This window comes from Pan paniscus, chromosome 7 (assembly GCF_029289425.2).
Source record: "Pan paniscus chromosome 7, NHGRI_mPanPan1-v2.0_pri, whole genome shotgun sequence".
Taxonomy (NCBI): domain Eukaryota; kingdom Metazoa; phylum Chordata; class Mammalia; order Primates; family Hominidae; genus Pan; species Pan paniscus.
In genome coordinates, this window is record NC_073256.2 from 56114320 (window position 1) to 56186408 (window position 72089).

The following is a 72089-nucleotide window of genomic DNA, read 5'->3' on the forward strand; positions in this document are numbered from 1 at the left end:
GACCAGGGTCAGCTCCAGAGACTGCCCCATCAAACAAGTTTCAGTGACCTCTCCCTGACCCCCAGTAAGCTCCAGTTGTTCCTCTGATCTCCTGGAGACAGGGAGACCTGTTAACTTTTACCAGACGCCTTTGACACGGGCACTAGGAAGAACCTGGGAGGGTGGTTTGCTCACGTGTCAGAGCTCGGGCCAGCAGTCACCCTGACCAGCTCCAGCCAGCCCTGGAGCTCAGGCCACAATACCTGCCCCTTCTCATGGGCCACAGGAGTTGTGAGGACAGGGCTCTGGGCCCAGCAAGCCAAAAGGGGAGCCCAGGCCCCCAGGATCACCCCACACTGGCCACTGACTTGGGACCCACCTCAGACTTCGATTTCCCCTGCAGATGACTCTCAGGACATAATGGCCTCAGCTCACAGCCCTAAGCAGGGGCTGCCCTGGTGATTTTGCAGATGAGCATTTAAGAGCATCCCCCTAGAGGCGGGGGCTTGCTGTGGCAGACTGCAGCCCCGAGATCAGTGGCTCTGAGCTGCCACTGTGGACCTGGGTCCACGTGGAGACGATTTCCCAGCTGGTGCTGGTGAAGGGCCAGGGACAAAGCCATGGCACCTCCAGGCATGCCTCACTGCCCTGCCTCTTCCATCCCACCTCCATCAAAGGTCCCCACAGCTTCTCCCTGCAGGGGAGCAAGCACTGGCAGGAATAGTAGACCTAAAGGCTCAGGAGCTCTGCCAATCATGAGCTGTGTGGCTTGGGAAAATCACTCAGCCTTTCTGTGCCTCAGTTTCCCCACTTGCAAAACAGAGTAGACAGAAGGTCTCCAAGATCCCTACGGTTCTACCTTCTCTGACCTCAAGATTCTTTCACCCCCCCAATCCCTTTAAAACTCTTCTGTTCCTACCAAAGAACTTTATAGCCATGGGAGATTACCCAGCTTAAGCCCTTTATTTTAAAAATGAGATAGCTGGAATCATGAGCTGGGTGGCCAGGAGTGAGATGCCTCAGGGCAGAGCCAGGCCTGGAATCCAGGCCTCCTAGGACTTTGTTCTTTATGCCTGGCCTGCTCTAGGCTCACAATCCCCCCGGAAGCCACCTCCTCAGAAGGTGCACATCAAATTATTTGCCTGGCATCCAAGACTACCCACCCACTGGCCTGCCACTGGCCTGCTCTCTAACTGCCCCCGGGACCACCTCCCTCTCTAATCTGACTCACTTGCTGTCCCCAGCAAGTCCCAGGCTCAGTCTGGTCCGGGGCCTCTGCTCGGGAAGGCCCTGCATAGATCACCCCATGCCCTCCCCTTGCCTCAAAGCTTCCTCCCTAGCTGCCTCCCCCGCCTTCTCCCTGATCTGCCGCAGGCCCTGTCTCTGAGTCCTGCTTGCTCACTTCAGCTCTTCAGCCCAATCTTAAATGCACCCCACTTCCCGCCTTCTCTACACAGCCCACGGGCAGTGGGTTGCGTTGGTTAGGAGCTGCACACAGCGCCTGGCAGCCTGGGGTTGAATCCTGGCCCCACCACTCACTAGCCACACAGCCTTGGGCGAGCTACTGATTCCCTGGTGCCTCCGTTTCTTCTAATGAAAAGGGCATAATGGGAGTTCTTAGTTCAGCCTGTCACTGTTAGGATGATCTCTGTAAATACATGCAATCACCTAAAACAGTGCCTGGCATGTAATGTGCGTGTGTGTGCGTGTGTGCATGTGTTATGTTTCATGCATATCTATTTCCCAACTGGACTATAAGATTCTCTGAGTTCCAATATAAAAATGTATTTCAGGCCAGGCTTGGTGGCTCACACCTATAACCGCAGCACTTTGGGAGGTCAAGGCAGGAAGATTGCTTGAGCCCAGGAGTTCAAGACCAGACCAGCCTGAGCAACATAGTGAAACCTCATCTCAAAAAAAAAAAAAAAAAAAAAAAAGATGTTTTAATTAGCCAGGCATGCTAGCATGCACCTGTAGTTCCAGCTACTTGGGAGACTAAGGTGGGAGGATCACTTGAGCTCAGGAATTTGAAGCAAAATGAGCTCTGATTACAGCACTGCACTCCAGCCTGGGGGTACAGAACAGGCCCCTGTCTCTAAAATATACACATAGATATAAAATAATAATGTACTTCTTGCTACCTTCTAGGACTGTGGTGATGCAAGTGAAGGAGGCATTCAAAACTGGATGGACAGTTCTATAAGAACCCTAGTGCTAGGGGTGGCTCAACACTGGGTTGAACTAGCTTGGGATTGGAATGCCACCCATCAGCACAGTTGTAGGACTTCGGGACAGCACAGTCTCCCATCAGGGGATTTCCCAAGCCATGAAGATTTCCCTTAAAATTCTAAATGCCCCTTGCCATCTCCTACCCCCAAAAGAGCCCCTTACATAAATTCTGTTGCTCCACCTGCTCTGCTTGGTGCCCAGCCCCGCCCCTTCCCGCTCCCCACACCCCACAGACAAAAGGCTGTGGTTGATTGATGATGACAGTGACCCACCACTGACCCCTCCAACCCAGTCCCACTGCTGCCCATGAGGTGCTCAGTCCACAGCCTCCAGGGTTGTTTGAAATGCAGACCCCCACCCTATGGGGCTGTTGGTTTTCTTCCACGTGTGAAGTGGGATCTTTGATGTGTGCCCTACTGGGGTGTCTCCAAAGGTCTGGGTCCTGGGATCACTGCCTAAAGCAGTCTACTCACCAGCCTGCCTTTATGTGGTTCAGGGCATGAGGCTAGACAGATCTGGGTTCCAATCCCGACTTTTGGGCACACTTACCAACTCTGTGCTTCTCCAATCTCTGAACCTCAGATTCCTTATTGTGAAGAAGAGACATAAGGTATAGCCCAGATAATTATTTAAAGGTTTAAATTAGATAATACATAAAGCTTTGGCCACAAGGAGGACACATTGTAATCAATAAATGATTTTAGCCATAGTGAACAGGAGGAGGCTGAGGTGGAGGAGGAGGAGGAAGAGAAGAGGGAGGAAGAGGAAAGGGAGGAGGAAGAGGAGGAGGAGATTGAGGAAAAAGAAGAGGAGATGGAGGAGGAAGAGGAGGGGGAGAGGGAGGAAGAAGAATAAGAGAGGAGGAAGAGGAGGAGGAGATGGAGGAGAGAGAAGAGGAGATGGAGGAAGAAGAGGAGATGGAGGAGGAAGAGGAGGAGGAGATGGAAGAAAAAGAAGAGATGGAGGAGGAAGAGAAGGGGAAGGAGAAGGAGTAAGAGAAGGAGGAGGAGGAAAAGAAGGAGGGGGAGGAGATGGAGGAAGAGGAGGAGGAGGAGGAAAAAGAGGAGAGGGAGGAGATGCAAGAGGAAAAGAAGGAGGAGGAGGAAAAGGAGGAGGGGGAGGAGATGGAGGAGGAGGCAAAGGAGGAGGGGGAGAAGATGGAGGAGGAAGCGAATGCAGAGGGATGGAGATGGAGGAGAGGAGGAGGTTGTTGTAATCATGGAAAGGCAGGGAGTTGTCTGTGAGGACTCACTTTGACTCCATTCTGTCCTTCTTCTTCTTCTTATACTAACCCCCTTGATCTTCCTTTCCCTAGAAGAGGGGCATGCCAAGCGTCTTCCTTTTGCATGCACACACACATACACACACACACACAGAGCATGTTACCAACAGCTTTTTATTTAACTTTCTCCCTGCCCAGAGCTTCTCTTCACTGGCTCTCTGGGACAAGCCAGCGCCGTGGAGCTGTCTCTTTTTCATTTCTCAGCCTCACTGGCCATTCCAGGTATCTGCTGATGGGGCTCTTGGCCCTTATAGCCAAGCTGCCCAAGACTTGACTTGCTCTTTTTACCAAAAAAAAAAAAAAAAACTATTTCCACTAAACCACTGAGCATTTCATATGTTGTAATTTTAAAGCCACTTCTTTACTCATTTCTTCCGTTTATTTGCCTAGTCCTCAAGAAATATTTGCTTGATGTGACTTCTTGGAACCAAATGTTGGTGCCCAACTGAAAGGGATGGAGCCCTCCGGACTGGGAAGTTCCTCTGAGGATGAGGGCGGCCGCCATTTTGAAACGAACAGACTCCAAAAGCATGCTTCACTGGGCCTGCCCCTGCGATCTTAAAACAGATGTCCGTGAAATGTGACCCATGAATAGCAGTTATCTGGAGAGAGAGCTCTGAAGCTGATGAAACCATTAGAGCCACTGAAGGCACCTGGTAAATGCGATGCGGGGAGTACAGAAGAGAGAATCAGAAACACACCGGCACGCTCATTCCCATGAGGCCACTTACAGTGGGTAAAACGTCGCTTGAGAAGAGCGGGTAGGTGGCTGGGGCAAGCAGGAATGTAGAATCGTGTTTGCATTTGAGAGGAAAGAAGGGTTGGCCTACCGCAGAGTTCCAGCCCCATGGCCATGCATTCTCTCTCCACTACTCTCTCGCTAATCTCTCTCTCCCTCCAGATATACCTCTCTTTCTTCCTCTCTCTCCTCCCAGCTTCTTTGTCTCTTTCTACTCTCCTCTTCTCCCCGTTGACCTACCTCTGAGTTCCAGCCCAGCCCCACAAGCCCCACATTCTCTTTTTCTCTTCCCTCCTCCTCCTTCTCCTCTCTCTCTCTCTCTCTTAGGCCTCGCTCATGGGGACTTTAATGACAAGACAAACCAGACTTTGTATACTCTTCATGGTAAGAGAATGAGGAGGGACAGATGAAAGCCCAGGATAAAAGAACGTTGCAAGGCTAGAATGAGATAACCCCATTAAAGAATGTCCATAAACATCTCTGAAAAACACCTTCCCCTGGAAAGGCAATGGTGAAGGAAGAGATTTTTTCAGGCCTCGATTCCAGGAAGCTCATAGGACAAAGAGATTTTTTTCCCTGAAAGAACTCCAACGATGCAACTGCCTCTCTACTCTCCCGTCTCCACATCCCAGGATGTTCAGAGCAGGGACAGTGGGGCCTTGATGGGGAGAGGGTCTGGGGCTGAGGAGCTTAAAGAACTGAAATATAGAGACCCTAAGCAGAAGCACTCATCTACTCCCCCTGGAGCAAAATGAACCCGGGGAGGGGGAGGAGGAAGAGGGTGGGGGGAGCTTTCCAAGCCGAAGGAGTCGCTGAGTTAAATTACAGGGGCCTGGGAGGGATGATTAACAGCTCTCATGGTTTTCTGCTTCACAGCCATTACTCAACGCTAAACCTGAGGCTTCTCGGTTACATAGCCCAGCGCGGGCCGACCATTTTTTCCATTGACTGAAAACACATTCCGACTGAAAACAAACTTTGGATCCCCAAGGCTTGGCAGGCCCTGGGTCCTCCTCCATATTTAATCAACGGGAAGCTAAACACTTTCAATCTGTGATGGCTCATTTGGACGGGGTCTCGGGGCTTTTGCTTGGTGCCAGATATAATAACTCTCCTTTCTCTTTTCTAAGGCCTATTTTATAATTTTGCTGTTTTTCAATGTCAAGCCCGTCTTTTGAAGAATTTTTATTGGATTTCCTGCTAGACTTCAACGAGGATTTTTCTTGCTTTGGCAGAAATATCAAGCAGAACAGGGGAAAAACTCAATCGTCATCTTGGAAAGTCGCGATGGCGTGTGTGTGTGTGGAGGGGGGAGTCCTTTGTTTGCACACAAACAGGTTTCTGGAAGGCTGGAGCCCCAGTTGCCAGCTTCGAGGGGCCCTCTAACTTCTGAGTCATGGGGTGAAAGTTGACATGGCAAGGCAGATGGATGTGGGAAGAGAGAGGAAGTTGGAACAGGATAAGGAGAGAGGCGTGAGTGTGTGAGACGGCTCAGGGCAGTTAAGATTCTACTCTCGGCCCGGGGCACAAACTCTGACACTGCCAGGCACAAAAACTGCTGGGACATTGAAGGCCAGGGAGACAGTGCCCACTCAGGGGGCAGCGGACAGACTCTTACCCAACAGCATGGCCCCCTCAGAGCTGGCAAAACCCCAAGAAGGGGCAGGAAGGCCCCGTCCCAGAGGCTGCCATTCTACTAGCATAGCCGTGGGCTGTGTGCCTGCTCAGGGCAATGCTGAGATCTTTAATTTTTCTTCACAGAGATTATTCCCCAGAGGAAGCAGCTTGCCAGTGAATGACAGCTTTTGTTTGCTCATGTTTTCCTCTCCTCCCAGAGTCAACTTTCAGAATATACCAGGATGTTCCCTCTCACTTGACTTTCTTTTCTTTTCTTTTCTTTTCTTTTCTTTTCTTTTTTTTTTTTACTGGAGGAGAGGGGAGGCTCCACAGCATATTATCCAAAGGCGAGGCGGATGGTTCTTTGTCCAATAGTGAGAGAGGGGAGAGAGGGGCCGTTGGTCTTCTCTTTTTGTGTTTTACGTTTTTACTTCTCATGTTGAGATGTTGTAACGGCACTTCATACCTCCTCGGCTGCTGTTGTCTTCACAATGCACAGAACATGTTCCATGTCATGTCATCTTGCTCTTCCCACACAACCCTTCTGTGGGGCAATACTGGTTTTGGAATTGCCATTTTAGAAGTGAGCAAACAAGACTCAGATCAAGTGACCCAGCTCAAGTCTCATGGGCAGGAAGTAGACAAACCAAGGTCTGAACCAAAGTGAGTGCTTTTTCTACCAGGCTACAAAATGGAATGTTGCAGGGAGCTGCCTGCCCCGTGAGTGAGTCCTCTCCCTGTGCTGGGTAGAGTTCTCAGTGTAGATTCCCTGGGGCAGAACACACTGAGAGTTGCATGGTGATTTTTACCCCATCCACCAACTGCATATCAAAGTCTCTGCAGGCTAGACTACGAGACCAGGCGTCCAAAGCATCTAAGCCACTGCTCCCCACTCCTTCCACTTCCAGTGGCAAAAAGGACTCAAATAGACTCAATCCACAAACGTTCTGTGGAATACCCACTCAGGGCTAGAATATTGAGGGATTTGGTGCAAGGAAAAGATACCCTCCCTGCTCTTAAGGAGTTTACAGTCCAGATGAGGAGACAAAGCAGAGAACCCTATGTCATTACAACTGCTAAGAACCTTGGAGATCAGCCATCTAAACCCCGTGTTTAGCAGTAAGGATATGGGACAGTTCAGGGAACCGAGGAGTGGATCAAGAGGGGCAATAGGAAACAGTGTTGCGTTTCATGCTAAAGAGTACAGTGGGGCAACTGGCGCGGTGGCTCACACCTGTAATCCCAGCACCTATGGAGGCCAAGGCAGGAGGATCACTTGAGCCCAGAAGATTGAGACCAGCCTGGGAAACATAAGGAGACTGTGTCTCTATAAAAAAATATTTTTTAAAAAATTAGCCAGGTGTGATAGCGTGTACCTGTAGTCCCAGCTACTTGGGAGGCTGAGGGTTGGAGGATGCCCTGAGCCCAGGAGGTCGAGGCTACAGTGAGCCATGATCATGCCACTGCACTCCATCGTGGGCTACAGAGGGAAACCCTGCCTCAAAAGAAAAAAAAAGAGTGTGGTGGGGTCTGCAAGCTGGTCAGAGAATGCTAATTGGTCCAGACACACTCTAGGAGAACATAAAATTTGGTCTCCATCTTGAAGCATATATAGCACTGAATAGATGGACAGAAAGACAGGTGCCACAAAAGCAGAAGGAAGAAGGCAGACTGAAGTCTAGTGTGCCTGCGGGACAGTGAGGGGCTGGAGTCCAGAGAGAGGGAGGAGAGGAAAAAACCAAGGCTGAAAATTTGGATGAAGCCAGACCCTGGAGGATCTTCAGCAGTCAGGAGGAACATGCATGCAAAGCCAGAAAGAAGATAGTTGATGGTCAGGGTTTCAGGGCTTGCTGACCAATGAAACCCTGGTCCTGTAATTCTGTAAGCTCCAGACCATTTCCTCCACAGCCACACCTACCAACCCATCTAAATTGACACCCCCGGAGGCTGGGGGCACACGGAGGTCCCACTGCGCACTATTCTGTGAGTCTGGATTGAGTAGCACTGCCGCGGGGTTCACCTAGCCCAACACATTCAGGTCATCCGGCCTCACACCCACAGTCCACCCTTTTCTCATTCCTGCAGCCACCACCTCCATGTTTCTGTGAGCTCCCCAACCCCAGGCCCTCCTCCCTGGCTCTCCAGGACGCCCCAGGCAAGGACTGGTTTGTCCAAGCTGGAAGAGCAAAGAGTGAAAGGGCCAGGGAGGAGGAGGCTGCTTTGGGGTCAGTAGGAGCTCACATTGGCAGACTAGGACATCAGAGAGGAACCCCTTTCTGCAGGACAGCAGAGACACAGTGAATGGACATCTGGGGCCAAATTCCTCCAGCGCACGGGGACCCTAAGGGCACGAAAGCCAGAAAGAGGACCCCGCTGTGTCCCTGGTCTCCTACTGCACACTCCTGTGGCTTGAACATCTCCATCAACTGTTGCTTTTTTTTACCTTGTACCTCACTTTACCCATTTTAGCCTAAAAACAAGAACGTCTGCCCTCTTCCTTCTTAACCAAGACTGAGATGAGGACAAGTCAGACCCTTCAGACCCATCGTTTCAGGGACCAGGTGTGGCAGCTGTTGCAGCTAAAACTCACAATGACCATAGTAATGTCATCGTTCCTCTGCTTCCAAAAACAAAGCCTGTCTGCGTTCATTAACAGCCCTTTGTTCTTCTAGCAGCTCCAGCCTGAATGAGAAGCACGTCCTCCTGGGAGTTACATCAGCAGCCTGGCCTTCCATCTTCCTCCTCTAAAGAAACGTCCCTGCCACCCTGAGCATCAAGCCCTCGGGTTCCTAAAGGCCGAGGCGCTTCTTCTCATTTACTTCCCTTGAGGAAGAAAGACCAGCCCATCCACCCTCATTTCCCACCGAAGGGCACCGCAAATAAAGTTTGCCCACGCAACCAGGCCACCACCATTAATTTCTCTCTGCCCTGCTCTTACATTCTCCTCAAGGTTTTCAATCCCCTAGAGAGGCTCCCTTCCCTCTTTTCTTTCCTTCCTCCAGCCCCCCTTTTCACCTCCCTCCACCATTGTTTGAGGTTAAGAAGCATGCTACGGTGTTCTATAAATTACTTGGCAAGAGTAGACGACAAAAGCAAAATATAATTCAGATTAAAGTCATCCTCCCGCTGAAATGATAGTTTCTTAAATAAATGGCGATGCTGCCTATCAATCTTGCTGGCAACTGGTCCTCTCATATTCATCTTTCTGGGGGTGATTTAGGATCCACCTGGGTCCTCCGAGAAGATTCTCCCATCATTTCCTTCCCGTCTCTCTGGATCTTGCTGCTGGGCTTGGCGCAGTTGACAAATTCTCCAAGTAATCCCTCAAAAGATTGGAGAAATGCTCCGAACGCTCCATTAAATTTATTTTCCATGCTTTAAGAGACCCAAAACTATGTCCAATAAATAAGTGTTCCCTGTGATTTACTGAAATGCTCCTCTGATTTAAAGTTATAGGGGGAAAAATATGGCGCCCCTGGGAGGGAAGGACCAGCCTCACAAGTGAGACCAGATGTGAGATTTCTGCCCGGGGAGGGGAGAAGAGGGGGAAAAAACAACCCAAGTGGTGGAGGTTTGAAAGTGACAATGTCTGAACCCAGGTTCTCGGCTTTAACATAAAAGGTCCCCAGTTGAACATTCTTTCTCACAAAATTTATTGTGGTTGTAGTTAGAGGGGGAACCATCAAAAGAGTAATTCTGGCCCTTGTTTTGCAGAGCTCTTTTGATAAATATGATACTTAGAAATATGCCTCCCACTAGACAGAAAAGCCATATAGTTAAAATGAAGTAATCTGTCAGTAAACTCGCTAGAATCAAAGCCAAAATGAAACCTGTAAAAGGAGAAGGGGGAAAAAATCTCCACTTAGAAACGTTTGAGTCAAGCAGGGGAGAAGGTAGAGATTAAGAATTGTCCTTTATTCAGATATTTTTATCTACGGAGTTAAAAGCGGAGATTTATTTTTAAAAGGGGCTATTTATGTTCCAATCTCCAACAGATGGGTCTGTGTTCCTGCCTCGCTCATGCAGCTCAGGCTCAGCAAAAAAACAGCTTCTCTTCTGAGCTGAAACTTACCCAAAAGAAGGAGGAATAAAAACTTTGGGAAACAAATGTAACCTTTGGAGCTGCTTGGTAAATACTGGAACTGTTTACTATGGAGGCCCAGATGTGTCAAAACCAAGAAACAAACAGGAACCAGCAAAAACAGATGTGAAGACTAGACATGTATACATATTAACCATGTATTGCATATGCATATGTGTGCACACGTGTCACTCATGTACTGATTCCCAAAGGGCTGGATAACTTCGGCCAAGAAAATTCCCACTGGGGAAGAGACATCATCCACAGGTTATCCCAAATAGTTCTATCTTAGGAGTCCACTTCTCTGAGTCTCTCTTCACGTGATCAATCACTTGTTTAGAAAATCTTTCTCATGGTCAATAACAGAAAATTTTTACATTAGCTCCACTAGTGAAATTACCCTCAAAGCATTTCTTGCACCAAAAGAAACCAGACTCCATGGCTGCATCAGCGACTGGGCTAGCCACTCTGGAAACAGGTTCCCAAGCCTTCAAGAGCTGCCAAGCCATCCCAGAATAAAGCGCCCCTCCTCACCGAGCAGCAGGCTCTGGTCTGCGCAGCTTCCACAAGGCCTGATCCCAGGAAAAGCCTTCCTGCTTCCCAGGGACTTCCCCATTCCTGTCCCCAAAACAACGCCTGAGGCTGTCAGCCTAGAGAAGGGGAAGTCCCCACCACCCCGTCCCAGGATGCGAGGAAGGAGGACATTTACCCCTCCTGCGGGACAAAAAGATTAAGGCCCATGGTGTGTATACAGCCTCGGGCCAATTACAGTTTTCAAATTCTCCCACTCCCTCCACTGGCATTTGTCCTAGAGTGAAATGTGCCTAAAATGAAGAGGAGAAAGACAGAGGATAACAGAAGGGTGTCAGGGAAGGGGTCTTAAATATCAGATGACTCCAAATCTGACCCTGGTTCTGCCATAAAGTGTCTGTGTGACCTGAGACCAGTGGCTTCACCAACCGGAACCCCAGTTTCTTCCATCTGTGGTGAAGCGTTGAACCAAATGACCTCCTGCTTCTCAGACTCCCAGAGATGGTCCCTTTCTCAGGCCCCAGGGCCTCCCTCCCTCCAAGGCACCCCTGCAGGTCTGGACAGAGTTGGAGGGTGTGGGGTTGGAACGGCACCTGTGTTTACAATGGTACAATCTGCAGTTTACTGTAATGAAATCATTTAATACATTCATAATTTTTTTGGCAAGGGGTTGTGTTTATGGTGAGCAAGACAGAGAGGGAATGATTGACTAGGACTGATTAAAACGATAAATCAAAAACGAAGGCGGGAGGACATGAAGAGCGCAAAGCCACGGGCAAATCCAATTTAAGTCTCAGGCTCGGTGTCTTTGTGGGAACAGCTTGGCCTGAGGATGAGCCAGCCCTGGGGGTGGGGGCCCCGGGCCAGGGTGGGAGTGATGGGGCACAGAATCTGGCAGCTCAACCCAACAGGGTTTATCTTCACCGGGCTGAGAAATAAGGAAATGGTTTTACAAGAACTCATTTCCTTGGGCCTCTGTCTTCAAAAGGATTTAGGAGGGCTGGAGAATAAAGGAGAGTGTGTGTGTGTTTGTGTGTGTGTCACATACATGTGCATCCAGGTAGAATAATTTGAGCAAGACCTAGAGGGACTTTCCAGAATCAAAATTATCTTTAAAGAAAAAAACGATCCTTCAAGTAAAGTATCTGAAACTCCACTGCTAGCAAGGATTAGCAAACACTTCTGACCTTGCACATGCTGTCCTTCGATAACTGAGTGCCTACTGCATGCCAGGCACCGTGCTGGGGCAGAAACAGATTGTTCACTTAACGAATAATGAGCAAGTCCAAGCACTGTCCTAGGCCCCAGGGATAGAAGAGTGAAAAAAGAATCCCCGACCCCATGGAACTGCTCTTGTGGGCATTTACCTCCTTGTGAATTAAGCACTATGTTTGCCCCTGGAAAAACAGGCTTCCAGTCAACAGTTGTTTATACAACAGTGTGATAAATGCTATAACTCAAAGGTGTACAAAGGGTCATTAATACTGAGGGGTTGAATTCTGATCCAGGTCTTTATTATTATTATTATTATTCAACCCTTCTCACTCCCCGACCTCACTGTTCCATCATTCCCCACCCTGCTTCCATATGGACCCATTGTTTAACTCCCACATATAAGTGAAAACATGAGGTATTTGTCTTTCTGTGTCTGAGTTGTTTTATGTAGTGTTCTCCAATCCCACCCATTTTGCTGCAAAAGACCTGAATTCATTCTTTTTTATAGCTGAATACTATTCCATTGTGTATATATACCACATTTCCTTTATCTAGTCATCCATCGATGGACACTCAGGTTGATTCCACAGGCTGATTTGCTATCATGATTTGCTATCATGAATATTGCTGCGATAAACATACGCATGCAGGCATCTTTTTGATATGCTGATTTCTTTTCCTTTAGATAGAAACCCAGTAGTAGGATTGCTGAGTTGAACGGTGGTTCTATTTTTAGTTCTTTAAGAAATCTCCGTAACGTTTTCCATCCAGGTTGTACTAATTTACATTCCCACCAACAGTGTATAAAGGTTCCCTTTTCTCCACATCCTCTCCAACACCTGTTTAGGGTTTTTTTTATTTTATTTTGTTTTGTTTTGTTTTTATCTTTTTAATAATCTGAGCTGGGGCTGGGCATGGTAATCCCAGTAATCCCAGCACTTTGGGAGGCCAAGGCAGGAGGATACTTTGAGGTCAGGAGTTTGAGACCAGCCTGAGCAATATAGTGAGACCCCATCTCTACAAAAACTAAAACATTAGCTGGGTGTGGTGGCATGCACCTGTGTGATCCCAGCTACTTGGGAGGTTGAGGCGGGAAGATCGCTTGAGCCCAGGAATTTGAGGCTACAGTGAGCTATGATCACACTACTGCACCCCAGCCTGGGCAACAGAGCAAGACTCTGTCTCAAAATAATAATCATAATAATAATAATGTGAGCTGGATCTTAAAGGGTAAGAAGAATCGCCCTTTCACAGCCAGAAAAGAACAGTGCTCCAGACAGAGGTCACTGCATTAGTGAAGGCATGGAGCTTTGGAAGGGCTTCTATTGGGAAGGGAGAGAATCCAAATGCCTAGGAAGGGCTAGGTATTACGTTGCGTGTCTGGTTACCAGCTAATTCCTTGGTTAGTTATTTAACAGCTCTCTGAGAGCACATCTTCAAAAAAAAAAAGAGGTCAGGAGCCTGGGAATTGGAAGGCTGTGGGGAGATGGGTTGGATAGAGAAGTCAAGACAAACTTCAGTTACTTCACAGCTTTGCATAGGATGGTGTGGTAGAAAAAACTACTGACCACCAAAGATTCATGCTCCCCCAACGCCATGTTGAGTTGCTTCTGGGGAGCAGATGCCCAGTCTACAATTTTCACCACCCACACCCACACCCCAGCCCATGCAGCTAGTGCGATCCACACGACTGGGTCTCACCAGTGGAACATGGGCGTAAGGGTCATGCATCATGTCCAGGCCAACATGGTGTTAGTCTCCAGTGTGCTGTCTCCCCATCCACAGAGACTGCGAAAGTATCCAATGTACTCCCTGGATAGAGACCTCTCCATGAGACTTCAGAAGCCAGGTGTTAAAGATGGTGTCATCACAAAATGGCAGCAAGGAGCTGTTCAGGGAGCCACCTTGTGATCCCTGAGGTAGGAGTATAACCTCATGGTGAGGCAGCACCTTCAGCAGAGGGCAAGTTCTGGAAAAGGAAACACAGCTATGAATCATCTGCAGAGAATAAACCTGCAGCTGCAGGCAAAGGAGTTTATGGAAGGAGCTGAAGGGAGCTGCATGGAAGATAGACCACAGCAGCCACCGCAGTCCACAGTCCACAGTCCACAGTCCACAGTGCTGCTGGGATTCATTCACTTAGTCTAAGTCACGCCACCTGGGAACAGTTCCTGCAGGATTTCATTTGATCTCCTTTCCTAGAGAAATCAAACTCCAGTCCCAACTGTTACAACCAATACTCACCATCCCCTTCCTCTACTACCTATTCTAAATGCCCCTCAGCCCCTGCTACTGATCTAGTGGCTTACTTGGTGGGGTGACCCAGACCCACATCTTTGAGGGGACTGAGCCCAGGGTCACCACGCCCTTCTCAGGATATGGCTGCTGTACTTGTCCATTTCCTATCAAAATTGGACAGGAGGATGCCATGAGACATCCTGGGGACAATCATATTCTTCCCTGGCCCCTGTCATGTGTCAGCAGCCCTAGTCGCCTGATCATTGGGGCTAATTGCACCTGACAGATTGGTGACATCTGTCCCAGCTTTCTCATCTCTTGGCATAAGGAGCCTGAAGTGGCCAGGCATTGGTCATAGCTAGAGCTGACTGGGATTCTTGAGTTACTCCCCATCTAGGAAGCAATATCTTTAGCCCCACATGACATTGAGAAGAAGAAATTCCTCACATGTGTCCAAGGGGATGGTGGTAAGCAGGGTCACTTTTACTTTCAGCTTTTAGTTTTTGGTCCAATATATCCTACCTGTTAGAGACACTGCAGAGTGGTCATTAACATAGGGTGCATAATGCATCCAGGAGAAGATAGTTTATCTTCACAGGGCAGTATTTCCACTAGCTCCTCAGCTACGCCTTCAAAAAGGGTGATTCCGGCCAGGTGACTCATGCTTGTAATCCCAGCACTTTGGGAGGCCAAGGTGGAAGGATCACCTGAGGTCAGGAGTTCGAGACCAGCCTGGGCAACATAGTGAAACCCCATCTCTACTAAAAATACAAAAAATTAGCCGGGTGTAGTGGCAGGTGCCTGTAATCCCAGCTACTTGGGAGGCTTAGACAGGAGAATCACTTGAACCCAGGAGTCATAGGTTGCAGTGAGCTGAGATCGCACCACTGCACTCCAGACAGGCGACAGAGCGAGACTCTGTCTCTAAAAACTAATAATTTTTTTTTAAAAAAAAAAGAAAGAAACAATTTTTCTTCAAGTTTCCTACAACTTCCACACATACTTCTCTACATTTTTAAATAGAGGTGAAAAATTATGGAGCATTAATTAATGTTTGCTTTACAATCATGACTCCCAAGATTACTGAGCTAAATGTTTCCAGAGTTCCTGTGTCAGCTTTTTATAGTTTCTCTGTCTCCATGCTTAAGGTTGGTCACCTCTGACTGTGTCAGTGTGATCTGCTTAGATCAGCCTTTAATTTGCTGTTTCTAAATGCAATGGGCTTGGAAACTAAATAGCCAGCTATGCTGGGATTGTGTGTTAAATAATCTTAACTAGATTCAAGCAAGGGTCCCCACCTTGAGAAATCTATGAACCTTTAGTGCAGGTATTCATTCCACAGTAATTTATCAAGTATGCAGTATGTGCTACTAGGTGCTGGGGATATAGCAGGAAACAAAATAAACATAAAATCCCTTCCTTCATTGGGTTTACATTCTGTTGGGACCAAGGAAAATTGGAGGCATTTATTTTACATATGCAAATGCTGATTTTGGTCACTTACTTGTTCCCTACTGTGTTCCACAGGGGTGGGATTTGTAGATAGTTGAGTGCCCCACGGGTGATATGTTACTGCTCTACTGGCAGTAAATACATGGTTTCTGCAGTACTATTAATAACACAAAGCTGACTGGACGCGCTGGCTCACGCCTGTAATCCCAGCACTTTGGGAGGCCAAGGCAGGTGGATCACCTGAGGTCAGGAGTTCGAGACCAACCTGACCAACATGGCGGAACCCCGTCTCTACTAAAAATATGAAAATTAGCTGGGCGTGGTGGCGCATGTCAGTAGTCCCAGCTACTAGGGAGGCTGAGGCAGGAGAATCGCTTGAACCCAGGAGGCAAAGGTTGCAGTGAGCTGAGACTGCACCACTGCACTCCAGCCTGGGCAACAAAAGCAAAACTCCATCTCAAAAAAAAAAGAAAAAAGAATAACACAAAGCTGATAGAGAGTTATTAGTTCTATAATTCCGACATATTGTGAATCAAATAGGCATTACTGGGCTGGGCTGGGAACTTCACTACCGTCTATACCCCGATTTCCACAGGCAAATGTATTCCAAGTTCCAGGCAACTGACTTTCAAATGAACTTTTGGAACAGAACTCATTTGTAAGTTCCAGACTGCCTGTACTTCGCTATAAATGCACCGAACAGCCAGAGCATATTCGACCTAAGGGTTAGAAATGCGAATGTTGGGATAGGAGTTATTTCCCCATTCACTAACGTGGATGCCTCAGGTGACCCACCGACTCCCTCTGAATTTCAGTTCAGACCCTCATCTACTGGGTTTCACTAAGATTTTATTAAATAGACAGGAGTTCTGGTATTTTAAAAGTTCGAAGAACATTATTTAAAAGAATCACTAAGTATTTCTCAAAGCCACGAATAAATAAGTGAATGAAATGAATGGGGAAACTTTCCTGACATTCCCAACACACCTCAAGTGATGTCCCGAAGTGAAGAACATTTCCTGGAGGGTTGCTTTCTCTTTTTCACTGTGGCTTCTGATCCAAACATTTGTGACAGAAATAGAATGAGTGCCATCACTTCTGGCGATCCCAATGGAGAATCTGGGCTTTGGCAGGACCCAAAAGAAAGAGGCGTTTTAGGGGCCGGGCTCGGTGGCTCACGCCTGAATCCCAGCACTTTGGGAGGCTGAAGCGGGCGAATCACCTGGGGTCAGGAGTTCGAGACCAGCCTGGCCAACATGGTGAAACCCCATCTCTACTAAAAATACAAAAATTAGTTGGACGTGGTGGTGGGCGCCTGTAATCCCAGCTACTTGGTAGGCCAAAGAGCGAGAATCGCTTGAATCCAGGAGGCGGAGGTTGCATTGAGCCAAGATAGCGCCACTGCACGCCAGCCTGGCGACAGAGATCCTGTCTCAAAAAAAAGAGGAAAGAAGTGTTTTACAGGAGCCAGTCTGACAGATTATCAAGGCTGGGAATGGACGGAAATGGCTGAGCAGCATGCACTTGTTTGGTTTTTTAAAAAGGAAGCAAACGTGATGCTCAAGAAGAAAATCAAACCAAGAAACGAGCTTCACAAATAATCACTCACCTCCTCCCCAGGGCCGGAACAAGTTTCACTCTATAGCTGTAGAAAAGACTCCCTTCTCCTGACTTCCAGGGGGTGGTGCAGGTGTGCAGCCAGCCCTGCTGGGAAGCAGTGCTTGTGCCTCCCAGCTTCTATGACAGGCAGCTGCCAAAGCCCCCAGCCCTGAATCTCAAAGTCACATTGTGCTAGGGATGGCCTTTCTCCCACTGCCCTCTCTTCTTCAGCCCCACCCCTGTCCCTCACCCCTGCCTGCCTTTCTGGGAAGGAGGATGGTTTCAGGGAAAGGCAGGCACCCCAAGGCCTTTCTTTGTGTAGGCTACATTAATGAGAAACTCAGAGAAGAAACTCTAGGAGACCTACGGAGCTGTCACCAAGTGCATGGGGAGGGAAGATTTATGTTGAGGACCAGGATGTGAACATACCCATGAATTATCCTTCGTGCCAAGGTAAATTGGATGGAGAAAAATATGTATCAAGGAGGCAGAGACTGGGCTTGGCCGCAATCCTCATAGCACCTGGAGAAAGAGGGTCTCACTTAAATTCACGTAACTACAAAACTATCTGAAGCCAATGACTCTTCCAGGCTTTCTTGAATAAGAATAACTGGCATGGGTTGAGTACTTCTTGTGCTAAGTATCTTACTTGCATTAACCTTCCAAAACTCTATAAAGGTCAGTATTATAACTCTTCCCAAGTCAGAGATGAGTAAACTGAGGCACAAAGAGGTTAAGTAACTTGTCCAAGGTCACACAGCCAGGAGTGTGTGACCTGGCTCTGGTCTAAAGTGAGTATTTAACATAGAGGCACTCATTTCATCTCAATTACAACACGATAAATCATCTACCATTATTACATTTTACAGATGTTAATAGCTAACACTTTTGCACTAACTATGAGCCAGGTATTGTTCTAAGGACTAAGCAAAAATGTGCACACACTCTTTCCCACCATACTACATCATATTGTACCCATGGGAAGTACATAGAAAACTTTGAAGTAAGGAGGAGGGGGCCGATGCGTCCCCTCTCCCCTTAGAGAAGGACACATCCCTTCTCCCCCAGTGGCAGTTACCAGCATTCAAGAGCAAGACTACGGCGACTTTTAGAAACAAGAAACTTGCTCTTCATGATCATGCAAAAAAGACTCAATACTTTCTGTGGAGTCTCAGCAGCCTCTAAGAGGAACAGAAACCGGCGAACGCAAGTGCTGTGGCTACTTTTTGTTTTTAAACTTTTCAGGGGTAACCACTGTGAAACTTGTAGTGTATTTCCTTCCGTCTTTTTCTATGCATCTATAAATAGACCATAGATTTGTAGAGATACATTTTTATATTCTATCTTATTCACTTAGCATTATCTCACAACCATTTTCCTCTTTCTGGGAGGGAATGGGATGTAGTGGTTAAGACCACAGGCTAAACCATCAGAAAGCTTAGGTTCAAATCTTGGCTCTGACACTCTGGGACCTATCAATTCACTGGGACTTAGCGATTTTTTTTTCTACTTTTTTCAATCTTATTAAGGTATGATTGACAAATTTGATTGGCATAACAGCATAAAATTGTTGAAAAATGATAAATAAAGAAAAAGAACCAAACATACTGCCTTTCCTACATGAGCTATATATCAAGCTAACCAAAGAGTTGGTGAGGAAAGCACTTCTTTTTTTTGTAAACTTTTAAGTCCAGGGATACATGCACAGGTTTGTTATATAGGTAAACTGCATGTCACGAGGGTTTCATGTAAGATTATTTTGTCCCGCTGGTAATAAGCATTGCATACGATAGGTAGTTTTTTCTGACCCTCTTGTCAGAGGCTTCTGAACCAGAGCACCTCCATCTTGAATAGATGCTGGGTAAAATGAGGCTGAGACCTACTGGGCTGCATTTCCAGGAGGCTAAGGCATTCTAAGTCACAGAATTAGATAGGCGGTCAGCACAAGATACAGGTCATAAAGACCCTGCTGATAAAAACAGGTTGCAGTAAAGAAGCCGGGCAAAACCCACCAAAACCAAGATGGCGACAAGAGTGTGGTCAGCCTCACTGCTCATTATGTGTTAATCATAATGCATTTGCATGCTAAGAGACACTCCCACCAGCGTCATAGCAATGTACAGATGCCATGGCAACATCAGAGAGTTACCCTATGTGGTCTAAAAAGGGAAGGAACCCTCAGTTCTGGGAATTGCCCACCCCTTTCCCAGAAAACTCATGAATAATCCACCCCTCGTTTAGCATATAATCAAGAAACAACTATAAAACTGGGCAACCAGCAGCCCTCGGGGCTGCTCTGCCTACGGAGTAGCCATTCTTTTCCTTTCTTTTCTTCCTTAATAAACTTGCTTTCACTTTATGGATTCACCTCAAATTTTTTCTTGTGCGAGATCCAAGAACCCTCTTGGGGTCTGGATTGAAACCTCTTTCCAGTAACATCTCTCGCCCTCCTCTCACCCCACTTCTTTTTTTATTTATTTTTAAAGATTTAGGGGTACAAGTGCAGATTTCTTACGTGCATATATTGCATAGTGATGGTGCCTGGGCTTGCAGTGTACTCATCACCCAAACAGGGAACATCATACCCAATAGGTAATTTTCAACCCTCACCCACCTCTCACCTTTTGGAGTTTCCAGTTTCTATTATTATTCTCTATATGTTCATGTACACACATTGTTCAGCTCCCACTTATAAGTGAGAATAGGTAGTATTTGACTTTCTGTTTCTGAGTTATTTCACTGAGGATAATGGCCTCCACTTCTGTCCATGTTGCTGCAAAAGACATGATTTCATGCTTTTTCATGGCTGAGTAGTATTCCATTTTATATATACCACATTATGTGATCCAATCATCCACTGATGGACATATAAGTGGATTCCATGACTTTGCTATTGTGAATAGTGCTGCAACAGACATACAAGTGCAGGTATCTTTATGATATAATAATTGCTTTCCCTTTGGGTAGATACCCAGTAGTGGGATTACTGGATCAAATGGTAGTTCTATTTTTAGTTTGGAAAGCACTTCTGTATAGAAGAATTCCAACTCTAAGTGCAGAAGAAATGATAAAATTAGAAAATCACCATTTGGCAACCTCTGTTCCAATACTTTTAATAACATCTTCCTCGTCACCAGATTTTGGCTAACAGTCTGTTCCCAATGATTTAGGCTTTTTCCAAGGTGACTTAGGATTTCTCTCAAATGCTCCTCACTTCCTTCTGAGCCAATGAACGTCATGTTTCTAACAGCCTAGCCAAAGTAATGTATGCTTTTTCTATCATCTTCTCAAAATTCTTTCACTGCCCAATTCCAAAGCTGCACCCACATTTTGGGGTTTGTTGTAGCAGCACCCCCCACTTCCAGGTAACAAAATCTGCGTTGGTTTTCTATGCAGAGCAAATCACTATGCACTTAGCAACTTAAAACAGTACCCGTTTATTATCTCAAAGTTCTGTAGGTCAGAAGTCTAGAATGGTGTAGCTGTGTTCCCTGCTCTGGGCTTTCCAAGCCTGAAACCAAGGTATCAACTGGCTGCATTCTCACTGGAGCTTGAGATCCTCTTCCAAGCTCAGTACCATTATTGGCAGAATTTTGTTCCTTGTAGGACTGAAGTCCCTGTTTCCTTCCTGGCTGTTGGGCAGGGACTGCTCTCCGCTCTTAAAAGCCTTCAGCTTTCAGGTCCTGGCCCCATGGCTCCCTCCACCTCAGCAACAGAGAACCCCACCTCACACCAAACCCTTCTCGAACTTCAAACCTCTCTGATGTCCTTTTTTGGCACCATCTGGAGAAAGCATTCTGCTTTGCAGGGGCTGACGAGTTTCGGTGGGGCCCACCAAGATAATCTCCCAGTTTTAAGGTAATCTTAAGGGTAACCCTAATTACTTCTGCAAACTCTCTTGCCGTGCACCAAAGCATGATCACAAGAGTAATGCCAGGAGATGAATGTCACTGGGGCTGCTTAAGACCTCTGCCAACCATGCTTTCCCACCAGAAGTGCAACCTGCTTTTCATAGCCCACCTGCCACCCATGCCCCGACTCCCATCCTGGGACTGCATGTTGTTCTAGCTTCTTGCCCATTGCCTTTTACCCTCTATTCTGGACAAGGAGGTTACAACCTTGGGTTTGGGAGGGCTGTTTGCTTCTTTGTTTTGAAGAAAGAAAGAAACTTAACAGTAAGGGAGAATTATTTCATTTTCCTCTAAATTTTGCATTTTTCTTTTGGCTCCCTTCTTTAATGGGGCTGAGAGAGATGGAAGCAGGTGGCCCCTGTGACAGGCAGCATTGCAGCCCCAGCCATTGGTGCAGGGGTTTGGAGTGGCTCTGGAGTCAAATCTGCTGGGTGTGAATCCCAGCTCTGCGAATGGCCAGTGTGACTTTGGGTGAGCTTTTTATCTTCCTTGTGCCTCAGTCTCCTAGTTTATAACAGGAAGATAATAATAGTGCCTGCTCTACAGGGTTTTTATGAGGCATAAGTTAGTTGATATCCGTAAAGTCCTTAACACAATACCTGGCACATAGTTAGTGAAAAAGTGTTAGCTATTAACATCTGTAAAATGTGAGTAATAATGGTAGATGCTTTATAGGGTTGTAATGGAGATTAAATGAGCTCCTCTATGTGAAATACTCACTTTAGACCAGAGCCAGACACTCAGTAAATGCTCAATAAAAACAGCTGTTACAAAGCTGACCCAAGGGCTTCCTGGCCAGTGGACCAGAGGAGAGTTCCCTTAGCATCTAGATGTTAGAAAAACATGCAGAAAACCCATCAAAGTCTCTCCATTAAGTTCAAGATCAAGTCCAAACGCCTTACGGAGGTGTAGAAGGTCGTGCAGTATCTAAAACAGACCTCTTCCCTTTCAGTGCTCCACGTTTTCTGCTCATTCCCCAAATGGAGTCTTCCTCAGCCAAGCAAAACATCTTCTGAGTGCTGCGAATCTCCCAACTTACCCCTCCCCTGGACCCTCTGCCAAGGAGGGGCACTCTCTCCCTGCCACCCCTGGCCTCAAGCTTTACCTGATTTGGTAGTCCACAGTCAGATCACAGATGAAAAGTCCTTTCCTCTGGGGAGCCTTCCTTGCCCCCCCACCCCCAAAAGCCACACACACACAACCAACCTCCCTGGCATCCTGTGCACCCCCACCCCAACCCCAAGGTCTGCCCAAGGTCTGTCTACCCCCTCTCCACTCTCCCTTTCAAAACTCCTCAAACTGTGATGTGATGACCAGCCACCCCTCATTGGCCCCCACCATGTTGCACACTCCATAAGGACTGGCTATTAACTTATAAGTCCCCAGCACATATCTTAGTCCTCCTTGTAGAAGGAAAGGAAGGACATGAGCATCAGAAGATGGGTTTCTGGACCCAGATGTGACTCCAACTAGCTGTGACTGTGGACCAGTCATTCCCCTTTCTGGGCCTCAGTTTGCATCTGAGAAATGAGGGTTTGGACCTTGCAATTGCTAATATACCTCTCAGCAGCAACGTCCCACAGACATCTCAGCACAGAGCCAATTTAACCTTAGGCCCCTCCACTTGTCAGGTGCTGGGTTTGGTTCAGAGATGGAGATCCTTTACAAACCTCTTTGGTGCCTTCTAGATTCTGTAGGCGACCCCATTCCAGGGATGGAGGCTGGTGGAGATTGAGCACTCACACCCTTCCAAGTTCAAGTCCAAGGCCAGGCCCTGGTGCAGATGTATCCTTTTTTCTTTGCCAGCTTTATTGAGATATAAGTCATATACCACACCAATTCACCCATTTAAAGTATATATTTACAGATATGTGCGACCATTAGAACAGGCAATTTTAGGCCGGGAATGGTGGCTCATGCCTCTAATCCCAGCACTTTGGGAGGCTGAGGCAGGCAGATCACCTGAGGTCAGGAGTTCAAGACCAGTCTGGCCAACATGGCTGAAACCCCCGTCTCTACTAAAAATACAAAAATTAGCCAGATGTGGTGGCATGCGCCTGTAATCCCAGCTACTCGGGAGGCTGAGGCAGAAGAGTCACTTGAACCTGGGAGGTAGAAGTTGCAGTCAGCCAAGATCATGCCATTGCACTCCAGCCTGGGCAACAAGAGCAAAACTCCATCTCAAAAAAAAAAAAAAAAAAAAAACACACAGGCGATTTCAGAAAATTTTCATCACCAAGAAGAAAACTCTTAGCCAGGTGCAGTGGCTCACACCTGTAATCCCAACACTTTGGGAGGCTGAGGTGGGAGGATCCCTTGGGACCAAGAATTTGAGACCAGCCTGGGGAACATAGCAAGACACTGTTTCTACAAAAAATAAAGTAGATAGCTGGGCATCGTAGCTCACACCTGTAGTCCCAGCTAGTTGGGAGGCTGAGATGGGAGAATTGCTTGGGCCCAGGAGTTTGAGACTGCAGTGAGCTATGATCACACCACTGCACTCCAACCTGAGTGACAGAGTAGTAAGACCCTGTCTCTCTCTCTCTCTTAAAAAAAAAAGAAGAATAAGAAGAAGTCGAAGTCTGTCATGCTTTAGCTATTACCCCAATGAGTATTCCTGCAAATCTCTCTCTCTCACCCCTTTCTCCCTTCCTACCCTTTTCTCTCTCTCTCCATCCATCCCTCTCTCCATGATTTATTTTGACCTGCGTGTGGCAGGTGGAGGAGAATAATGATCAGGGAAAAAAATATATAACTGTTCTTGTAAATCTCACCCATCTTTTTCCACCCAAAGAGAGAAAGTGGTTGAAAAGCTGTCCTTTATAGTAGATCAGGAAGCTGCCAGAGGAGACAAAGCAGCAGTCGCCACATCACTGCTCAGACCTCCTCCAGCCAGCGAGACAGATCCCGCACCCAGAGATGGGACAGGGAGAAGCTGGGGGCTGAGGACCACCTCCCCCAACACCTCCCTATTTACTTTCTCTTCAAAATTGCAAGTCTCTGCTCAAAGCAAGGGCATCCATAGTTCTTCCACACAACTCAGGCGAGATTTTTTTTCAGAAGCTATTTCCTTTAACAATCTGCATTCCTTGCACATAACAAAATGTTTGGAAAGGGAAAAAGCTTGAATCATTAAAACAAGGTTCTAAACCAGTTTTAAGATGGGGCAGAGAGTGTCTGGCAGGAAGAAGACGTGGTCATCACACAGGAAGCCCTGGAAAAGTAATGCAGGGCAGATGGTAAGACAGAGACCAGCCTGGAAACAGAGATAAGAGGTTAGGTTCTGTGTCCCCAAGGGAGGCCCTTCCATGCCACTGCCCAGAAAACCCTCCATCCTCCATGTGCAAGGCCCAGGCACTACAGAGATGAAGCAAGGCAGGAATCTCACCTAACAAGAGTCTGAACCCCCTCCCACCTCTGTGTGATATGGTTTGGCTATGTCCCCACCCAAATCTCATTTTGAGTTGTAGCTCACATGATTCCCATGTGTCGTGGGAGGGACCCTGTGCAAGGTAATTGAATCATGGGGTCACGTCTTTCCAGTGCTGTTCTCGTGATAGTGAACAAGTCTCACGAGATCTGATGGTTTTATAAAGAGGAGTTCATTTGCACACGCTCTCTTGCCTGCTGCCATGTAAGACCTCCCTTTGCTCCTAATTCACCTTCTGCCATGATTGTGAGGCCTCCCAGCCATGTGGAGCTGTGAGTCCATTAAACTTCTTTCCATTTATAAGTTAATCAGTCTCAGGTATGTCTTAATTAGCAGCATGAGAACAGACTAATACACTGTGGGACCTTGGCAGTTTGCAAAGTATTCAGATTTCTGTCTCCATTTGCTCAAATGTGACTATAAGGACATGGCTCACCTTGGATGGTTCTATCTCCATAAATGCTAACCCTGTGCCTAATTTTATAAGCATAATTTTATTCCATTGTGTGGAAAAAAAATTTTCTTTACATGAGAGATCACCAACACAATCAGGACCCAGGGGCACCCAGGGGCTCCCAGGAATGCAACCAACATCCCGGGAGCCTCTGCTCTGTCTTGGCCACGATGTGACGTGCGTTCACATGTTGTCACGATTCCTCGGTATAAGAAGCATGGGTACGACTGGGCCTTCCCGGGATCACACTCTTTTCCATGTTGAACCCACAAGATGGGCAGCTCCTAGGAGCACCATGTTCCTTCTGTGCCCCCAGCACCCACACAGACCCCATGTGTCCTGTGCTCCCCTGGGTGAGGAGGACTCCACGGTGACTTCCTCCCAGAAGCCTGACTCCAGCGTCGACGTTTCATATGCAAAATACCAAAGGGTTCTCAGTAACAAACGCACTTCCTGCCAGGGCTCAGATCTGCCTTCTTTGACAGACAGAGGGCTTTGAAACTCAAATGGGGCAAGGAAAGAGACAGAGAGTGGGTGTTTGTGAAAAGCCAGGTAAAGTTTACTTGTGGCGGGGATGGGGGAGGTGACAGGGCCACTGTCTCTGCGGGGATGCTGTGCCGTGACCAGCATCCCCACAGAGAAGGCTCCAGTCCTCTCACCCCCTCCCGCCTCCCCAGGAACCACGGGCACACTGGCCCCACGCTGGCGGGATTGCTTCTACAGGATCTGCAAAAGGTTAGTCCCTAGTAGGGTGGGATCCCACCCCCCTTATTTTTCTTTTCCCACTCCTTTTCAGAAACAGCGCCTGTGCCTCCACGTCTCCGTTACACATATCGATTCTGACAGCTCAAATTAATATGTCAGATGCTGTGATCCTCGCTGGCGACAGGCCTTTTGACCCTATCAGTGCAATCTGCTTCCCTGATTGAAAATCTCTGCACCTCAAATTGATTCAGAGTTTTATAAACATCCTGCAGCCACAATTCAAGGAAGCCATCAATGAAAAACTTAGGAGAGATTCATTTGCCTGCTTCTGCCCCCGGCTCCTCCAACCAGCAGGGCAACTAGCAAAGGGACAAAAGGAAGGCTGAGAGTTCCAGGGACCCCCAGCTGAGGTGCTCCCCCTACATACACCCACCCACCCACACACACACACACACACCCTGCCTGCATCCAAAAATGCAGTTGAAATGAGCCAGTGATGCCGGGAGCAGTGGCTCATGCCTGTAATCCCAAAATTTGAGAAGCCAAGGCGGGCGGATCACCTGAGGTCAGGAGTTCGAGACCAGCCTGGCCAACATGATGAAACCCCGTCTCTACTAAAAATACAAAATTTAGCTGGGTGTGGTGATGGGCGCCTGTAATCCCAGCTGCTCAGGAGGCTGAGGAAGGAGAATTGCTTGAATCAGGGAGGTGGAGGTTGCAGTGAGCCGAGAACGCACCACTGCACTCCAGCCTGGGTGACAGAGCGAGACTCCATCTCAAAAAAAAAAAAAAAAAAAAGATAGACAAAGAAATGAGCCAATGACAGGGTCAGATTAGGCATCAGAGACTCTAGGTGCTGTGTGACCTTGAAAGAGTTCCTGAACCTCAGAGACTTGGTCTTCTCTTCAAAAAATGACGATAATAATAACTACTCTGCTTGACCCACCAGTATTGCTGTGAGGATGGAGAGAGAGAGGCATTCTTAAAGCACTGATGAAACGCAGAGAATTGTGGCTGGTTGTTAGAATATACTGCGGAGACGGATGAAACAAAATCGGCAAAATGCTGATCACTGTAGACGCTGGGAGATGGGTACGGCACAAGGAGAGTCACTAAGCTCTTCCCTCTAGTTTTGTGTATGTTTAAAATTTTCCCAACTAATATTTTTCTTTTTTAAAAGTTTTATTTGTAATTGACAAATAATAATTTTACTGTATATATTTATGGGGTAGAGTGTGTTGTTTCAATACATGTATTCATTGTGGAATGATCAAATTAGGGTACTTAGCATATCCATCACCTCAAATATTTATAATTTCTCTGTGGTTAGCACATGTAAAATTCTTTTAGCTATTTTGAAATGTACAATACATTATTATTAGCTACAGTCACTTTACTGTGCAACAGATCTCCAGGACATATTCTTCCTACATCACTGAAACTCTGCCCCCATTTGCCAACATCCCCTTTCCCCAACCATCTCTCCCCTCCACCCACACTCCCAGGCCTCTGGTAAACACCATTCTACTCCCAACTGCATGAGTTCAACTTTTTTAGATTTCATATATCACTCACTAATTTTTAAAAAGAGATATACGTCAAACCACAAAGTATGTGAGTTTTGTGTGTGTGTATGTGAGTGTGTGTGTATGTGTACACCCACACCCAAGAAAAAGGACCATCTGTGGGGAAGAGACAGAGTTGTCTGCATAGTAATTGCCTGTCAGTAAGGATCCCTCTGTGCGGAGCCCATTCAACTTCCTCCCGTGCCTCCAGCGCCCTCCCAGGACCTCTGGCTGGGTACTTGGCTGATGGGATGACCATTTGTCCATTCACCTGCTGTATGGCACCTTGAGCCAGTGGGGTGTGGGGACTGGAGTGTGATGTGGTGACGTCAGTCCTCGGCACCCAGCACATTTTTGATTAAATCAGCAATGCACCCTGCCAACCCCTCGACCCCTCTGCTACCTTTGCCACACTCAGGTCTCCCTCCAGCCAGCCCATCAGGAAGCTTCCAGAACCTTCTGTTTTGTGGCTGCTTTCCCAGTTATCCACAGCCAGCCAGCCCCAAGCCGGGCAGAGTGGACTGGAGGAGACTAGCATCTGATTTAGGTTTCTCCGTGGGTTCTCAGGGTCCAGGGATGGTCTCAGGACCCTGACCGTAACAGCAGGAGCAGGTCGTCTACTTGTCAGCAGGTTTTGACAGCAGCAGGCAGGGCAGGCCCCATGATACTGGTTCCCCTATTTCTTCCCCACACGGACAAAAGGAACACAAAATTTTCCCCCAAACTTCTCTAGGACCTATGGGTAACCCACGGGGGTCCCTCATCACCCACTCCCAGAAAGTAGCATCAGACTCTCTCCTTCCTTTGCCCACTCCCTCTATCACCGCCTCCACCAGGCCACACTGGGGAGAAAGAGTGGATGGGAGGGAAGAGGGAAGACTGAAGAGGAAGGAGGGGAAGGGGAAGCTGTGTGTGATTCTTGTGTGAACCGAGAGACACCAACCACAGCCCACACCCACCATAGGGCCCCATTTTGGGTCCCAGGATCCATCTCAAGCCATGGGGGCAGTTCTCACCAGTCTCAGTTCCTCTTGGTGAGGGGATGGTCAAGAATGGCACAGGTCATCGGCCTCAAGGGAAGCAGACAGCTCCCTCCCTCAGGTCACCACCCTGGAGCTCTGGAAAAAGAATGGCCAGGACACCATCATCTCTTCCCAACTCCTCACCCCTGCACTTCCCAAGTTGTCACAAATCCAAATGCCTTCTGAAGGCTCTCGCTGAGTGCCAGGGAAGCAAAGAAAGAAACTACTCCCCACCCATTGTCTCCAAATAGGCAACAACAAATAGATGCAACATTCACATCTTCAAATTCAATCTGTCTAGGGGGTTCTCACTCTCCGGCCCTGCCTCCCTGGTCCAGGTGTGTGTGGTATGTGTACAGTCCAGGGGAACGCACGGCCCTGGGCTCAGACCCTGGCTGCTCCACTTAACAAATTCCTTCATCCTTCTGTGCCTCGGTGTTCTCATCTAAAAAAAAAAAAAAGGTGGGGGGTATAGACTGGGCACAGTGACTCACACTCATAATATCCCAATACTTTAGGAGGCCAGGGTGGCAGGATCAATTGAGATCAGGAGTTCAAGACCAGCCTGGGCAATATAACAAGACCTGGTCTCTACAAAAAATAAAATATTATCCAGGTGTGGTGGCACAACCCTGTGGTCCCAGCTACTTAGGAGACTGGGGCAGGAGGATCGCCTGAGCTCAGGACTTGGAGGCTGGAGTGAGCTATGATCATACCACTACACTCCAGCCCAGGGAGTGATGCAAGACCCTATCTCTAGAAAAATTAATTAATTTTAAAAAATAAAAAAATGGAAATAATTGGAATAAATTGGAAATAATTGGAATAAATGGAATAAAAAAAATTGTATTTGCTTTGTAGGATTGTTCCGTGGACCAGCAAGTTCATATTTTTGAAGTGCTTAGAATAGTGTCCGATACATGGTAAATAAACCCTGTGAGTGAGCTCTCATCCTCCTCATCACTATTACTGTTTGTTACTGGCTTCCTTAAAATCAACCTTTTTCTTCCCTTCCTCCAAACTGAGCTTACTCACTCCTTCATCTACCAAGGAATCTGTTCTCAGAATCCAAATTCTTTCTCAAAACTCAAATATGATGTTTCTTTCTTTCAAATTCTCCTCCTCCCTACAGGCCCAACTCTCATTCATTCATGGTGCCTCATGACCCTCCAGAAATAGGATTTTTTTCCCTTGCAAAACCAACAAAATGTCCTTTGTTCATCCATGAGCTTATATTAATTGTAGCTGCCAGTTTACAAAGCTCTTTTTATTATTTATTTATTTATTTATTTTTAGAAACGGGGTCTCTCTTTGTCACCTAGGCTGAATTGCAGTGGCACAATCATAGCTCACTGCAGCCTCAAACTCCTGGGCTCAAACGATCCTCCCACCTAAGCCTCCCAAGTAGCTGGGACTTAGAGGCGTGCACCACCACACCCAGCTAATGCTTTTTTAAATAGAGATAGGTTCTTACTACATTACCCAAGCTAGTCTCAAAGCCCTGGTTACAAGTAATCCTCCCGCCTTAGCCTCCCAAAGCATTGTCATTACAGGCGCGAGCCACTGTGCCAGGGCTAGAAAATTCTTTTACTTACAATAAGCCATTAATCCTTGGTGGGGGCTGGGAAAGAGAAGCAGTTTGCCCCAGCCCTTTCCCTTCCCACTTACAGCTTGTCAATGGCAGAGCTGAAGTTGGACTCCTAGCCTATCTGACCATAAATTCAGGATTCTCCCAGAACTTTACCTGCCCCCGGTGAGACACACACCTGAGAAGTAACGCTGGGCAGACAGGAGAAGCCGTGTTCAGGACCCTTCTATTCCTCACATTTAGTGGTCTCTAGAACTGTTCATCTGAAATTTTTGGTTATTCCTAACTAAAAAGTGGTGGTGGGGATGAAGGTCAACATGGGAAAATGTTTGTGATACATCATTGACTTAAAAATAGGTTATAGGGGCCAGGCGCAGTGGCTCATGCTTGTAATCCAAGCACCTTGGGAGGCTGAGGCACGCGGATCACTTGAGGTCAGGAGTTCAAGACAAGCCTGGCCAACATGGTGAAACCTCATCTCTACTAAAAATACAAAATTAGCCGGGTGTGGTGGCACACGCCTGTAGTCCCAGCTACTCGGGAGGCTGAGACAGGAGAATCACTTGAACCTGGGAAGGGGAGGCTGCAGTGAGCCGAGATCATGCCACTGCACTCCAGCCTGGGCGAGACAGAGTGAGACTCTGTCTCAAAAAATAAAAAAATGAAAACAAAGAAGCTATAGGCTGGGTGCAGTGGCTCATACCTGGAATCCCAGCAATTTGGGAGGCTGAGGTGGGATCACTTGAGGCCAGGAGTTTGAAGCTGCCGTGAGCTATGATCATAACACTGTATTCTAGCCTGGACAACAGAATGAGACCTTGTCAAAAAAAAAAAAACTTATAAAGTATTATGTGCAACAGGGTTTCATTTTTCTGAAAATACACACATTTAAAGAAGAGGCTAGAAGGATGGACCTTCAGCTTTGACAGTGGTAAAATTCATGTTTTTTATTCTCTTGTTTATCTGTACTTTCTAAATTTTCCACAAAATGCATTATTGGATTTTTAATGTAGGAAAATTATGAGACCTGGGGACAATGGACTCAGATGTCCAAATGTTCTGATGTTTACCAGAGGCTGCAGGGCTTAGAGCTTTCTGCTTACTGAGGAGAAATGACAAACAATGGGCTCTCCCTGTTTGGGACCCTAAACCCACAGGCCGATGGCAGCCCCTGCATTTCCAGGAAAGCCTTGGTTCCTTCTCAGACTCAGAGTGGGGCAGCCAGGAATGGGCACCACCAGCCCCACTGGGGAGAGAAAGTGCTGTCACCTGCGTTGCCATCACCAATGTGGGGCTCCTTCGGGGCCTCGCCAGCACTTGCACACTTTATTTTTTTAATTTTTTTAAATTCCCATAGATTTGGGGGGAACAGGTGGTATTTGGTTACGTGAGTAAGTTCTTTAGTGGGGATTTGTGAGATTTTGGTGCACCCATCACCCAAGCAGTGTACGCTGAACCCAATTTGTAGCCTTTTATCCCTCACCCCTTTCCCACCCTTTCCCCCTGAGTCCTCAAAGTCCATTGTATCATTCTTATGCCTTTACATCCTCACAGCTTAGTTCCACTTATGAGTGAGAACATATGATGTTTGCTTTTCCATTCCTGAGTTACTTCACTTAGAATAATAGTTGCCAATCTTAAATCACTTGAACCTGGGAGGCGGAGGTTGGAGTGAGCCAAGATCGTGCCACTGCACTCCAGCCTGGGTGACAGAGGAAGACTCCATCTCAAAAACAAAGCAAAAAAAGAGAATAGTAGTCTTCAATCTCATCGTGGTTGCTGCGAATGCCATTAATTCATTCCTTTTTATGACTGAGTAGTATTCCATTATATATATTATATACACAACAGTTTCTTTATACACTCATTGATTGATGGGCTGGTTCTATATTTTTGCAATTGCACTTATGCATTTTAATCATTTAATCCACACCACAGCCTCAAGGTAAGTGGGACAGTTAATCCTTTTCTCCATCCCACAAATCAGGAAACTGAGACCCAGAGAGGTGAGGGGATTTGCTCAAGATCCCACAACAGTCAGAACCAGGGATCCACAGAGCCTGGCTTCCTGGCATTCAGTTTACCGCACACACAGCAGGTCCCATCGGCCCTGGGATGGCGCAGGATTTATGGTGGGCATGTTGAGAAGCCACACCAGCCCTCTTGTTTCCCAAATATCTCCCTCGGGTCTTTCCAGGGAGTGTCCCGATCCTGCCTGGCCTCAGAACTTCCTGACCAGAACCACTCCTGAGCCAGGTGACTGCAGAAGGGCCCGGGTTGGTTCACTGGCTAATGCAACTGTGACAAGAGACCACATGCTGGGTGGATTAAATGACAGTGAAGGATTGTCCCACAGTTCTGGAGGCTTGAAGTCTGAGATCAAGGTGTCAGCAGGGTTGGCTCCTACTGAGGGCTCTGGGGAAGGATCTGTTCCAGGCCTCACTCCTTGGATGGTAGGCGACCATGACTTGGTGGGTAGGTGACCATGGCTTGGCAGGTAGGTGGCCATGGCTTGGCTGGTAGGTGACCATGGCTTGGCTTGTAGGTGGCCATGGCTTGGCAGGTAGGTGGCCATGGCTTGAATGGTAGGTGACGGTGGCTTGGATGGTAGATGACTGTGGCTTGGTGATAGGTGACCATGGCTTGGATGGTAGGTGACCATGGCTTGGTGGTAGGTGGCCATCTCTTCCCTGTGTCTTCACATGGTCATCGCTCTGTGCCTGTCTGTGTCCTAATTTCCTCTTCTTATAAGGACAACAGTCATATTGGATTAGGCCCCACCCTAGTGACCTCACTTTAATTTAATTACCCCATTAAAGACCCTATCTACAAAGATAATTACATTCTGAAGTACTGGCAGGTTTAGGACTTCACTATTTGAATTTCTGGGGGAGACACAAGTCAACCCTTAGCAGGTAAAACCCCCTTTACCTGGAAGAGTTCCCCAAATCTCTCCTGCTGGCACTCCAGCAGGAATTGGATGTCCACCTATCCTGGTGACCTGAGTCCTGAGAAGGGTGGGAAAACAAGGAACAACAGGGGAAAAAGCTGGCAGCGACAAGTCCTGGGATTTGGGGCAGGAGTTACAACAGGAGGGAGCTGGAATGATGGGTGCCAGCAAGGGCAGGTCCCCAACAAGCTAGTGTGAGACAAGGAGGCTGGCCCAGGGCCCAGATGGCCCACAGGTCTATGGAGACTGTCATTCCACTGGCAAGGGAGGCAGGTGCACCATAAAATATTTTTACCTGTAAAGAAGGATTATTATAGGATAATTGCTTTCCTAGCAAGAAGAAGCAAAAATCAGAAAGCTCTGGGACTTTGGACTAGTCACTTCCATATCAGTAAATGAAGATTAGCCAGATGGCTTCCACCTTCCCCTCCAGCACTGATGTTTTCAAATTCTAAGACAGTGAATCTTTCTCCAAATTTCACTGGAACTGATAAGATTTCATCTGGGCCTGGCACGTAGTAGATGCTCAGATACATCCAGCTTCCTCCCTCCAGCTGCTGCCTTCCACTCTATGGCTATCATCAATTCCCAATTCCTCCTTTTGGGTTAAAACAAGAAAGAGGAAGAAGAGGTAGCATCATTAGATGCTGGGTGTACAACGCCCTTGGAAAGAATGCCCCAGAAACCAATGACAACGGCTGCCTCTGAGAAGGAGGAGCACAATAGTGAGGGGTCAGAACTGAGAGCAATTTTCATCTTCACTGCATATTTCTTTATACCTTTTGCTTTTTAAACCACTTGGATGTACTGCCTATTAAATTAATTTTACAAGATTGCAAAAGAATGGGATAACCAGTGCACACAGAGCCCTGAGTTTGTGATGGTTCCTGGCTTCCAGTCATCTCCAGCCCACCTTCGTCAGTGAGTCGGTCCTTCATCTTCATCCTCGTGTTGGTGATGCTACTGAGCTGCTGACCCCACATGGTACCAAGTAACCCCTACGCAAATCCTATGACCTTCACACCAACCTTAGAGCTAGGGAATAGTGTTGTCCCCCTGTTAGAGGGGAGAAAACTGAGGAGCTCAAAAGACAAGAAACTACCTAAAGATCCCACCAGGTGTGTCCAGCTCCTGAAGCTACACTCTGGGCCATTAGTTCTTGCCACTCCAACCCCTTCTGCTCCACATCCACTCCGAATGTGCATGTCCTGGCCCCTCAGTATAGACCAAGGATGTAGAGAAAAGAGTTTGTGTCATTTATTTTTATATTCTCCAACCCTCCCCTTTCTCCACCCCACCAAAAAAATAATAATAGTAGCTTTCCTAGCCCTGAACAAAAATGAGCATTTGTTCAATATTTGCTGGATTGAATTAAACTTATCAAAAACAGAGTCCCCTTCCAGACCACAGCCTTCGTCGTCATCATCATCATCATCATTATCATCAGCAAATGTTTCATGAGGCATCTACACTGTGCTAGCATCTGGAGAAGACTTACAGATGCTTAAGCCTGGCAGATCTAGAAAGAGCTTCTAGATAATACTTCCGGGTAGGGCAGATTATGGAGCACCTCTAGAAATGTTTGCAAAACTGCCTTTTCCCTCCTCCTATCCCACACACACCCATGCACACTCATAAAATATTCTCAGTTGAGATAAGATGTTTCAGCCATAAATCCATCATGGTGGGGCAGGAGGTTTCATTTAGCAAGTACAGAGCTGCATTGCAAAGCAGTTATCAATTCAAGGAGGAAAGGTGCTCAGCTCGCCTATCTCCTCATCTCCCAGCTCTGGCGGAGACACCTGTCAGAAGGAGAGGCAGCAGCTGCCTTTCAGGTCTGACATCTCTGAGGCCTGGCTGGGATGGGGCTGGCCCCTGGGGCTGGGCAGGGTGCTTCCAGACAAAACTAGGACTGGGTGACCTCCTCAGATGGGAGCAGGGCATGGCTTTCAGAAGTAACCCCCCACCAAAAGCAGGGAATTCTCCTTCATCCCCTTGATCCTTAAGAGAAGGGGCTCGTCCTGCCCTGTAAACCAGAAAATTGGTCCTAAAGTTTGAGATCAGAAGCATTTTGCCGCTGGAGCTTTCTCAGAGAAGGGAGGTCAGTATTCCAATGCCATAGTTAATAGTCAGAGAGTCATTCTCATGGGAACTAAGCTTTGCCTATCACTGTTAAGTTTACAAAACACCTGCTATGCACCATCTCATTAGCTATTATTTCACAATGATCCAGTGAGGTCAGCAGGGCAAATGCTCTATACCCTTATGTTCACTTGAGTCACAATGAGATAAAGTGACTTGTTCAAGATCACACAATTCATTAATGACGTATATTAGGTTGGATCATCTGAGGCTGCCTATAAAGATGGACAACCCCGGTCTTCTCCCTTTGACTTCAGAGGGCAAAGAGAAGGCTTGATTTGTGCCTTGGCTGGCAAAGCCCCCCAGTGGGGTAGGAGTCACTCTGTCCACAGTGACCACACACAGCTTTCAAATCCATAGGTCCCTTCATGGCTTTGGAGGAGGGGGAAAAACTGCACCTTAGACCTTCTTTATTCTCCATTCCTTTCTGTCCTCCAGGACCAATGGGGTAGGTCAGCCCCAGTGAACTCTCAAATGACCACTGAAGGAGGAAGTGAGTGCAGAGTGTGATACCACTCACATCCCAGCCCAGACTGTTTGCTCAGCTGGGAGGAGTGTTGCAATTCTTCTTCCTGCAGAGATAACACCCCTTCTCATGGCTTCAGGCATCACCTATCTCCTCTAGGCTGCGCTCCTACTTGTCCATCTCTGCTGTGACCTTGTTTCCAGGCTCCAGGAAGGACATTTGCATGTAGCTGCCTTGCCCCATTGCAGTCTACAAGCCTGAAGTCATTGCAGTCTACAAGCCTGAAGTCGGGGCTGTTCATTCCATTCCCCTTAGGCCCCCACTTCCTCTCACTTTCTCTCTCCCCAAGCTGGAAACCTCAGATCATTTCTAAATTCTTTCTTCCCCTTTGCATTTCAATGAACAGAAGTACCATCAATACATTTTATCACTGTTCAGTCTCATCACATTCCATGCTTAAGGCTCAAAGAGACCTATAGAAACAGCACTGTTGTTCACTCAATGGGCAAAGGCAGGGAGGCCCAGCCCATTTGCAGTGGGATTCTCTTCCTCTCCCGCCTCTGTGGCCCTGACTCTAGACTTGGGCTCCAAGATGTTGGAATGGTGTCTCTCCCCCTCACTACCCTGCACGTAGCACAGTGCCCTGGTAAACATGAGGCCTCAGAAACACTCCCTGCACCAGGCACTTAGAACTTAAGAGTTTTTTGTTTGTTTGTTTGTTTGTCTTGAGACAAGGTCTCGCTCTGTCACCCAGGCTAGAGTGCAGTGGCGCGATCATGGCTCACTGCAGCCTCGACCTCCTGGGCTTAAGCAATCCTCCCACCTCAACCTCCCAAGTAGCTGAGACTACAGGCATGCACCACATGCCTGACTAATTTTTGTATTTTTTGTAGAGATGGGGTTTCAACACATTGCCCAGGTTGGTCTCAAATTCCTGGGCTCAGGTGATCCCCTCCTGCCTCGATCTCCCAAGTTGCTGGGATTACAGGTGTAAACCACCATGCCAGGCCAGGAATTTAGAGTTCTTAATACTAGTCTGGCTTCTAGCATTCTCGAGCAATGGGGAAAGAAACCAGAAAACACACAGAAGGGACAGGTGTTTGGTTTAGGGACCACCTTCACTCTAGCCGGCCGCATTCCATTTTTAAACCTATCTGCTGGTATTCCATTTTTAAATGAGTCTGACTCCATCCATCTACCCAGCCTTACTCCCTGACAGCTTCTGACAAACTTGCTCTGAATTATGGACACATAGATCTGGGTCCAGTGCAGTTTAACTCTGGAAGCAGTGCCCGCCCTCATTGCCCGAGCGAGTAGGCAAGTGGCAGGGTCTTGGGGATGAGAATCACGAGCCCTGCCTTGCCTCTCTACTCACCAGTGCTGGAAATGCCATTGACAGGGAACAATCTATACAATGGGATGAGACCTCAAAAGCAAATGCGGCTGGGCACAGTGGCTCACGCCTGTAATCCCAGCACTTTGGGAGGCCGAGGTGGGCAGATCACCTAAGGTCAGGAGTTTGACACCAGCCTGGCCAACATGGCAAAACCCCGTCTCTACTAAAAATACAAAAAATTAGCCAGGCGTGGTGGCAGGTGCCTGTAATCCCAGCTACTCAGGAGGCTGAGGCAGGAGAATCGCTTGAACCCGGGAGGTGGAGGTTGCAATGAGCTGAGATCACACCATTATACTCTAGCCTGGGCGACAAGAGCAAAACTCCATCTCAAAAAAAAAAAAAAAGCAAATGCACCTGGGAGAACTAAATGTTGGCTTAAATTCATGCTAAGGTGTAAATGACTGCTAGCAGTGCTTTCCTGAACGCTGACTGATGATAAAGGAGGAGAAGGTGCACCCAGAGTTGATGCAGTCAACATGCTTTGGTGGACAGAGCACTGGGCCAAGTCTGGGGACGGGAGATCTAGTCTCCACTCTGCCTGTCATTTATCTGATGATTTTTAGGAAAGTTATTCTACCTCTTCGAGCCTCGATTTACAAATCTACAGCAGGGGACAATTCAGCTAGGTAATCTCTAAGGTCTTTTCAGATCTGGCAAATTGTGATTTGGCTGTTGCCTCTAGCCTACCCCCATTTGTCTTCTTAACCTCGCACTGTGCGGGTAACATGATCACGCCTGTGCCGAAAACTCCTGTTGTTCAGACCAGAGTCAAACAATGCCTCCCAGGCAGATTTAGAAAACAAGGTCATCAAAACCCTGAGGAATACAGAAAGAGACAGAAGACCAAATTTCAATATAGTCAATGATCCTTTGGAATCACGGGGATAGAGCTCCGTTAGACATGACATAAGACCCTGTGGTCACACATATGAAATTACAATCATCCCTCAGATTTGTGGAGTGAGTTACCATGAGCCATCCCCTTTCCTATCCCTTTTCTAATTTGATCTTCCCTAAAACTGTGTGAAGCAGACAGGGCAAGATGTTTCACCCCCATTTCACAGATTTAGAAATTGAGTCTCAGATGGAAGAATCATAGCAAGTGAGTGGCAGCCAAGCCTCCAATTCAGATCAAGTGAGGAGTCCTCATGTCCCATGCCCCCACCACCCACTGCCACTTCCTTTCTTATTTTCCACCTGTGTTTCGAGATACGAAAGTGAGGGAGAAAAAGGCAGAGGGAGGCATCTCTGCCGGAAAATCTGGGTGAGCGGCGAAGTCCACAGAGGCTCAGTCGCTCCTGTCAGCTCTCTCTCCTCTCTCCTTCTCGCTGCCTGCAGCCAGAAACCTCAGACCACAACCTTCTTACTGCAGCCTCCCACCTAGGACAGCACCTTGTCCCCATGCCTCGTGAGGCCAGCTTGCTGCAGCAAGCCTCACCGTGGTTAGCTCTCCTTTGCCCCTTCCCCTTCAGCTCTGCCCCGCCAAGGCCAGGCCTACTCTGGGATCATTATGAAGCAGGTGACCTCCGCTCATGACTAATTGTGCAAGTAGGGCAGAGGTAACAACAATCCCAGGAAAGGGGGTGGAGGCAGGGAGAGAGAGAAAAATAAGAGAGAGAGAGACAGACAGACAGACAGAAAAAGTACTGCTTTAATAAGAGGGTAATTGCCCTGTTTAGGATTACAATCTGCCAGCATTTCACTAAACTTTATGACACATGATGACAAGTTAATAAGCCAGATGCCTCACTATGTGCCTTAAGCAGATGCTCCATGGGTTACCTCCCATGCCTCCTCGTGCAGGGAGGTAAGCCCCACAGCCAGAAAAACACACAGGGCCAGCCAAAAGAAAAAAAAATCCCCAGGAAGGTGTGGGAGAAGAGAGCCGAAAAGGTGGGGAAACTGGTTATTTCTGTTGTCAAAATGGCCCCAGCAATAAATCACCATTAATAATACTGTCATCTATCAAAGAGGAGCTCTGGTTGCCAAGGCCTTTGAAGTGGCAGCACCTATAATTTCCCACCTATAAAAGGTACCTTTGTGCATATGTCACGCTGGAAGATGACAACAGCAAGACACCATGGAATTCACACCGTCTCCACGCCCATCCCAATGGCGAGCCCTTGGAGTGCCAAGCCATGCCCACTCCCTCCTTCACCCGGGATGGCCCAGGGCCTGCCTGACTTCATTCACTTGCTGGAAGGCAGAGGGGCTGGGCGGAAGGAGGGGTGGGGACTGCCAGGAGTGGCTGCGTGTCCAGACAGATCCGGGAGCTCCCAGCCCCTCTCACCAGCTAGCTGCGCTGTGATGGGGAGGGACACCTTCCATCCTCCCCTCAGCTCCAACCCCCAAGAGCGAAGGCCTGAGGGAGCCTGAGGTCTAAGACAGTGTCTGTCAAAAAGGGAGCCCTGCCAGGCACGGTGGCTCACACCTGTAATCCCTGCATTTTGGGAAGTCGAGGCAGGTGGATCACCTGAGGTCAGGAGTTCAAGACCAGCCTGGCCAACATGGTGAAACCCCGTCTCAACTAAAAATACAAAAATTAGCCAGGCATGGTGGCAGGCGCCTATAATCCCAGCTACTTGGGAGGCTGAGGCAGGAGAATTGCTTGAACCTGGGAGGTGGAGGTTGCCATGAGCTGAGATCACACCACTGCACTCCAGCCTGGGTGACAAGAGTGAAACTCTGTCTCAAAATAAAGAAGGGAGTCCTGACACAGCATCACCAGGGAGTCTCCCCAGGTGACCCTGCTAGGGATCGGGAAATTACGGGGGGCATGGGATGTGAGGACGCCTCACTTGACCTGAGTTGGAGGCTTGACTGCCTCTCACTTGCTGTGATTCTTCCATCTGAGACTCAGTTTCTTAATCTGGAAAATGGGGATGAAAATTCTTGCCCTGTCTACTTCACACAGTTCCACAGAGGAGCAAATTAGATAAGGGATGGGAAAGGGGAAACTAGATGGTCAAAGAATCTGCATCTTGATCCAGCTCCCCAGGAAGTGAGTTTCACACACACGAAGGTTTAAGAAGCGCTGGCCGTGGTCCCTTCCCCTCTGCCAAACCAGGAGTATGAACACTTAGAAAGGCGGCTAGGGCTGCCTCACCAGAAATTGATCGCCTCTGGGTTCTGGAGGCTGGAAGGCCAAGACCAAGACCAAGGTATTGACAGGATTGGTTCCTTCACAGGCCCCGTCTGTGGCTTGCAGGTGACTGTCTTCTCCCCGCTTCTTCATAGGGGCTCCCCTCTGCACTTGTCTGCGTCCACGTTGCCCCTTATCCAACAAGGACACCTTTCCTATTGGACTAGGGCCCACCCTAGTGACCTCATTTTAACCTAATTACCTCTTTAGAGACCCTATCTCCAAATACAGTCACAGTCTAAGGTACTGGGGTTAGGAGTTCAACATATAAACTTTGAGGGGGACAGAATTCAGCCCCTAACAGGCCTTAAAGCTCAGCCCAGGATGAGCCCTGGCCAGACAGAAAAAAGGCCCTAAAAGCCACTTAAGCTACTGGCAACATCTGAAACTCTCATTTCCTGATCCTGGGATAAATCTTCTTCTGAATTAACTGAGCCCAGCCCTCTACTCCCCCACTGCACTCCATGGGTGATTTGTCTGTAGATTTAAAATAGCCGGGTGCAGTGGCTTACGCCTGTAATCCCAGCACTTTGGGAGGCCGAGGCAGGCAGATCACGAGGTCAGGAGTTCAAGACCATCCTGGCTAACATGGTGAAACCTGTCTCTACTAAAAATACAAAAATTAGCTGGGTGTGGTAGTGGGTGTCAGTAGTCCCCCGCTACTTGGGAGGCTGAGGCAGGAGAATTGCTTGAACCCGAGAGGCAGAGGTTACAGGGAGCTGAGATCGCGCCACTGCACTCCAGCCTGGGTGACAGAGCAAGACTATATCTCAAAAGATAAAATAGATTTAAAATAGAGGTGCCGGGCTCAGTGGTTCATGCCTGTAATCCCAGCATTGTGGGAGGCTGAGGCAGGAGGATTGCTTGAGGCCAGGAGTTTAAGACCAGCGTGAGCAACATAGTGAGACCCCATCTCTACCAAAAAAAAAAAAAAATTAATTAGCGAGTGTGGTGGCATGCACCTACAAAAATAAAGAAGTAAAAGAAAATAGGCCCACATCCCATCCAAGAGGAGGCTCCACCTTGGTCTTGCCTCCCAGTGAGGTACTTTTGAATGTCACTTAGACTGAGAATCCCAAGATATCTCTAAAAGTGAACATGTATTGAGCATAGAGTGTACTCTCTCCCCAGCACTGTTCTGAGAACTGATATCATTTCATCTGCACAACTACCTATGAGGCAGAAACAAATAAGGAACAGGTTGGGTAATTTGCTCAAGGTCAACAGTTAGCAAGGGCCAAGCCTGGCCTGGAACCCACGTCTTTGCAATTCTAGAGCCCACGACTTCATCCCCGATGGTTTTCTGCCTCCTGTCTACACGTGGAGATACCAAGCCATTAAAGTTTGAGCGGCTCCTGCCACCTGTGATCACCCGCAGAACTGCTAGGAGTTTAGGACTAGACTTTATCATTTTATGGAGGATTTAAAGCTACTTTTATCTGTGGGGTATTGTTCCAAAACCAAGGCCATATATTTTTATGTGTTTTACATAAGTGCATGTGTAGTTTATTGATAGCAAGGTTTGCATGCATTTGTTCTGTGAATCAGCTCGGGCTGGACTTCCTGGGAATCCCAGGCGAAGATCTCAGGGTCTCTTTCTGCTGATGGCTCTCCCTTCCACGACCGGTCCCTTCCCTTCCCTGGGCTTCAATTTCCACGTTGGTAAATGAAAGGGTTAAGCTATTTCTACAATCCCTTCCTTCATGGGCATTGTTGATTCCTGGGAAGCCCTGACGAAGAGAGAGGATGGTAAGAGTTTACCTAAACGTCTCTGCACCCCGTGCTTGAAAAACTCAAAGATCAGCCCCGAAGCGTCCATGAATCCTGGGACAAAGAAAAGGACTTCAAGGCCTCATACCTATCAACAAGAGAGATTCCTGCTGCTCCAGCCCCTCCACCCCTTCACTTTTGTGCTGAGGAACCCCCCATCACCAGGAGGAAGGAAGCCTGCCCAGTAAAGGGGCACTCCCAACAGCCCACCAGCTCCTGCGCCCAGCTGCCCCTGAAATCCTTGGACTCATTTTGTCCAGCAGCCTTGACTTTGTCAGGGGTACCAGTCATGTAATCCCTGAGGTGTCTACAAAACCCCGCAGTCATGGGCTCCATGCACACTCAAGAACAATGAGGAGCTTCAAAAGCTAAGGAGGCTTTTCCCAATGCTTCCATGGTGTCTCGATGGTTCCTGAGGTCTTGATACTCTGCCATGGCTTGGCAGTTTGGAAATGGTTTCCTGGTCTGGCTGTCCTAAGGATCCCTGGTTGTGTGACTGGGAACAAACCGTTCAACCTTCCAGGCACAGTTTTCTTCTGTAAAATGAGAGGGTTGGGTGCAAGGTTCCTGAGGCCCTGGGGCCTTGTGGCTGAGTTTATCTCCCCGACCCCCTGTCCATCCTCCTATGGAAGTACTCATAAAGCATTTCACAGCCACAAAGAAAAGGCACACAAGGTCCCCCAGCCCCCACACACAGAGGAGCCACACCTGCACCCCTCCCTCAAGGCCGGGCTTCCTCTCCCCCAGCACACACAAGTTCTTCTCGGCCTCCCAGCTCTTTTCAGCAGCTCCCCAGAATGGAACGGCCCAGCCATGGCTTCTCAGAGGACAGCTTCTTGGCAGAGCTGGGAGTGGGTGGAGTAGAGCACATTTTTTCCTTTGAGGTCCAAAGGGCTGTCAACCCTCTTCAGCTGCCCTGGGGCCCGACAGCCACAGAGAGAGATTTACGACCTGGATAGCTTTGATCCCAGTCTCCGATAAACATCAGGAACAGCTCGACCCTAAACCCCGAGGAGAAGGTTTATGGATCAGAATGCAGCCTCCTGGAGAAAACGAGCCCAGGAGGGGGTGCCCAGGGACTGATTGGGCCCTTAAAGTTCTCTCATCAACAGACCCACTGCCATCTGCCCTTGCCTTCTGGGGAGAGGGACACAGCTGGGTGGCTGAGGCCTTTGAACAAGAAGCAATGCTAATCAGAGAGAGGTGAAGATCCTGTCAAAGGTTAAACTGGGGAAGGGGTGGAGGCGGTGGGCCCAGGCCTCTGAAATTCCCCACCCTCACTCACCTGTTCTTCCAAACAGCCTTGTCCATGTTTCTCTAAACCACACACCAAGACAGAGCAGAGAGAGAACGCACCAGATAAGATCTGAGCTGAGAAAGGAATGTTTCATCCGTGGGTTTTGTTGTCCCTGTTCTTGTTGTTGATACTGTTGTTCTTGGTGATGATGGGGGTGGTTAATTGCTTGATTATATTTCATCCCTGTCTTCTTTCCAAAAGGACAGGGGGCCAGGAGAGTCTGTGTGGTCACAAACCCTTCATAGCTTTTTCCTGTCCCCTCCACTTGACCATGTGGGATGGCAGGGAATCCACACACCCTCTTGGAACATCCCCTGTTTTGCTGATTGAAAAGAGATCCTAGAAACAGCACTACATCCAAGGTGAAGGAGGGGCCAGCCAGTCTCCTCTGGATGCCACCTCAGATGGGTTGCCTCAAGTTTAAGGTCCCAGCCACATCCATAAAACTGTTCCCCTCCATGAAGCAACTTCTGCCATGGGGAGGTGGAGAAGGATCTTCTCAAAGCAAGTCCGACAGGCAGAGTCTTCACTCTCCGGGGTCCGGAGTGTTCTATAGACATCGGGAAACATACATCCATCTAAAAAGACACCCTAATAAACCTGCAGCTACTCATTGCACCCAAGAAACCAGCCTGTGGCCCACGCATGCAGGAATAAACACATATTTGCTGAGCACCAAATTGGGTCTAATGACCCTGGCCTGTCTCGCAGGGTCATCCTGAGAAATAGCTGATGTCAGACGATGAGCGTGAGCAGCTGTTCTCCATTTGCACTCAACAAGAGAAAAGGGCCTTAAATTTCAGCGGGAGGGATTAAGGTTAAACATTAAGAACAGCTTCCTGGCTAGGAGGGTTGTGAAACACTGTAATGTGTTACCAAGGATGCTGTAGACGTTCCTCTCTCGATGAGACTTTAAAGAGGAAGGAGGTTGGTGATCTGCCCAGGAGGTTTTATTAGAAACTTTATTAGGTCATCTGGTCCATCCGCCTGAAGGCAAGGGCTTGGACTAAACACCCACCAAGCAAGGCCTTTCTGGGCACAGGAAGGCCTCTACAGTCCTTCACAATCAAAAATGCTGAGAAACTCCCTGGGCCCTAGACAGTGAAAAGAGAAACCAGAGTCATCAGCGAGGCCACCCTTTGGGGCCTGATTTCAAGCTTTAGCTAGTGTTAGTCGCCCATAGCAATAAGAGGGAGAAATGTGATTTTCAAACCCTCCGGAGACCAATACAGTTATTTACCAAACAGCACCAAGTGAAGCTTCCCCACCCACAGGGAAAGGACCATTTCCTGAAAATCAGGTCGGCCCCTGGCATTCCAAGGGCAAGCAGATCACCAGTTCTGACGTGTGGGAGCAAAAGGCAAACCATAAGATCACACATCTGGCTGGGCACGGTGGCTCACATCTGTAACTCCAGCACTCAGGGAGGCCAAGGCAGGATCGCTTGAGGCCAGGAGTTCAAAACCAGGTTGGGCAACATAGTGAGACCCCATATAAACTAAAAAAAAAAACTTAGCTGGGCACGGTGGTGTGCACCTGTAGTCCCAGCTACTCAGGAGACTGCAGCAGGAGGATCGCTTGAGCCCAGGAGTTTGAGGCTGCAGTGAGCTGGAATCGTGCCACTGCACTCCAGCCCGGGCAACAGAGAGAGAGACCCTGTCACAAAACAAAGCAAAACAAAACAAAACAAAACACCACATCTTATTGCCAGTGGAACAATCCACCCATTTCACAGATTGGGAGACTGGGGCCTAGATATGGGCAATGTCTTCACACAGTTACTTTGTATCAGAGTTAGGACTGGAAAACCCTGGTTAGGAGGCTGACTTTATCACTCACTACCTGTGTGACCTCAAGCAAGTCATTTAACAACCTCCGGCCCTCAGTAGCCTCTGCTACAAAATAAACAGGTTTTAATCAGGAAACCTAATACACGGAGCACTGTCATCAACTCCAGAGCACTATAGATGGAAAGTGACTGCCCTTGTTACCATCACTCTCACTTCTAGTCCTTTCTGTTCATCTAAGCTGCTGTAAATGTAGTCCTCTAACTTGGAGGGGATCCTTCTAAGTTCTCAGATTAACAGAAAAGTAAAATCTTTGATCTTTAAGACCATGGAAGTTATCTCGTTGGTCTTAGTCATCATCCCATCCAAGCCACTTGTTTTGCAGATGAGATAGGAGAGTATCCCCATACACTCAGAGAATGACAGCAGAGAACATCCCAGGCAGAGGTCGGGGTGGGGAGGAAATGCCAAGGATAAGCTTGGTTGACCTCTCAGTGAGGCTCCCTGGCCCTGGGTATAATTTTCAACTCATTAACTTGAAATCCTAGGTATGCTAAGTCATTCTTTGGTCTCTATTTCCTTAGTAGCCTCTGTTTCCACAGCCCCCAAGTTGCCTGGTTCTGGGGTTAGCACCCGGGGGTGGGAGGGTCTCACAAAGTCATTCTTGACTAACTTGATGAACCCCGGGAATCTTCCAGTCTCTCACCATCTTCAGCCCTCCCCACCCACTCACCTCCTGCCCCGTCCCACCACTGTCTCTAAAAGGTCAGTTCCCACCCAAGGCAAGAGCAACTCAACAAAATACAAGGACATTTGGTAAGCAACTATTATTTGCAAGGCTCTGGGTAAGCAGATATTATCTGATTTGACCCCCCTGCAACCATCATGCAAGATAGTTATCATCGCCCACCTTTTACAGATAAGCAAGCCATGAATCAGAGGTTACCCAACATGACCTAGTGACACAAGTAGCAAAAGTGGCAGATCTGGGGGTTAAATTCTGGTCTCTGAGGCCCCAGCGTTTGAGGGGGCAGCTGCTCCTAACCCCAATCTGGGAATCCATCACTCTTCCTAAATGTTTCTGACATTGTCTGCCAGTTCTGATGCTGCAGCCCTCACCTTGACCCCAGGCCTGAGTCCCCTTCTCGGTGAAATCCGATATCCCCTGGGATCGACCGAGGCCCGTCCCTATTCCCCAATTCCTGGAGTTCCATGGTGAATAACAGACATGCCGTGGGGTGGCTTGCTGACCAAGACTTTCAAGCATCCAGATTCTATCACTGTGAGAGCCCGCTGCCTATCCGGAGGGTATGTCCCCTCACTCCATTGCCTGGGTGACACCACACCTTTGGGCCATGATATACCTGCAGAAAGGGACTCCTTGCAAGGCCTGCCCATCCTAGGGCACATCACCTGCCTGTTGTTGCACTTGGCCAGATTTCCCTTAGTCAAGCCCAGACTAAGGCACAGCAACCAGGCCTGCTAGAGGCACCTCCAGATAAGGCCATGGTAGCACAGCAGTCAAGAGAACAGGGCCAGGCACGGCGGCTGATGCCTGTAATCCCAGCTCTTTGGGAGACGAAGGCGGGCGAATCACCTGAGGTCAGGAGTTCAAGACCAGTCTGGCCAACATGGTGAAACCCTGTCTCTACTAAAAATACAAAAAATTAGCCGGGCGTGGTTGTGCACACCCATAATCCCACCTACTTGGGAGGCTGAGACAGGAGAATCGCTTGAACCCGAGAGGCAGAGGTTGCAGTGAGCTGAGATCTTGCCACTGCACTCCAGCCTGGGTGACTGAGCAAGAGTCCATCTCAAAAAAAAACAAAGAAAAGAAAACAGACTCAGGTCAGACTAACTAGCCAGGAGCTCTTGGACAAGTTCCCTATTTACACCTTAGTTTTCCCATCTATAAAATGGAAATATGAGTACCTACCTCACAGAGTTCTGATGAGAATTACATGAGCTAATGTTTGTGAGCACTTAGACCACAGCCTGGCACCTGGTTAGTACAACCTACATGTTATTAAACAAAAGTAAAGGCCTATACTCTGAAGTTTGAAAACCACAGGCCAGGAATCCAGTCATAGGCTCGGGGAGTCGTAAGGTTGAAGGGAAACACCTTTCTCCCAGTGCGATTGTCCTTGCTCCCACAGCACCCACAGGTGAGCATGCAGCCTCTGGAATACCTGTAAAGATGAGGAGTTCACTACCTTACAGGCAGACTAGCTCGATGTTAAACAATTTTAATATTTTTGTTTACCTTGAACAAAAAGCAGCCTGCCTGAGCTCTGAGTCCCAGAGCCTGCTCCCTTTTCCGTGACGGCTCAACCCCGCATTCCCTCCTCATCCTGCTCTGGGCACCCTCAGCTGTGCACCGTGATTAGCAGGCGGTTTCCATGCTGGCGGGTCATGCAAACCAGCCCAGTGCATTTTTCCCTGCTCCCCACACCTTCTCTCTCCTGAGCCCCCAGGCCAGCATACCAGCACGCACACCCGTGTTGACAGCTCCCAGGGCAGCTCAGCCAGGCAGGGCGTGGTCCAGAGCCAAGTGGATGGTGCCTGGGGACAAAGTAGAGCGTGTGGACTCTGAGAAAAGCCTCCAAGCACAGGGCCTAAGACAGAGAAGGGGAGGCTTGTTCCAGAATCTGCCTTAACACCACAAAATGGACAGGTGAGGGGGATCTGGGAGGCACCAAGGAGTCTTCTGCCCCTTTGAAGGGCTTGAGCATCTGGGCTGAGCAGTGCCATCTTCTTCCATTCCTTTAATCAATGTTCACACGGATGGGAAGGATAATGCCAATGCTTGGGTGCAAGTGAAACTGATATTTTTTTGGGGGGGGTCAGTGACAGGATGGGTGCCCAGAGTGAAAAGAGATTTTGGCAAACAGAAGAAAGGGCACCACAGGTAAAGACTCAAATAAACTCCCTCCACCTCTTAGCTTGCCTGGAAGGACTGAAAAGGAGAAGATGGATAATATTTATTTCAGGGTCTACCGTGTGCTAGGTACCGTCCTTAGCCATTGACGGAAATGAACCAACACTGAGATAGATAACATAGACTCCATTTACAGATAAGGAAATCAGGACTCAGAGAAGTGACGCAGCATGCCCAAAGACACACAGCTTATGAGGGGCGGGGCAGAAATCAAACTCAGGGCCACCTTAGTGCTAAGTTCTTTCCACTGTGTGAATAGGTCACACTGCCTCCTCGGTGCTACCAGTGCTGAGAGCCTCACGTATGCACACACCATTCATGTAGAAACGTATACACACACACACTCATGCACACACACTCATGTACACACATATACACATGCACACACATACTCATGCACACACATACACATGCATGCACCAACACACATGCACACACACATGCACACACCTACACAGTTACACACACGCACACACACGCACCCACACACATGCACACACGCATGCACACACCTACACACCCACATGCATGCACACATGTACGCATCCACATGCATGCACACACACACTCATATACACACATACACACACCAGTAGGCTCACATTGCCTAACCAGGACCCAGAGACCCGACACCAAGGCTAGGACTCTGAACTCTGAAACCAGATCACCTGGTTCAAGCCTTGGCCCAGCCTCTGGCTAGCTTGGTTGTGTCTCTGAGCTTCAGTTTCCTGTCTATAAACTGAGGATAATAACACCTACCTCACTGGGTTTGAGGGATGATGAAATGAGTTACTATTTGTAATGCACTTAGAACACTGAGCAAGCATGTGTCATACACGCAGGAGTGTGACAGAGAAAGCGCAAATAGGCCACAGGAAGCCAGGCCAGGGGTCATCCAGGTCTCCATCTCAAAACAGGAGGGTCCAGATGAAGCCCTCACCGCTTTTCCAAGCCAAACATCCTGGAAAGGGGAAACAGCCCAGCTCAGCTTTGAGCGACACTCTCCTGAGCAAATGGCAAACACTCCCGGGCTCTCAGAGGCGGCCCCCAGGGGCTCACCGGGGACACAGGGGCTTTGTCCCAGCTGCTTTCAAAAGGTTGAGCTGCAGGTTCTAAGCTGCTCAGTGTCCAGCCCAGAACAAGGCAGTGTCCAGTAAAACAGCCTTCAGAGGAAGGGGGCCAGCAGGTCTCTGCAGAGCCCTGGCCACAGGAATGCCCCAGACCCGGGGTGAGCTTGAGAACAGACACCCCCAGTGAGGGCAGCGGGGTGGGGGGGGCAAAGGGAAGGAGATGGGGCAAAGGAAAGGAGGCAGGGTCCTGAGGGTACCCCCTAAAGGAAACTGTGAGCCAGGCCTTCCTGAGTCCAGGGCCCCCATCAGCCGCTGGTTCATCAGAAGCCTAGGCTTCTAGTGTAGCCATCGCTCGAAAAATATGCATTGCACCTAGTAAGTAACTTCTCCACTGGGCTCAGTGGCTCACACTTGTAATCCCAGCACTTTGGGAGGCTGAGGCAGGTGGGCCTCTGGAGCCCAGGAGTTCCAGACCAGACTGGGCACCATGGCAAGACCCCATCTCTATAAAAAATACAAAAATTAGCCTGGTGTGGTGGTGCCAGGCTACTCGGGAGGCTGAGGCAGGAGGATTGCTTGAGCCCAGGAGGTCGAGGCTGCAGTGAGCCATGATCATGCCACTGCACCCCAGCCTGGGCGATACAGGGAGATCCTGTCTCAAAAGAAAAAAAGTAGTATTTTCTCACCCCTCATGCCCCTCCCCTCCTCCCACCCTTCTGAGTCTCCAATGCCTATCCTTCCACATTCTGTCCCTGTGTTCACATTATTTAGCTCCCACTTATAAGTGGGAATATGCAGCATTTACTTTCTGTTTCTGAGTTAGAAAATATAGCTTTTAAATTGGGCTCTTCTCTTATTCAACTATCAGGTAGGGAAGACACAAACAAGAGAGCCCAAGAGAGACAGAGACAGAGATGGACAGAGAGAGACCCCTACCAGCATGCAGTGAGTGCTGGGGTTTTCCTCTTAGACATTTGGGGCCTTCTGATTTATTAGCAAACATCTGGATTCCTGATTTCCAGCCCAATGTGGAAAGGAACTGACAACTCATGATCAATTCAGTCCAGCTCAGCAAATGCTCACTGGGCACCTGCCATGGACTAGGTCTCTAGGGAGGCACAAAGATGAATTAGACATGGCCCTTACCTCTAACAGCTTACAGTCTAGTTGAGGAGACAGAGAGCAAATAAATTATTATAAAGGAGATGCGGTCACTGCTAGATGAAAGATTCAAACGAAATGCCACGGAAGCCCAGGAAACAGAAATGTGGCAAGAAGGCTGAGAAGTGCGTGTGTTTGCTTTCCGGAAAGTGATCTGGAATATTCATCAAAAGACTTAAACAATGTTCATAACCTTTGACCCAGAAATTCTGCTTTTAAGGGTCTGTTTTGAGGACATAATCAGAGGTACGCATGAAGATTTATATGCAAAGACATATTTATGTCGTTTTTAACAGAAAAACATGGGGAAAAAAATCACATGTACAAGAAGCACATTATATGTGAATAGGGTGAAGAGGGGAAGTCTTTCAAGCAGAGAGAAGAGAATAAGCAGAGATGTTGTGGCAAGAGCAGCAGCTTCACGGACTAAAAGGAGGCCAACATAGATGGATGAGAGAGGGAGAGAGAGAGAGAGAGAGAGGGAGAGAGGGAGGGAGGGAGAGAGAGAGAGAGGTGTAAGTGGAGATCAGAGAGCAGGATGGAGACCAAACGATGCAATCTTAAAATTAGGGTTCTGGTGGCCATCCTAAAGGCCATGGGAAAGAAAGCTTTGCCATATTTTCCATGGTGGGGAGGCATGATCATATCTGTGTTTCCAAAAGAGCCTCTGGTTGCCCCGTGGAGAATGCATGCTAAGGCATCAGGCACCTGGCTAAGTATTGTACGTGTATTTGCTTATTTAATTCTCCTCATCTTAGGAGACAGGGAAGCTGAGACTCAGAGAGGTGAAGCAACTTCCCTAAGGTTGCACAGCTAGTAACAGGCAAAGCCAGGCAGTCTACCCCCAAAAAACTTAACTCCTGTGCTATCTGAAAAGAGGGTAGAGTATGGATATGGGCAGATCAGTCAGGAGCCACTGCAGTGCCTCAGGTGGGAGAGGATGGAAGCTGCGAGATAAGCAGACAGCAAATGAAAAGAAAGGCAAATCAGAAGGACTTGTGATAGAAGAGGGTGATAGGGAGTGGGGAGTGGGGAGCGGGAGACAGAGTGAAAGGGAGGGGCCAGGAGTAACCTCCAGGCCTCTCGCTTGCACTTCTCTGATTTGGAGGAAACTGAAGTGTGTTAATTACAGAGACACACACACCATGCACACCCAGGAGACATAGCTGCGTATTGGGCAGAGAAAGGGCAAGAATGAAAGGAAAGATAACAAAAGGAAAGCAGCGGCTCTCTTTCAGTGGTAGGATGATGAGTTATTTGTATTTCTTCTTTATACATGTCTATATTTTCTAAATTTCTTACAACAGGTGTATATCATTTTCATAATCAGAGTAAAATTAGTTAAACCTTCAAATTATGTGTCAGGATCTGTACAGTGTTTATCCTGCGATGTCCTTGGTTGTGCTGTAGGGATGTAGGCTATTTCCATCCACAGGACACTGTCTATAGGCACCTCTTGAAGTGTATGACCATGAGGGTGTCAGTGTCAGGCAGGAAGTGACAATCACCCTTCCACAAGCCCCCTGGGCTCGCAACCCACCCAGCTCTTCAAAAGCTACAGAAGCCCAGGGATGGCAGGCTCCGTTCAGAGCCAGAGGGCAGATGTTTGAAGTCAATTCTCAGTAGGAATTCCAGACCTCTCCGAGAGATCTTAGCTTCCTGTAGAGGAGCAAGTAACACAAGTCCAGCAGGACCTAGAACCAACCACACAGTGGCTGAATGACAGATGAATTCACTGTGGCCCCTCAGGGGTGGCAGGAGGGTCTTCCCTGGGCCCCTGAGAATCTCCAAATTCCTGCTTGGCTTCCTCTCCAGGTGCAAGCCCAGGCCTGGCAGGGCCAGGTGGGAAAAGGGCAGCTTCCTCGAAGACTGGGTGGGAAGAAGAGAACACAGCATTCTTCTAACACCATCCCCTGCAGAACAGGAGGGAGGGTCAGAGCCTGGGGCCTCAGACAGAGACTCCAAGAGGTCAGGAGAACCCTGGCCTCTGGCCGAGTGATCAGGAGTCTGGGGGGCACCCACAGTATCCCAGGGGAGTGAAGTGAGCTCCTTGTGACACTGTGGGGGGTGGGAGGTGCTAAGGAGACAGGGGTTCCATGAGACCCCAGAAGAAGATGGGAGTCTGCCTGGCAGGCGCTTCCGCAGGACACCAGCTGCCTTCGCTGCAGTTAGAGGGACTCCTGGTTTCTAGAAAGAGTACCGGTGGCTGCAGAGTCAGCACAACTTAGTTCAAAATCAGGCTGGGTTCCATGTTAAAAAATGGTGATTCTGGTAACCGTCTCACAGGGTTATTGAGGTCACAAGACCCCAAGGGGGAGCCACTGTGGTTGGCATATGGACTCATGCAGTAGAAGTATATTCACACACTATCTCTATGGGGTTTGTTGCTGGGTAATGTCTCACAGTGGCCTGTCCACAAGACCAAAGATTAAGCACACACATACAATATGCACAGGTGTCAATATTCACTTTTTAAAAACTTTTTTAAAACTTTGAAATTTTTTTCTTTTTAGACAGAGTCTCACTCCATCACCCAGGCTGGAGTGCAGTGGCTCAATCTCCGCTCACTGCAACCTCTGCCTCCCAAGTTAAAACAATTCCCCTGCCTCAACCTCCCACTGAGTCCTAGGACTAGAGGAACCCACCACCACGCCCAGCTAATTTTTATATTTTTAGTAGATGGGGTTTAGAGACGGGGTTTCACCATGTTGGCCAGGCTGGTCTCAAACTCCTGACCACAGGTGATCTACTGGCCTTGGCCTCCCAAAGTGCTGGGATTACAGGCATGAGCCACCACACCCGGCCTGAGTTTTTTTTAAAAGATGAGGTCTCATTATATAGAAATTCTCCCACCTCAGCCTCCTCAGTAGCTAAGACTGCAGGCACACCCCACTGCACCCCGCAATATTCATACTTACAGTTGAACACATAAATATAATCATAACCACTTAAATACGCATATACACATGCACAACCTGTTTACTCCCAAACATTCTTGTAGTCACATGTAATTCATCATAACTTGGGACAATTTGTAACTTATGAAAGGCTTGCCACCTGAGCCTTAGCTCATGTGATTATCAAGGATTGTCTGTCTCATCATGTGTACTTTCCAAATGATGAGATAGATAATCTAATTATTACTATCCAGTTCTTAAAGGCAATACGACTGAACTCAGTGCAACTGAGAGACTCCCAAAGACACACAGTGAGTAGTTGGCAGTGTCCAATTTAAATCCAATTCCAAACAAATTCTTCTCCACTCTGCCACATATGTACCCATGACATGTAAACACTTGTATCTCCTACGCAGCAAGTTGAAGTTCTTTAGCTTCCCAAAAGAATGCTTGGAATCAGCCCATCAGGTGGGAGTAGCTATGAATGAAGCTGAGAGTCAAATAGAGAGGCACCCCCCCCACCTTCAAGCAGACACACACAGCTGAGACTCAGTTCACCCTTCTTAACCCCCAGTCTTTATCTGGGACATTCTTTCCTCCCAGGTCACCATCTCCCGATTCCTCTCCCCTAACCAACCCCAGCCCACACACTTGCTGTCTTCTCTGATGTCCCGCTGTAGTCTGTTTTTTGCAGCTTAGCCTTCCTGGTTCTCTAGTTGCTTCTCTGTGATTAAAATGTTAAGAGCTAGGTCTCAAAAAAAAAAAAAAAAAAAAAAAAAGTAAGAGCCAGGGCCCTGTGGTCAGCCAGATATGGATCGAAGTCCTATCTCCCACTCTTCCTAGCTGTGTCCCTGGATATGTTGCTTAACCTCTCTGAGCCGACTCTCTTTGCCTATAAAAGGAGGGTATCGATAGTACATACCCCATAGTTATGAGAACTCTATGTAAAAAAAACAGCGTCTGACACAAAGCAAAAGCTCAATAAATATGAACAATGAATATAGTTCTCTTTTTCCAGCAAATGGCAAATCACTGGGAATTGGACATATTCTTTTTGGTACTCCCTAAAGGTCCTGGCGCAGTGCTGGGCTCAACCAAGTTATTCATCAGCTATGTCAAGATGAGTTCCAACCCAGTCACAGGCTAGCTGTGGGACTTGAGGTGACGCATTTCACCTCTCTGTGCCTCAGTTCTCTGAGTTGGTGGAGCTGCGTCAAACTCACTCCTAACCCAGAATACTGAGTGGACTGGTGAACTACACTCTCAGCTGCAGCTGCAAAAGGGAGGGTTAATTGCACCAGAGGGCATGACTCAGACCTGGGGTTAGATCCTGGCTCCACCTTGAACAAGTCATGCATCTTCTCCAAGCATTCATTTTCTCACCAATAAAGTGAGGATGGCGATGACTACTTCATAGTACTGTTATAATAATTAAATGGCATAATGCCTATAAAATTCCTGGCACGTGATGGACGCACAATAAATGGCCTTAGTGGTGGAGGTTGTTATTATTATTATTATGCCCAAGAGTGAAGGAGGGAGAAGGTACCGAGAATTCAAGCCACAATTGCTATGACAGCAATGACTTAGCAGAAGAAATGGATAGTAAAAATGTGAGAAAGTGTCATTAGGCAAATCCCAGGGTTACTCAGTGTCAATGGCCTGAGCCCCACGCCCTTGCCAGCCCCCACTCCCCCAGTGAGCAGAAGGAAGCTAAGCAGCTTGTCATCCTCTGTCAATGGGAAGATCCACAGTGCTGTCTGGGTTTTAGCTCCAGCTTCTCCAGTAGAGGCGCCGGCCAGGTTAGGCACAGACCCCGAGAGGCCGCTATGAAGCACGGCGCCTGTCGGGGCTAAAATCAAAACCCCTGTGCCCCTGGGGACCTGTCCGCCTGCCTGAGGCTCATCCCCAAAGAGTGTAACTGCCTGTCACTGCCCGCAGGAGACCAGCGGCCTTCTGGAGTTGCTGGGCTGAACGGGAACGGCCCAAGCTTGTCTGAGAGCTGTCCCCCAGCCAGGAGGCCCACGACACCTCTGTGACCCTCAGTAGGAGGATCTAAATGGAGGAGAGGGTTAAAAGAATCTCTCAGGCACCAGAAGAGGAGTCAGGCATGAAAGAAACCCTTTTCCCAGCTCTGAGCACTTCCAAAGCCTGCCCTGACTCCTCCCTCCCCTGAGGCCACACCACAGCTGAGGCCGACTCAAGCCTGACTCCATGCCAGCCCTCAAGTGTCGCCTTCAGTTTGGGGAACTCAGCAGCTCCAAGGTTCTGACCTTCCTGCCAGGGCCACAACAAACACCTGTCACCAGCATGAGTGCTAATGACAGGCCTGAGTGAGTGGCATTAAGGTTAACACCTGCATTAGTGACGTGCCCTTCGAAGGTCAGTGGTGCCTATTTAAGCAGCCTAGGGGGAGGACGGAGGTAGAGACTAGCCACCATCCAATCTAAGCAGGTGGCTTTATTACTTGTGCTAAAGCTCTCCCCAGTCATCCATGTAATTGAAGTAACTCAGGGGATTTTCTCTCCTTCACCCTGGAGCAGAGCAGGAAGAGGGGGACAGGAAGGAGGCATTTGCCTTAAGCGGCCCTGCTGACTTGCCGCTGGGCAGGTGGGCTCTCCTTTCACTTAGGGGAGTAGGGGGCTTGTTGAGGCTGACGCCATGGCTCCTGGAAATGTTCTTCTGCCATTAACTGTGCCCTAAGCCCTGAGTCACAGTATGAGGTCAAATCTCTCATCCACTGCTCAGCTCCCAGGCCTGGGCTGCTCTTGTCTGTTCACTCAAGCAAAGCTTCTCCCCTGGGGTGCTCCCAGCTCAGCTTCCAGGCCTTCTCATCCTCACTGCCGCAACCTGCCCTTACCACCCTCAGAGAGCCCACCTGTCTCTGTTTCGGAACTTTAACATAGCTCATCACTTTGGGACAACAGGAGAGATTTAAACAAAAGGCTTGCCCAAAGCAGAAATAATCACCAAAATGCAGGTCTGAGACTAAACAGGAGGAAGCACTGGGCATGTTTATAAATGCCACATGCCACAGAGGTTCTTTAGGAGAAGTAAGCCCTGATCATTTTCCTTCTAGTCATTTAACAGTCGAGAAAAATATATGAAGGTTCTATTTCGTGCCAGAAACTGAAGTAAGTACTGGGAGGAAAAAAAACACAGTGCCCCACAAAGGGAACTAAGATAGAGTTGGGTGGGTAATGTGAATATTTAAGCATCCCTGCTCTGTGGCTTTGGACAATTCCCTCAACCTCTCTGAGCTTTCTCGTTTATAAAACCAAGGTGATAATAAAGCGAGGATTATATGAGCTAATAGCCTTGGTGCACAGTTTCCTGAGGCAAAGGAAACGTTGAAAGACACCAAAACAGGTGCAGACAAGGAGTTCTGGAAGAAAAAAGGAGGGCGAGACTGTGGCCCATGGGGAGAAGAAGGAAGGCTTCCTGGGGGTTGAGAAGATTTGGACGCGAGGCAGTGAGGATAACACATTCCCATGGAAGGAACAGAGAAGTCAAGGACTCCGCAGATGAAAGAAGCCACGACAGGGTGTTCCTGATGACAGCATGCCCGGATGGCCAAGGCAATGACCTAATCATAAGAGGAATTTATACAAGGATAGCTGCTCCATTTCAAGAAAATAGAGCAGGTGTTTCAGGAGGTGGGGGGGCAGTAAAACTCCTTATGCTGATTGCTTAGGGGTCTCTGCATGTGATAAATGCCGGGTGGTGTTATGATGGTAAGAAGATGTCAGGAATAAACCAGAGACCTCCCTGCAGATGCCATGGCCGGATGGGAAGACTGACAGTGTCTGAACGTCAGTTGGCCCCAGTGCCGTGGGATTCTCCCAAAGCCTGCCTCAAAGGGCCCGGGCACCAAGCACTTCCGTCAGCAAAACAGAGGAGGGAAAAACAATGACTCAGCAACTTTCAGAGTTTAAATTGCACCCTTTGTCTCCCACCTGCAGTTTTATTACCCATCCCACACAGTATATTTCTCCTCTTCTCACAGGCCTTTAACATACCTCGTGAGACCATTTTCAAGGTGGGGAAAACTGAGCTACGGTCACACAGCTTAGCTCAGTGCAGAAACCAGCAGCAGTAATCGTGGTAACAGGTCATGTTGATACTTATTGCAGCCTAGCTTATCACTAGATATGTGCCAAGGGTATTAGTTCATGTCATCCTCACTTTATTATCATCTGTTTTGTAAATGAGAAAACTCAGAGAGGTTGAGGGAATTGTCCGAAGCCACACAGCCAGTTAATTGGTGGAGCAACTCTCAAACCAGCCTTTTTTGACCCAAGATACCAAGGGCAGTTTTTATCTGCTATACCCAAGTGCAAATGGGCTCAAAGGCCAGGATCTGGACTGCGGCTGCATGAGAGGGACAGTGCCCCCCGATCAGCGAAGGCTGCAGGAGTGTGTGGGGAGTCCAACATACTTCAGAGATCACCTCCCATCTTTGCAGGAGAGAGAAGTTCTCAAAGACAGGCAGGGAAGAAAGCCCCAGGGTTTAACCCTGTATCAGTCAGTCTAAAGGTGGATTTCAGAGTGGGGAGGGCCATGAGAAAAGAAGGGAAATCAAAGCAGTAAACCTTGCCCTGCACAAACGCAGGTAACCAGGAAGGCAACGAGGCCAGCAGCTGTGCAACCCTCCACTCATATTTCATAGGCGAGATGACAACAATTGGACATGTCACTCCTGAAAACCAGAAACTCAAAGCAATTTGAGATGAACTTTCAGAATGATGAAACAAATGGCCATCTTTGTGTTATACACCAAATAAATCACACCAAAATGATAGTTGTAATCCCCAAAAGTACACAGAGAATTGATTTTACTATGACACTTATCATGATGAACGGGTGCACCCTAGGACGGAGCATCTTAAGTGGCGGCTGCTTAACCCCTGTCTTCCCAGGTCTGGTCCCTTCCCTGCAGAGTCCCCCAACTGTTCTCGAGGCACCAGCACACAAAGCCTGATTGCCAGGCTGATCCCTGGCCCTGTGCCATGGGGCCCACATAGGTGGGCACACCAGCAGCTTCCAAAGCATTGGGTGAGTCCAGACCAAGCTCCCACCTAAGACAGAAAGGGGGCCGGGCATGGTGGCTCAAGCCTGTAATCCCAGCACTTTGGGAGGCCAAGGCAGGCAGATCACTTGAGCTCAGGAGTTCAAGACCATCCTGGCCAACATGGTGAAACCCTGTCTCTACTAAGAATATAAAATTAGCCAGGCACAGTGGCGTGCACCTGTAATCCCAGCTTCTCAGGAGGGTGAGGCAGGAGAATCATTTGAACCCGAGAGGTGGAGGCTGCAGTGAGCCAAGATCATGCCAGTGTACTCCAGCCTGAGTGACAGAGCGAGACTCCATCTCAAAAAATAAAAATAAAGTAAAATAAATTTTAGAAAACAGAAAGGGGCCTCGCTGGCCAGCTGCATCTGAGTGAAGGGAGGAAAGACCTGATGTTTTCCATTAATTGCTTACTTAATCTTTTTCTTTTAACTTTTATTTTACGTTCAGGGGCACATGTCCAGGTTTGTTATACAGGTAAATTGCATGTCATAAGGGTTTGGTGTAGAGATTATTTTGTCACCCAGTTGATAAGCATAGTAGGCAATAGATAAGTTTTTCAATCCTCACCCTCCTCCCACCCTCCACCCTCAAGTGGGCCCAGGTGTCTATTGTTCCCTTCTTTGTATCTATGTGTCCTCAGTGTTTAGCTCCCACTGAGTGAGAACATGTGGTACTGGTTTTCTGTTCCTGCATTAGTTCACTTATGATAATGGCCTTCAGCTCCATCCATGTTGCTGCAAAGGACATGATCTAGTTCTTTTTTGTGGCTTCATAGTATTCCATGGTGTATGTGCCTGCTGGGCATCATTACTTACTGCTTGTTTTCAGACAGATTCATTGAGGCTCAGAGAGGCCAAATATTACCCAGAGATTTGAATAAAAGTCTTCATGATTCCAGATGGGTTCTCTTCCCACCACATTCTGCTGCTAAGATCCTTCCCCCGACTCTGGGCTGGGATTCATTCATTCATTCATTTATTCAATCAATCATGGTCCAGCATTAGATGTCAGACACTGGGTCAAGGATGCAACAGAGAATAAGACACTATTTCTGCCTCACAGAGCTCCCCACAAGTACGGAGGGCAGGGGCAGACCATCACATAAATGAATGAAAATCACAATCCTGGTTCATTCTTCTGGGAGACATGCATGGGCTGTGAGAGCATCGTAACAAGGAGCTGCTGGTTCAGGAAAGGCAGGGGAGCCTTCCCCGAGGAACTGACTGGACTGAGATCTCATGGATAACATGGTGCCAGCCAGATGAAAGGACAAGGACACAGTGGGCACCAGGCCTGGAGGCAGCTGGCCAGGAGCAGAAAGAGGAGGTAAGGAAGGCAGGTGGCAGAGGAGGCCAAGGAGGCGAGGGGAAGGGTGGGGGGCTACCGAGCCTGCGTAACAAAGGGCTTCTCTCATCGTGAAGCTATGGAAAGCCATCACCAGGATCAGGCTGGGGAGACATGAGCAGACTTATACTTCAATAGCTCATTCCAGTCCGACTCAGGGACCCTGCCAAACCTCATCAGGTCGTGGGGAGGCCAAGCTCGTTTCAGATCGGAAGCTGAGAATGCAGAAAGCCTTGCGTCCTTATAGGAATCTTTGCCTTCTGCCACCCATAGGTCAGAACAGTATGGCTTACCATGAAAGCTGCTCTAAAACAGAGAACGGAGAGTAAATAGAAGATGTTCTATAAAAGAAGCTATAAAAATCAACTCAGGACAAAATTAAAGAGAGTTAATAATAAATAAAATAGTAATAAATAAAAATAGGTGACATTTCCAAGTTATATTGTAAACAAAGTCTTTAGATCTATATTGCCATGTTCTCTATTTTGTTTTGTCAGGAGATTTTTTTGTTTAGTTGTCTAAAGTGGTTAGTCCCATCCCAGTTCTGCTTGGGCAAAAGCCTTGACTTCATAGAACTTCAGTCTTTCCTTCAACTCTAAAATATCACGATCTTCTGACACACAGAGATTCTATAAATGATGTACATGTTTATATCAGACAGTGAGTGCTTGTCAAATTCAAGCTCTGGGAATATATGATCAGCCCAACTTCAGAGAGCAAATAACAGGATAGGCCTTCTAGCCCCCATGTTGCCCAAACACAAGCTCACTGGGCTCCAGAAGCTCACTGGCTTAGAGGAGAAGACATATTTTTTAAGCAAACAGCCATAACCACTTGCCCCATGTTTGCAAAGATGAGGAGTAATGGGGCAGTGATCAGAATCTAGCCATTGTAAAATTTTAAAAGGACAAAAAGCAGGAATTAGGTAATCACTTCCCAGTAAGTTTCTTCTCTCTTGAATTTTCTAAGTTATAGGAAAACAATGAATCAAACTAGAAAGGAGAGAATTTTTTCATAATGTTGTTCTCCTGCCCCAAACACATTTAAAGGGGAACAGTGATCACGGTATAACTCAGCAAAACCTAGATACAAGCTCCTACCAGATGCCTTTAAAACAGTAATATCCAGATTTAAGTAGTAAAGGATGAGAACACATTTAAAGGGGAGAAAACATCTCGCCAATCCCCAGGGGGTTGACTTAAATTATTTTACAGTAAAGTTAATATATCCAAATACTTATCTAAGTATAAATTCATATGTTTCTAGCACTTATGCAAATATAAAATAAAAACAAACTTGCAGAATAAATGCAATTAAAACTACCAAACCTATAAAATTCAAATTAACAGTATTAGTTTACTATGATGGATCATGAAGCTTTACAGAAGCTAGGTCTCTGGCGTTGAGCTTACCAACAGAAAGATATCATTGTTCTGGTTTTCCCTCATTGTCAGCTCGATTCTTTTGACTTTAACATGATGGACCATCATTTAATCCAGAGGTCAGCGAACATTTTCTGTAAGAGCCAGACTGTAAATATTTTAGGCTTTGTAGACCATACTGTCTCTGTCACAAACTACTCAACTCTGCTGTTCCAGGATGAAATCAGCTATAGACAATACATAAACAGATGGGCCTGGCTGCATTCCAATAAAACTTTATTTACTAAAACAGGTGCCAGGCAAGATTTGACCAGAGGGCCATAGTTTGCTGACTCTAGATTCAATCCATCATCTTTATTATGTCATCATTGGGCCTTTTGCCTTTGAACAACAAATTCACTTTTAACCACTGATTTATCATTTTTATGGAACAGTCAATTCAATAATTCACTCCAAAAGTCAACCTTGAAAAATAAATTAGCAGAAAATTTTCCTTCCCTATTTACTATTCAATAATTGCTAAAGAACTTGTGTGTGTGTCAAAGAGTTACCTGCACTCCCTTGTTTATTATAGCACTATTCGCAATAGCCAAGATACGGAATCAACCCAAGTGCCCATCAATGGATGAAGAGATAAAAAAAATGTGGCATGTATACACAATGAAGTATTATTCAACCACACAAAAAAAAAAAGAAATCCTTTCATTTGCAGCAACCTGGATGGAACTGGAGGTCATTGTGTTAAGTGAAATAAGCCCGGTAGCTCACGCCTGTAATCCCAGTACTTTGGCAGGCCAAAGCAGGCAGATCACTTGAGCTCAGGAGTTCGAGACCATCATGGCCAACATGGCGAAACCCCATCTCTACTAAGAATACAAAATTAGCCAGGCATGGTGGCATGTGCCTGTAATCCCTGCTACTCGGGAGGCTGAGGCAGGAGAATCACTTGAACCCGGGAGGCAGAGGCTGCAGTGAGCCAAGATCACGCCAGTGCACTCCAGCCTGAGCGACAGAATGAGATTCTGTCTCAAAAAAAAAGAAAGAAAGAAGCCAGGCACAGAAAGACAAATATCACATGTTCTCACTCATATGTGGGAGCTCAAAAAATGTGGATCTCAGGGAGGTCGAGTAGAATGGTGGTTGCCAAAGGCTGGAAAAGAAGTGGGGAGGTAGAGGACAAAGAGAAGTTGGTTCAGGGGCACAAAATACTCTTAGATAGAAGGAATAAGTTCTATTGTCCAGTATTACAGTAGGGAAATTATAATTAATGATAATTTGTTGTATATTTCAAAATAGCTAGAAGAATAGTAAGTTCTCAACACCAAGAAAAATGTTTGAAGTCATAAGTACCCCAGGTACCCCAATTTGATCATTACACATTTATACAGGAATCAAAATATCACCGGTACCCCCAAAATATGCACAACTATTACATATCAATTAAAAAATTTTAACAGAATTTGTGCAAATTGCTGTGCCAGGCATGCTGGCTCACACTTGTAATCCCAGTTTTGTGGGAGGCCAGGGCAGGGGGATCACTTGAGCTCAGGAGTTCAAGGCTAGCCTGGACAACATAGTGAGACTCTATATCTGCAAAAAATTTAAAAAATTAGCCAGGCATGGTAGTCCACACCTTGTAGTCCCAGTTACTAGGGAGGCTGAGGTGGGAGGATGGCTTGGGCCCAGGAGTTTGAGGCTGCAGTGAACCATGATCATGCCACTGCACTCCAGCCTGGTCACCTCTGGGTGACCCTGTCTCTAGAAAAAAATAAAGAATTTGTGCAAATGGATGGTTTTTTAAAAGACAGGATCTGAGCCATACACTCAGTCAGAGAGGGAGGGGTGCCTTTAGCTTCTGGGTACCTACAGTTCCCTGGAACACGTGGTGGCTCAGTTCCCTTGCTTCCTTTCTCTACTTGGACTACATGTTGGACAACAGGTGGTGACACCCTTTTACCCTCGTTGGACATGAGCATATTATTGAAGATGGTCAGCCTCTGCTATGTTCTCTTTATTTTACCATTTATTCATTCAAACAAACCAATAAACCAATAATGATTCAGTACTTCCAACATGTCAGGCACTGTTCTGGGCACTTTAGATCTTTAGTGAAAAAAGACAAAAAGTCCCACTGTCACAAGTTTTATACCCAGTTAGGGAGGGTGAGAGGTGGAGCCAGACAGTAAAAATAGAAATAGTGTATTAATACATACATTGTATTTTTTTGAGACAGGGTCTCACTGTGTTGCCCAGGCTTGTCTGAACTCCTGGGCTCAAGCCATCCTCCTACCTTGGCCTCCCAAAGTGCTGGGATTACAGCTGTGAGCCAGCACACCTGACCAAATTATGTTATTTTAATGAGATCAAGTTAAAGTCCTTATTAAAGAACCTCAGAAACCACCATCTTTATCTCAGAAAATTATCTCTACTCGTGAAACATCATCCCAAAGAGAAGTGTTAAGTTTTCACCCTGGACAAGAATTCAGCAGTGGTAGACAGGGAATGCTTATTTTCTTTGGCCACTAGGACAGGTTGACCTAACAGGGGTCAGGCTTGCTCACCAACACAGCAGACACCCCCTGCTGTCCTTTGAGGGGATCACTGAGTGCCCATGGGGTCCAAGCACAAATGCTCCAGGACTGGAGTTGGGCGACACTGGTTGGTCCATGCCTGTGACCTAGAATATGCTGCCATTGCTACTTAGATGGCCTCATCTTTGTCACAGCCCTTCACAGCATGGCCAGAGAAGACCAAAGCCAGCCTTGGAAGGCCTTGGTCAGGTCCTGGCTCTGCCAATGGTGACTCTGGACAAGTCAGCCACCTTGTTAAGAGTCTTGGTTTCCCCATATATAAATCTGTAATGACATAAATGCCTTTCCTGTCTTCCTCATAAAATTCCTAAGAGATCCAAATAAGGCACAGTGTGAAAGCACTTGAAAATTAAGCTGCTGAGAGCTGGTTTGGCACCCCTAAAAAAATTAGGGTCCCTAGCAAGGGGATTTATGTTGACAAATTTAATAGCCTTGGTCCCCTCCAGACCACCTGGCCCCAGTAATTTGCACTGGGTTCCCAGTTCTAATCAGCCTTGTATCCATACAAAAGCTCTGTAAATGTAATGTGGCCATATTATTATAATTATTATTATATTATCATTACCCTTGCAATGTGTTGAAAAAACTACTGACGACCAAATCTCTAAGATGCTCACATAGTTGAATCCTCTTTACAAAAGAGAGCCCCTAATCTCTGTTCACATTCATCTTAACTTCACGAACATCATTAGTTACCAAGCCTGAAGATTTTGTTTCTCTTTTATTTTTTCTGGAAAAAATCTCTAACCTTTTCTAGAATAACAATATATATTATTCCCCATTATCTTTTGCTTTAATCAGTTTTAGGAAACTACTCCCCAGTCCTCATTTTTATTGCATTTCCTTCGGGGCTTTGGGAAAGAGAAAACAAAATAAAACTCCATGGCCCTGCAGACCATATTTCCAAAGGTCGTGAAGTTGAATATGAATGGATGAGAGAACTTCTCTCCTAAACATTCTCAAAATATGCTCCAAACAGACACACGCACTCATCCTATTCAGCAGGCAGGTGCTCAACCTCTACGGAGAGCACCGAATCAGAACACCCTGAGCAACATTCCTTCTAAAGCCCTTATTATAGATAACACTGCCCTACACACACATCACCATCAACAAGAGGCTTTACTGAATTTCTACTGAGTGACGATCACTCTACGACATACACTCTATGAACACAAACACGTAGGCATCTCTTTATCTTTCTCTTTATCTATTTCTCCAAATGTCTCTGACCATAGACCAGTTGTTCTCAACCAAGGGCCACCCGCATCCCAGCTCATAAGCTCCTGGGGCAATAGCCTGAGGGTTTACGAAGCCCAACAATAATGTGGTTCCCAAGAGGAATAAAACATTGCCCTTCACCCTCCCCACCCCCAGCCATCAAGGCACCCCACTCTCAGGAGGCAGGCACCAGCCAGACTGCCCCCAAGAAAACAAGTCCCCTAAGATGACAACATTTTCAATTTGCAATTTGATTTTTTTCTTTAATATGTCTGTTGTGTGCTTTCCCCTTTGTTAAAGAGCACAAACCTTTCATTTTGCCGTTTATTTGTCTTGTGGCCGGTACGGTGAAAATGTATTGGCTTTTCAGTTAGTGATTACACATCATCACATGCCCAATTTATAACACCATGCCCCAAAGAACAGATGTAATAAAGCAAGGGCAGGAAATAGCAACCTTATAAAACAGAGCTGCCGACTCAAAGGTCTTTGCATGTGTGCAGGAAAGAAAATAGTGCCAACGCAAGGCCTGGGAACTTGTATTTTGCAAACGACTGCAGATGTTCTGGATGTGGCTCCAGTGGGTGGTGGGACAGAGGGCAGAAAAAGCAGGAGATCCACTTTCCTGGCCCAATGACTATAGCCCTCCAGCCACAGGGCACTGCAGGGAAGGATAATTCTATCTTTGCACTTAGCCCTCCAAGAAACCCTATGTCCACCCAACCCAAAGAAAAACACTTTCAGGACCAACTTTGCAAGGTGAAGAATCCTCATGTAACAGGTCAGGCCACCTCTGCAGGCCTGTGGAGTTCTACCCAATGGTTGCAAGAGGTTCCCTAGGACTAGGGTCTTGCATAGAGCCTTCTGATGGCCACTTCCTACTGAGACCCCACTCTGTCCTTCTCAGAGACCCCAGACTGCAGGAAAGAACTACCTCAAAGACCCCAATAAATATTGCCTTGGTTCCATGAGCATATGAACCAAAATTACATCACTTTCTTCTAATGTTACTGTTTCTCAATAAAGGCAATTAATGAAATGTAGAGCTCCATGTAACTTATTTGTACACCTGCAGTAAATCAGAAAAAGTCTTTTGTCAAAAGGAGGGGGCCTTTGTCTTTGGCTCAGACAACACAGTCCCTCCACCCAGGGCTAAAGGGCCTCCTCACCTTGACAATTCCACCAGGGGCCTCTTCCCTGCATTCACGTGGTCTCAGGCCTGCCTTCCACAGTAAGGTGTGGAATTTCATCTTCCTCTGGACCCAGGCTTATCTGGCTGGGGCATTTAGCTCTCACCCCAAAAGTCCAGGTCCCTGCCTGTAAATGGGGTGCAAGTTTTCCTGGAGACCAGGTGAGAGGAGAACACAGACAGAACGGAACCCTGCAGTGCTACCAGTGCTCCTGTCCTTCCCCTCTGTGTTGTCCCCAGAGCAACCTCCCTCACCTTCATTCCAGCCAGAGATCAAGGCAGTTTCACAATCCTTCTGCTGCCAGAAGATGTGGGGTCCCCAAGTCTTCTTTTTGTTTTTTCTTTCTTTTTTTCTTTTGGTTTTTTTTTTTTTTTTTTTTTAGAAACAGGGTCTCACTCTGCTGCCCAGGCTGGAGTGCAGTGGCCCTATCATGGCTCACTGCAGCCTCAAACTCTCGCTCAAGCCATCCTCCTGCCTCAACCTCCTGAGTAGCCAGAACTACAGCCACGTGCCGCTATGCCCAGCTATTTTTTTTTATTTTTGTAGAGACAGGGTCTTGCTACATTGCCCAGAAAGGTCTCGAACTCCTGGCCTCATGCGATACTCTTGCCTTGGCTTTCCAAAGTGCTGGAAAACAGGAGTGAGCCACTGCACCTGGCCACCTGAGTCATCTTGTCTTACTCTCTGTCCCCAGCCATTCCTCGTCCCTCTGCTTTCCATTTCTCAGAAGACCAGGGAAGTCCTCATGCTCGTCTCCTCTAAACCAGGCCCCCAACACCCTGCACTCAAACACCACCAGTCCTTCAATGCCCTGAACACACAACACACTCTTCCAGATGCTCAGACACTCATACAACCCACGCTCACACACACACATGCACATACGCACTCACACACTCCCATCCACACTTGCACTCACACACGCACACATGCACGCACGTAGAGAATCCTGTTTCAACTCCTCCATCCATGCTGATCACAGAATTTGAACTCCGCACCACACTCTCCACCACCTCATCATTTTTGCCTGATAGTTTTATGTGTGTTAATCTCCTGTGTCTCCCCCAAGCTCTCCCCTAAACTCCATGAGGACAAGCCAGGAGTCTAGGCTTCCTCCATCCTTGGCTCCCCGGCATTTAGCAAAGGACTAAACCGCAGGCCAGGGATCACTGACATTTTGCGTTCACTGAGCTGAGAGAGACCCTGAAGATCGCCAAGCCCCCAATTTCCTCACTCCAAACTAGACGCACTGATTGATTAATTGGTGCATTGATTGTGGCCTGGTGGATTGGCAGGATCTGAAGGCCAGAGTGTAGGACTACAGAGATCAGACATGGTTGCTGCTCTGAATTTGGCATTTCTGGGGCCCTGCTGCTGGACACCCCATGCTGGGAGGGTCACTAGGCATTGCAGTGGCCAGAACTGTATCCTGGCCTCAGACCAACCTAGGTCCCAGGCTGGCTCTGCCTCTGACTCACTCTGTGACCATCGGCAAGTTTCTCCAACCCCAGCTCTTCACTGTAAGATGGAGATATTAATAGGCTCCGTTTCACTGAGCTGCTGTGGACGCTAAGGGAGATAATATGGGCAGATCATTCAGCTCAGGGCCCATCACATAGTAAAGACCCCGTACATGATCATTCTCCTCAGAGTTACAAATAAAAAGAAGAGGTAGCCAGGCACAGTGGCTCACGCCTGTAATCCCAACACTGGGAGGCTGAGGCGGGAGGATCACTGGAGGCCAGGAGTTCAAGACCAGCTTTGGCAACATGGCAGAACCCGCCTGTACAAAAAAAATTTAAAAATCAACCAGGCATGGTGCTGCATGCCTGTAGTCCACACACTCGGGAGGCTTAAGTGGGAGGATTGCTTGAGCCCAGGAGGTCGAGGTTGCAGTGAGCTGAGATCACACCACTGCACTCCAGCCTGAGTGGCAGAGCAAGACCCTGTCTCAAAATAAAATAAAATAAACATTAAAACTAAAAAATAAATAGAAATAAAAAGGTGGGGTGGTTTTGAGTTCTGGATCTGCCATCAGTTGCCTATGAGTATTACTTTACCTCTAAGCTGGATCCTTTGTTTTGTTTCGTTTTGTTTTGTTTCGTTTTGTTTTGTTTTAGGATTAGTTTGTTTTCTTATTGCCAAAATGAAGATCATAAAACCTATTTCACTGGACTGTTGTGAAGGTTAAATAAAATTTCAGCTCTGCAGTACCCAGCACCTCCCACCTACCTTTAGCTAGCACCTGCAACTGGAGAGAGGAGCTGCCTCTCTAAGATCTCAAAGCATTTGTTGCTGCTCAAAGTGATTCTCAAAGCGATTCTCCCACTTTTTTTTATAAACCAGATCCCAGCTTGGCTCCGTAATTCCAGAGCTGGATTCTCATCCTATTTCACAACTTGGAAAAATTGAGCCATTATTGTCCTCACATCTCCTGAGAAAGATAGGGGGGGCTGTGCCAAGGATGACACGCAGGCAGCCACAGCCATGGGCTGAGCAGGGAAGGGGGGTTCCAATGCCCTCATCCTAAAGGGATGGGATTTTGGTTTACGGATTAAGAACCAGGGGTGTAGGCCAGGTGCAGTGGCTCACACCTGTCATCCAGCACTTTGGGAGGCCGAGGTGGGCAGATCACTTGAGGTCAGGAGTTCAAGACCAGCCTGGGCAACATGATGAAACCCCATCTCTACTAAAAATACAAAAATTAGCTGGGCTCAGTGGCACAGGCCTGTAATCCCAGCTGCTCAGGAGGCTGAGGCAGGAGAACCACTTGAGCCCAGGAGGCAGAGGTTGTGGTGAGCCGAGATCACGCCACTACGCTCCAGCCTGGGCGACAAAGGGAGACTCTGTCTCAGGAAAAAAAAAAAAAAAAAAACCAGGGATGGATGATTGAGGGAAACTTCAGAATACACTCATGGAATACCTTGAGAATCTGAATAAACAGCTTATTCATTTGTATTTTTATTTTAAAGTTTTTTTCTGATTATAAAAGTAATCATAGAAAATATAGAAAAGCAAATATATTTGTAACAACTAGGCGTATATATATATATATATATGCATAACATGACTGTTAATACTTTTGCATATTTCTTTCTGGGCTGTCTTCTAGGAATATTTTAACATTGAGATCTCTGTATTAGAAATTTCACATCTGTTTTCCAGTTAGTGTTACATATTATTATACCACTCATTTCCCATCTGATTAGAAACCTCTTTAATGACATCATCTTTAATGACTCCATAAATACTCCTTCACTGGAGACCACTAATTTATTTAACCGTTCTCCCACTCTTGGCCATTTAACATGCAACCAATTTTTAACCCCAACAACCTTTGGAGCACCACGAGGTTCCATTTGCAAATCGCTGATCTGGACCTGAGGTGACCGGTCTGCAGCCCACGGCCCACATGTGTCTCCTCCCCACCGCCCCAGCTTCACAATGGGGCCATGATATAATTACAGGATGAAGAATCAGAGCTGCACCATGTTGCCTCATGGCTAACATATCCAGAATTTACATTTTAATGGCCAAAGAGCAGTGCTGTTATTCTCACAGACGTTATTCTAGTCAATAAGATAGGTGATTTAAGTTGTAGGGGAATCCGTTTTCACTAGAACTGTGTAAGATTTATTGAATGAAATATGACTCATAAATATTTTCTTTTCTTATTTTCTTACCTTTGGTCTGGACTTAGTCCTAACTCTTTTGATGGTAAAGATCAGAAGAAACCTATTCAAACAAGCTCTGTAAAAGATAGGGTGGTTGCGGGGTATACAGAGGTCTCCAGGGAAACCAGGAAACATTGAATCAGGCCTCGAGAAGGGAGAAACCAGGGATTTGCTCACTCACTCCCTCACTCACGCATGATTTCTCTGCTCTTCTTGGGGTCCTCACTCCCTCCTCTTTCTCTCTCCTGACTGGTTTCTCTGCATCTCAGTTCCGAATATATTCAGCAAGCACATAGTCCCAAAATAGCACTCCTTGCCCCAACTTTACCTGGCCTTTCAGCACAGGCACCTAACACCAGCCAACAATTTCTTTCTGGTCCCTGGTTCAGATTTCCCAAAGAGAGGCTCTTACTGGCTTAGGTGAACGTTTTGTTCCAGTCCACATAAGGCTTTCTTGTTCTCTGGCCAGCCCACAGGCAGGCCAGTCCTGGCTCCCACACCAACACTGGGTCCAATCAGTTGTGACAAGCGAAGGCAGTGTCACATGGGTCCTGCTCACTCAGCAAAACGTGGGAGGACAGAAGATTCCCTGAAAAAGGAGTCTGGGCCAAGCAGGAGCCACTGTGTCTAATTCCTTCACCAAGAGCTATTAAGAGTGTCACTGAGTCAGTGATTGTATTTCCAGAAAGGTTCTAGAAATGCAGCCTTCAGGAATGTGCCCAAAAAACGCTGTCTGTTCCCCAACAGTCAGGTGGACAAACAACATGGTTTATGGAAACCATAAGCTCTGTGTACCCTTTCTCAAGCCCCTGATTCTGGTCAGGAACTTTGAGGCTCCAGCAGGTTCTTCCAATCAGCCAGGACCTGATCTACCTGCAAGCTCATGGGAACTCCAGGAGCATCTTGGGGTTGGAGTGAAGGTGTCCTGGCAGGCATGGCTGCTGCCTCCAGGCTTCCCCAGGTCACAGTGCAGTCTTCTGGTGTCTGCAGGAGGCAGTGGTGGTAACTGAAAGCCACTTGACCTCACACCCCAACAAAGATTTCATAAGCAAAACACAATAAGACACTTGTCATAAGGCAAAATGTTGATACATTAAACAACACTACAATTAGAAACTTCTTATCATAATAATATACCATCAAGAGAGTGAAAAAGCAAGCCACAGAGTAGAAGATACGTGCTCTCCTCTCTCTCTCTCTCTCTGTCTCTCTCTATATATATATATGCGACAAATATATTGTAACTAAAATATAGTAAGAACTTTTGAAAATAAATGTAATAAAAAGTGGACAAAAGACTTGCATGAGGGCTTGAAAAAAGAGATATTTAAATGGCTTGTAAGTGTATGAAAATATACTTAACTACAGTAGCTATTGGGGAAAGGTAAATGAATAAACAAAATGAGATACCACTATACCTCACCAGAATGGCAAAATAAAAATATCAACTGCCAATATCAACTGTTGAGGAAGAGGGAAGGTAACAGAAGCATGCTGCTGCCTGGAGGTGTAAATTGATACACCCATTTTGCAAACCTGTCTGGCAGTGTCTATCAAAGCTGAACCGTACATATACCTTAGGAATCAGCAATTCCATTCTTAGGTATATGTCAAACAAACAGAAATGCCTGCAACATAAACAAGCATGTGTTGCAACTGGAAAACAACCCAAATGTCCATCAACAGTGGAATAAGCTGGGCACAGTGGCTCACGCCTGTAATCCCAGCACTTTGGGAGGCCGAGGTGGGCAGCTGTCCTGAGGTCAGGAGTTCGAGACCAGCCTGGCCAACATGATGAAACCCCGTCTCTACTAAAAATACAAAAATTAGCCGGACATGGTGGCAGGCACCTGTAATCCCAGCTACTCAGAGGAGGCTGAGGCAGGAGAATTGCTTGACCCCGGGAGGCAGAGGTCATAGTGAGCCAAGATCATGCCACTGCACTCCAGCTTGGGCAACAGAACAAGACTTTGTCTCAAAAAAATAAATAAATAAAAAATAACAGTGGAATGGATACATTAGAGTCTAATCATACCATGGGATATTGCATAGCAATGAGAATAAATGAATGGACTGCTGCTAAGTACAACGCCATGGATGAATCTCACAAGTGAGACATGCCAGACACAAAAATTACACACTGAATAGTTTCATTTATGTAAAGTTCGAAAACAGGCAAAACTAATCTATGGTGTTAGGACATAGGATTGTGGTCTTTTGGGGGTGGGGGCAGAGAGAGGGTATTCTGGGGTACTGGTAATGTTACAATTCTTGATCTTGGTGGCGGTTACATGAGTGTGTTCACTTTGTGATTATTCACTGAGCTGTACGTTTATGATTTAGGTAGTTTTCTAGATGTATATTATATATCAATTTTTAAATGTTCATTTTTTTGCAAAGGTAATTACTATACCATGTAATACATATAACTATCCCCAAACATTATTAAATTCCATGTACATGTATAACTCCTGTGGACTGGAGAGGTTAAGTGACTTCCCCAAAGTCACACAGGTTAGTTAATGGTGGACCCAGTCTCAATCCAGGTTTTAAGACTCCAAGACCAATTGTCTTTCTACTATAATGTTGCTTCCATTTATATATTAAAGCCTCACCCATAACTCCTATTCCTGGCAAGACTGATCAACTATGCCTCCACCTCACAGAAAAAAAAATTAATATTTAAGATATTTTTTTAAGCCATGAACTAAACTTGATGTAATGAAAGCTCTCTAGTGGGCATTAGCCAAACTCAACACTCTTTTGCCTTGCATGTGTAAGTCATTCCTGCAGAAACACCTCATCAAGAAGGCACCAAACCAAGGTGCCCCCCTCCCACCAGCCTTCCCAGACAGCTGCTGCAATGCTGACCTCATGTCTGATAATATAGCCTTGGCAAGGAAGCTGTGTTGCTCTTCGCAGACCCATTGTTGCTTTAAGGATCTATTTGGTTCAACTTA

At 47.4% G+C, this 72089-nt stretch overlaps 2 long non-coding RNA genes across 2 annotated transcripts; both read left to right on the plus strand.

Moving 5' to 3' along the window:
• The first annotated feature begins 3071 nt into the window (after positions 1–3071).
• On the plus strand, positions 3072–9028 carry LOC134730872 (uncharacterized). Its single transcript, XR_010112866.1, has 3 exons — positions 3072–4251; positions 8316–8407; positions 8519–9028. It is a non-coding gene; the product is annotated as an uncharacterized LOC134730872 (long non-coding RNA).
• A 16200-nt stretch (positions 9029–25228) lies between these two features.
• On the plus strand, positions 25229–26751 carry LOC117981383 (uncharacterized). The gene is made up of 3 exons (XR_004672873.2): positions 25229–25309; positions 25435–25492; positions 26412–26751. It is a non-coding gene; the product is annotated as an uncharacterized LOC117981383 (long non-coding RNA).
• Positions 26752–72089: the final 45338 nt, after the last annotated feature.